Genomic DNA, 52,367 nt, shown 5'->3' on the forward strand with positions numbered 1-52,367 from the left:
GGTAACGATTTGGATGGATTCGGGGAGGTATTCGGAGCATTCTGAGCAGATTCAGCTCTATTTATGATGTTCGGGTCTACTTGGCTGGATGATTCGGGCCGCTACTCCCCTGATTATTATTAATGGTATCTTTATTCAACAAATCATTGATCGCAGCCTGAGGCTGAATTACAAATGATTTTACAAACGTGAGAATATACATACACAGTATTACATAAATATACAAATGTAAAATTACAAAATCAATGATACGAATAGGCCCGACTGAAATTTGTCGGGGCCACATTCGGGAGTATTTTTGAGGGTATTCGGCTGGTTGCTTTGAACATTTCAAAACGAGCCGAATCCGTCCCGAATTTTTGCCCATTCGGGGAAGGAGAACAGAATTCTCCCGAATCCACCCAAATACGTGTATTCGGGTGGATATGTATCTGATTCGGCTCCAATGTAACCGAGGCTTGCCCGCATCACATTTTGAATTATCTTGCGAGCGATATTCAAGTATGGTGCTCCAAAATATGTTTTCTGTTTTCATCTATTCTTTCTAATGAAGCTTTGTTTTCTTAGTTTTGCCTTACCGGTGCAAAGCACATACAAAACATTTTTCAGTGAAATCACCATATCACAACGAAAAGGAAGAAACGAACTCAAAGCAAAAACAGAAAGAATCAACCCATGATTCAAAAGCTTTCAAATTGATTGGTCAAGACAATCCTGTAATATTCTCATGATAGTCAGAGGAGTTACTCGTACGGGATGACTGGACTTAAAGCAGGTCTGCACATCAAATAACGGAGATTTAAAAAAAAAATGGTTCGACACGGCAGCATGCTGCTTTAACATGGCCATTGGGATTTCCTAATATCTTTCGGTAGTGGACAATGTCACGCTCTAAGAAGACGTAATAAATTGCACATTGTAAAACAAGTCTAAATAGCATCTTAAATGTGAGGTCTGTTATGTACCGTGTCCAGACTTCTCTTCCAATAGTTTTTCCCAGTATAGGTTCCAAAGTGTAACACGTCTAGTGAGGGTTTTTTTTCCCTTTGAACAGCGTACATTGGTCATTTGGGGTATAAGTTAAAGTTAGAACGCTCAATAACATTGCTACTTCATCATTTTCTTTGAACAAATACCAGCATGAAATAAAGCGGTGGATGTTAAAGTTCTAACATAATTTGTCAAGAGAGCATCCTCACGAAACGTAAAAGAGTTGAAAACTTACATGTAACCGCTTTGATAAAACTTAAAGACGAGTGAAAGTATCTACTAGTAATTATATATATTTTTTTAATCTAACCGCTCCAATCTAATTTACACACAATGATCACAGATGGGATTTTTTTTGAATTTGCATAAAGTCGATAATTCGTCGATAATTACGTCTTAACTATACGATCCCTTTAAGCAGAGTAGTTTATGACAAGAAAAATGTGACATTTGTGACATTTCAGGTACACAAGACAATGTGTTCTGTGCCAATTGTAGAGCGAGTGATAGCGGCAGATTACATTTGGATTTATGCTTAAAGTCATTTTAAGTCATTGTTTGTTGATGTACCGAATTCAATCTCTCCTTCTACTCGAACAATTTCTGGGTATCAACTAAACCAGACCATTGATAACAAACTTGAACAGTCTCGAACTGTTTGTCTGTCCGTTTCGTCTGATGTCATGATATCAAAATTTTCATACATGGAGTACTTGACAGATGTTGAGATGCTCATATCTTACAAGTTTCTCTTGTGAATTCTTCTTTTCTATACAGTATACAGTTAAAAAGTAAATTTATATTTGCTTACGTGTTTATTCGTCGAAATACAAAGTTGATTTACTATAATTGTACACAATGTTTTGTTGAAGCTCATGTGATTCAAAATTCCTTGAGATAATCTGCACTTATGTAAGCGTTATGTATATTACTTTGCATTACTTTACATAGAAATAAAATTATTTGAATTTTAATTTGAAAGCGCTTGCGTTGGGTGTGAGAGTATGGTTTGGAATAAACTTTTTAGGAGGAATGCATCCTACAAGCACTGCTTCTTTAGCATTCCTCCCCATTTCCAGTATTTTCATCTGCTCAAAATGTTTTGCTAACTTATGAATTCAATTTCAATTCCAATTTCAATTTCAATTCATTTATTTTCATTCTTCTTTGGTATATTGCATATTGTAATGTAGGTATATGCACTTCTACTTTCCGTTAAATTTCTTCATAATATTTTTCTGTTGGAGATGGAAAATGAATTCATGCATGAGCCAGTGAATTTAATGAATGACCCTCAAGAATTTAAATATTTTGTAATAATTAAATTCAGTTACCGTATTTTCACGAATTAATTAAAATGTATTCCACTTATAACTCCTCTAAATAAGTATATCAGGAAATGTAGTAATTCTTAATCGATTTTGCACATATACAAATATATTTGCTTTGCTTTTCTCCATCACTGTGCACAGGTGCTCAGAGTGAATAATCAGCGCTTCTCACGATTGCAATCATGGTACATCAAGCCTCTCACTATACCCACTATCAAGTTTGCTGCCCAATATAGAACCCAGTCACTGTTAAAGTGATGAGAGCTTAATTTGTCTTTTCAAGTCATTCGAGCAAAGTGGGCCCATTGGGAAGAAAGTTTCTGAAATTTTACATGAATGATTTTATCATTTGAAAATTGTATCATCGATCGGCGAATAACTTGTATTGTATCGTATGTGTTACCAGCAAAATCTGTTGAGAACATGACCTCTAAAGTGATATTACTGGTTGTTTTGTACATACCAAACAGATGAATATTGTATATTTTGTATATGTATGTCTATATGTATGTATATATATATATATATATATATATATATGTATATCAACAATGGTTTGAAAACATTGCTTTATAATCTGATACTTTATTATCAGTTACATAGTTAATGATAAACAGGCTGCTCCGTTGAAGAGCTATATTTTTAGAAATGCAAACGTAATAAAGTAGCAGCCACCCCATGACATGCTGTTTTCATCTCTGTCCCTGCCTTTGAAAAGGTTTGCAATTACATAATTATACGCTATACTAGTATACTGCTGAAGACGTGCAGTTTTGTTGTTAGGACTAGTAAGTGTATTTAAACACTCTCATTAACCCTATGAAGCCCAAGGGGGGGGGGGGGGGCATTGTGCCCCTCTACCGTATTTTCGTTTGCACTCTTACACCCTTTACCCGATTTCAACCAAATTTGGTGATTTTTCCTGAAATCTTATTGCAAACATTTTGATATATAATTTAGCTATGTTTGATGTTGCTGGTTGCCATGGCAACCGTAAACTAACGACCATTTTCGTCAGGTTTTGCATGTTTTTCTGTTCCAATTTCAATCAACAATATAATAATGGATGTAATGAGGGTTTTCTTGACTGTAATTTGCTCAAGGACCAAAATGTGAAGTAATTATGGTCGTGAATTACCCTGAAATGGTTTTCTTATCATTTCCTTTATTTCTAAATGACGTAGGCATCAAACAATAGATATAATAGAAATGATCGAAAATGCAGCACTTTCCAAAGCCTACCCGTTTATTTTGTGTCATTTTAATATCATTGTAATATAATTTGTTGATCATATCATTAATCTGCAAACTAAAAATTCCAATATTATGGAAACATTAAATGTGATACCAATATATGTACTTATCCCAAGCAATACATCATAGGTTTAATATTGTAATGACTAGCGCCCCCTCATGTTGACCTTGAGAAATTTCAACCATAATAAATAGTGAAGGTTGACTTGCTTTTCCTTTGTGGCAAATATGAAAATAATTGATACAAAATAAAAGCACATATACTGGGGATAAAGAAATATAAAGGAAAATATGATTTTAGCATATTTCCTATGTATTTCTTTATATATTGGTAAATAGCGCCCTCAATAGATGGCCTTGAGAAATTTCAAATGTTGGGTCATGTAGAGTATGAGTTGCTCTATCCATGTGACAAATATGACGGTGATACATCATATAATAAAGAAGTTATATGGGGAGCACAATGTGCCCCCCCCCCCCCTTGGGCCTGGAAGGGGTCAAAATAGCTGTTGAGACGTAATCACACAGCTTCTTCGGAAGGTAAACTAAATCCTGTTCAAAAAAAATATATACCGTAAAGGTAAACTATGTCTTCTTGTTTTAGCATACTTCAGTAAAATAATCACTTACTAAACAGTTTGCTGTTGATCTTCTATTACTGTTTCGATACCTTCAGAGTCAACTATCTGTAGGGGCGTTACAAAAGTAGAAGACTTGCCCAAGCAGCAAATAGCATTTCTTGCTATTTTGAGTCCGACAAACAAGACAAAACTCAATGAAAGAGCAAAACGGAATATCATTATATGAAAAAAGAGGATTGCAAAAACTAGAGTTGCATAAAAAGAGCCGTTTTAAAAAAATCTCATTTTTTGGATAAAAACGTACCAAGCTTATTTTTCAGGTATCGAAATAGTAATAGAAGATCAACAGCAAACTGTTTAGTCAGTGATTATTTTATTGAAGTACGCTAAAACAAGAAGACACAGTTTACCTTTACGGTATTTTTTTTTTCAACAGGATTTAGTTTACATTCCGAAGAAGCCCATCGAAAAATGTTCTTCCTGTAGTTTTACCCACAGTGACATACAACATTTTATACAAGTGGTTATATATCTTGTTTAAAAAGTCTATTGGACTACTCTCTCTTTCCTGTCGTGTTTTGAAAAAGTTGTTTTTGCACATAGATCCGTTGTGACTCATATCATACTGTATAGTACACGAAATTCCTTCGTAGAAGTATCGCCGCATTTCATCTATTATGTAATCATGTATCCAACCATGAACTGTAACTGTTCACCTGTACCTCGGTGAGAAATATTTTGTCATGCCTTACTGATCAGTGATCCAGGTCAACTAACTTTGTATAAGCCTAAAGTGAAAGCAGACATACCTCTCCTTTCCCTTTCTCCTTTCTACTATCCTATCTCTACGGAAGTCATCCCTCCCTCCTATTTTTTCTATGTGTATTATGTACGAGGGCTGCACGCAAATCAAGCCACGCTTAAGCTGTAGCCCTGGTATACTGTATTATTCATTGTACGCTTGTATTGCTGATTAGATTATGTTTTTGCTGTACATTGTGTAAAGGCAATGAAGAAAAACTATTTTGTTAACAACTGATGATTATGTATATATGTATGGCTTCAACAATGTATGTACTATACATGTACATGTATGTTCATGTACAATGATAATACAGGAATCAATAAAATAAAATCAAAATATCATAATTTTTTTGAGGGCAGAGAGAAAATATGTCCATAATGCGTGGGGGAAAAAAAGGTTTAAATCACCCTTACATCTAAGAGCGACCTTTCAAATCCGCAGAATTATAGACAAGTATGGTCAAACCCTTTCAAAAGGTCAAAGGTCTTTCAAAGGTCCTTGAAATAATGGTGCTAAAGTAAGTGTAAGATTATTTCCATGTATGGGTGTGTCCAACCTTCAGCTTAAATTGCACTGCTTTTGCTCTATTGGAACTAAATGAAAATATTCGAAAGACTATTGATATCAGTAATGTTGGATTGGTGACATAAACCGGAAAAAAAAAAACCTTTGATGCTGTCTCTCATGAGCAGTCTCAGGGTATGCTATTTTTTTTTAAAAGAAAAATGCAATCCTATGCATTTAATTACACAATGTGCTGAAATGGTTTAATGACTATTTTCACCATCGACAGCAAATTGCAGTGAACAAACACGTAATTACGGTTTTTCCCACGGCGGCATTCTAAGCCAACAACTTTATATTTTGTATTCCTCCGGAATGCGATGAAGCACTGTAAGAGGTTGATGTATCATGCAGTATAATGCAGACAATACTTGCGTATATCCAGTCAACAAACGCACATCGGCGCCAGGCAATGTTGAATGACGATCTCAAATGTATGGTTAATTGGATCTATCACAGTGATAGATGTACATGTAAACAAGTGTAAGCAAACAAATGGAAAGATCTTGTGAAGGAGTGTAAAAGTTCACATACACAAAAGTCGCCTGGAGACTGTCTTCCATTGATAAACTTGGCACTGCTTGGAAGTGATCTTCGAATATCAAGTTTCAGCATGACAATGAACATTTAAACATACAATCTTGACAGCTTCCCAAATTTGATAAACTTGATAACGTTTTGGACGGTAGAGTTTTTCGTAAATCGTATGACAATAAGGCGTGTGATCCTGCAGTAAAGACGTTTAATTCTTCTGAATCAGAATTACAGTATGATTAACATTTAACCAAAAAAAAAATCCAAAAAAACTCAGAGATACACATATATCGTGTTCGAATCCGTGTTTGTGGAGAGATGATACACTGCCTTATCGAACAATCTGTGACAAGGTATACCACAAACATCTTGTTCCTGTAAATGAACTTCGGTACCAATTCAACCTCTTTCAGGGAGAATCAGGTTTGGAGATGTTAAAGATAAGAAATCATACATTTTAAAGAATGGCTTAAAGTGCGAAAATGCCTGCGACTCTTTCCTTTGCTTGGCATCCAAACAATGATTTGAAAAGGTTCGGTATAAATTCGATGGTGCGACCCATTTTAACTTGATGAAAAGGGTCTGAGATAGCAAAGTGTTGAGAAGACGATCAATATGTATAATATTTCAAAAAAAGTATGAAGACACAGCACAGCCAAGAAAATTGCATCGTTAGAACTTGCGTTCAAGACTTGTTGAAATGAGTGAAGAGGTTTTTTTTTTTTTTGTATTTCGGCGATCACTCTTTCAATGACATAGCTGTCAAACAGAGATTACTAAAATTAAAGAACCTGACCTGAAGCAGTACTTTACTCACCAAGATTCTAGGGAATCGCTTATTGATTTTTCTACTTGACAGGCGTTGAGGCACGTTAATCGACATGGCGTCATTCGTGGAGGAGCTAGCGCTACTTGCCGACTGAAACAAAGCTCCGACGAATAGACACAGAACGAGGAGGCTTGTAAAAAACTTTTCATCTGCTCCACGTGGTAAACGGACAGCAAAGGAGCTCAGCATGATGGATATGGTCATTCAGATCCTATGTGTAAAGTCTTCAGATGACAAGGTTGCTCTCCTCAAGACACCGAAGTTAATTGTGAAAGTAAGCTTTGACAAATATCCGTTGCTTTATATGATTTCGTCGCTAGCGTACACGCGGTGTCTTGCCCTCGCGGGAAACGGAGTGTTGTCTATTGCTATCATGCGTTAGGCGGACTGCAGGGCATTCTGCTCCATTTCTCCACCCACTGGTTAGCTGCTACTCATCTAGGTGTCTTTAACGTGTCGACGACTGGTCCTGCCTCATGACATCGGCAAAAGACTAGGAAATCGGGGTGTCATCTCGTGAGAAGACAGTGACAATCATGCCAAAGATAGAAGGCAACGCAAATGCGTCTTGATGGTTTTCAGTCGGCTGTCTGCGAGGGGGGCGTGGCTTGGACGTGCATGCACCCAACTTCTGACTTGCGTGGTGTATAAAAACGAAGTGAAAAGTAGCGCATCCTAGTAGCGGCAGCAGCTGCTGTGTTGTGGTAGGAGGTTTGTTTTGTTTCCAATCAGTTAATGCAGGGAGGTGAGACAAAAGTTTTGTCTCACCTCCCTGGTTAATGGCACATGGAGAGAGGCGTGGGGTAAATTACAGAGGGTCACTCAAGTTCAGAGACGATCATCAAATCTTAATGTATCTTAATCTTAATGTTTTTTTCAACAAAGGTCTCCTGTCCAGTCTGTTAGTGATATAGTGAGAGTCGTTGCCGAGGGCAACGGGCAAGCTCGGGGAAATGACAATGGTAACGAAGGCTCCTCGATGCTATTCCGGGATGGTTGGGAGTTGAACGCACTTGGACCGCGTCGGCTTGAAATCAGTCGAGATTCGTGGCAGTCCTGTCTATCCGCGAAATGTATCACACACTCACTGTATCTTCCAGTTTAAATGTGAACAAAAAAGGACAAAAAATGAAATGAAAATGAAGAAAATGATGTGAGGCAAGTGCAATTCGGGATGGAGTGAAACACAACCAGAAGTTAATGGCGTGGTGTTAGGTCTGTCACGATATTGTTAAAGCAAAATACATGTACACATACAATACATTTAAATATGGCGTTTCACCAACGTTTGTTTCATATTCAAATACACACACACACACACACACACACACACACACAGACACACACACATGCACACATACTCTTACACACAGCACAAATCACACAAAAAAATCGTATTCCAAAGTAATTGACTACTTTTTATTCAAAATAATATTGACAGGAGCCCCTTTTTTAAAGAAAAAAAAAGGTTACTGAATGAAATTGGTGTTAGCTTGATACAACCCACTTTTCGTTTAAAGGGGATGGTTAGTAACTGATCAGTGGGAATCAGTGGGAATGCTGGGGGATGATTGTTCCAATCCTTGTGGGATTCATTAAGAGTACATTATATATCTATTGTTGTGTGAAAATTATTTGGTTCAGAATGGTCTCATATTCAAGTATATGTGCAGTTTAATGTTTCCAGGTTAGCATGGCTGTACAGTGACGGGGCGATCGGAAACATTAAATTGCACATTACTTGAATATGAGACCATTCTGAAGCAAATAATTTTCACACAACAATAGATATATAATGTATTCTTAAATGAATCCCACAAGGATTGGAACAATCATCCCCCAGCATTCCCACTGATTCCCACTGATCAGTTGCTCGCCATCCCCTTTAAAAACGGCAATCGGTCCATTATACAAAATAATTCAATATCGAATAGAGAACAGTTCAGAGGACTCATTGAACAATAACATTTGTAATAAACAAGCAATTAACATTTCAATGAACTAAACAGCACATATAACATCCGAGCAATTTGATATAATGCACACGTCCTGTGCGTATAATGACCCTGACACAGCTTAATTCCATTAAGCATTACACGCAAATCATTATCTATACTTGACTGTGAGGTAAGATACTGTACGATGAATTTGACTACCACTGATTACAAAATTACTTGATGACGCTGCATTTGAATATCGAACGTTTTAATCACTAATATGGAGCTGTTACCTTTGGGTGTGATGGCACATCCATCATTCAATGCATCCCCATAATCATGGAATCACGTGTGGTGTTTTTTTATCAGTCATCTTTTCATTCATTCATAGATATGAGCACTGCATTCGATTCAGCTGATAATTGTAGCAGAAGATGCACGCGCTATTTATTGTATCAAATACACGTGTCGAAGCCTGTTTTGATGTAATTATTGAAGTCCCTTCCAAAGCGCAGCTGTGTTTTAGTCAGGGTCAGTGCTGATACGAGGTTAAGCACGCGAACGTGACCCTGGAAGCCCTATAAAAAACACACAAAAAAAATGAATCTGATCTTCACATCTGCATTTGAAAATAAAGAGAGTTTTGTATCTTTTTTTTTATGAGTGATACGAAACCAACCTTCAAAGATACGTAAGTGTTTAAAGTATGGACCTGTCCATTGCCATAGTATCAAACACGATAAGCACGTTGCATTGAGCAAGTGAATGGAGAAAAAGAGAGAAGGGTCGCTGCCGCAGTCGCGACGTAGTTTGATGGTTTTTAATGTAGACTGTACAAAGTCAATCTCAGTTACAGAATGATCACAGTGAATTATGAACCTTAATGAATAGAAAGTTTCTGCGAAAACTTGGACAAAAAAGGTACCTTCTAGTTCCAACCACTCTCAATTTGGCCTTTCTCTTCATAGATTATCATGTGTGTGGTATATCTCTGTTTGTCTGTGTTTGTAATGGTAGTGGTGGTCTGTCTGTTTTCCTCAATTTGAAATGATATCGTACTTTGACATTAATGTTGCTCTTCTACCTTCTGTGTTAAACTAATTAATTTTTTGACGCACAAGAGGTAAAAACTGCACATCAATTGGCCCATGGCCTTCCACAAGAATGTTGCGTAATACGTGTTCTCTTCGAAACAACAAAAAGGCATTAAAGTTTAGGTTCTTTGCGAGTGCTTAATCTCCCATGGCAGTACTCCGTGCAATGAAAGAGACAAAAACAACAGGAAATAAAACTCTGTAGTAACCACAATGAAGGGATCATTGTAAAAATGAAATTTGCCCACTCATTAGGCACATTCTATGCGCGACTAATACAAAGCTTTAGTGCAGTGGCATTGTTATTGAAAAAGTTATCAGAGTTAAAAGTGAAGAGTGTGTAAAGGGTTTTTAAGAAAAAAAAAACATTTAACCTCAATCAGCTCCAGTTTATGCTGTTATTGTGTGTGGTTTTAAAATTCTTAAGATTCATTGATATGGCATTAAAGTTATGATCAGGCGCTAATTCTGCTGCTTCTGCAATAGTATAGGTAGCCCCATGTACATAGGCTTCTGTACATATGCCTGTGTGTATGTAGGCCCTACATATGTGTTTATGTAATACTGTGGATGATTCCGCACATTACAGCTAGCTTTCGTATGTGTATCCCCCCCCCCCCCCCTTCAACTACGTGGTCCGCGTGTGTGTTCCCTGAATCTCCGGTGAAGGGTTCTTTTCCACGCAACGAAATCCGGCCCGAGATAAAGAAAAGGGGGGTGTTGCGACACGGATTGTCGCCCCTACACGGATTGTCGCCTCCTGCTCGGGGCGACAATCTGTGACGGGCGTTGGCGGCACGGATTGTCGCCCCGGTCACGGATTGTCGCCTGGCGACAATCCGTGACGAGGGCTGGCGGCACGGATTGTCGCCCGCCCTCGAAGCACATTTTGCTGGGTAATAGCGTTCTGGACATAATCATTGAAATACTAACACATAACTTACATGGCTACATCCATGCAAACATGCCATGTAAAAAGTCATGGTGAGGTTTCAAGGAAGTGTGTATGTGCGCGTGCACATGATAATTTAGTGTCAGTTTGTGCGTGCGCGCGCGCGCGCGCGCGCGTGTGTGTGTGTGTGTGTGTGTGTGTGTGTGTGATGGAAGAATGTGTTTATTATGTCAGTCTTTTGCGTATGTGTTTTTTAGCTGCGCGTGGGGAGGGATACCTAGTAAGCTGTTGCTGGCATAAACGTTGATATTGATTTTATCAGCAGCTTTGAATTTGATGAGTTTGTTTGGCAGATTTGTATATGAATTCGGAGTGGAGCTTGCGTGCGGGCGGATGCTGCTTTCCTGCATACGGTCCATTATGTCTTATTTATCAACATTGGGAAATCGTTTCATCAGGAAGGAATGTGGTATCGGTTCGGGTGTGCGTCGGTATGTGGGAAGGGGGTTACATTTCGTTATTGCAAAAGTTTGTTATTCTGAAGGCTCATTCGTCCGAAGGCTCATTCGTCCGAAGGCTCATTGTTCCGAAGATTCGTTATTCCGAATTTCATTTTTGGATCAACGAACCTCTAGGTATAGGGAATTGTGTGTTTCGGATAAATGAAGCCTCGGAAAAAACGAAACTTCGGAATAACGAACCTTCGTGTGTGTGTGTGTGTGTGTGTGTGTGTGTGTATTTGGGTTGGTGAATGTGGGTGTGGGATGATTTAGGTTTTGTTTAATCAGGGGTTGGTGGGTTGGGGATTGGATTTGAAGAAGGATAGTTATAAATGGTATGACAGATGTTGGTAGGATTTAATATTTAGGATAGATGTAGGCCCTAGATTTGTTTCGGTTGGGGAGGGGAGGGGGTGGTCGGGTTTTTTTATGGCTGATTTCATTCTAGATTTGTGTAATGTATTTGTGTTTTTTTAATGTATATGCCCTTGTAAGTAAGAAGGTGTTACATGATCCAAACCAATATATTCAAGGAATATAGGTTTGGTAGGGCCCTACATGTCAAAACTTTCTCGTGAAGAAATTATTAGTAGGGTTGGTCTATAATCGAGTTATCTATGTTGAAGTGAGATTATTAACTTGTGGTATAAATTGACAAATGGATTTGTTTGTGTTTCGAATTGCCATTTGTAACTTTTTTTGTTCATGTTACACCCAGAATGGGTCGATTTATGAATGATTTGAATGAAATCAATAAATATCAAGGAAAAAAGTGTTGGTTTATTTGCATTATGAGGATTTGTTTGAGTGTTTGTTGGTGTTTGTTTGTATTACGTATGTATTAGCGGTGTGCAATGGCAGTTCGTTTGTGCTAAAATCAACTAACGATTGACAAATTTTTTACGGCGTGTGGAAATTATTCGCTCATGCATAAAGCATGCCAAACCTATTCTGGGACAAAGAATAGTGGTATGGACGTTCTAGTTTATAAGACTGATGGAAGAAAATGACTGCAGTGAAAAATGAACAAAGACAAATAACATTTGGGGAGGGTACCTCCCTCGTATGTATTTTCTCTCGGTCTCTCTCTCGCCTAGCCCGCCTCACCGCTGATATTGGTTGACACACCCATACTACTTTTAGATCAACGCTGGTGTGAATTCTTTAAACACGTGCTCATACACTCTGAAGGCGTTTATAATGACACAGTAGCGCCACTTTATTCCACATACACACGTAAGCATACAGGCAAACGTATATACACAGACAAACAAATCACTACCACTATACAACCTCCACACATGCACAGTTTCTACATATTATTGTGTTATTATACTCCAAACACACACACACACACACACACACACACACACGCACACTCACACACACAACAAATCATACACATCACATATCATGCAGCTCACAATACACACACACACACACACACACACACACACACACACATACGCATAACTTACCAGTCATACCCATCCCACCAAAGCTTAACACCGGAGGAACCACCCCGAGCCCGGGGCGACAATCCGTGTCGCAACAAATTTTTTGCCAACACGGATTGTCGCCTTCGAGGTCAAAAACTGGGAACTGCACAAGCGTCACGGATTGTCGCCAGGCGACAATCCGTGCCGCCAGCGCCCGTCACGGATTGTCGCCCCGAGCAGGAGGCGACAATCCGTGTAGGGGCGACAATCCGTGTCGCAACAGGGGGGTATATTTGATTGTTCACCACGAGATTTCTTTTAAAAAGCGTTTTTTTTTTTCATCTTTGGAATCCTAGGAGGTACCAGTAACAAATATATAACAAATATACATATATGAACACATACATACACACACATACATACACACACATAATTATTCTCCTAAGATGAGGGGATGTCTGTCTTGTGGTAAGGGTGTGAAATGAGAGCTCATCTCAGATGGGGGGGGGGGGGGGATGGCAATAAGTAATGCTTCGATCGGATTTTTTTTTTAATGGCGGGGGGGGGGGGGTCTCAAAGACAGGAGAAAGCTGTGAAAAGCCTAGTTTTGCAGGCACAAACCCTTGTTAGGAGTCGCCGCTGTGACTACTGATACATGCACCGTTGGCACTGTTCCATTGGCCCTGAACTGTACTGCAACTTGAGGTGTGGTGGTGGCTTCTTGCACCGGCGGACTGCCCCTGCCTCTGCCCCTACCAATGTCGTCGGATATGTAGCGACGCGGTAATCCGACGACATAAGCAGTAGACTGGCTCGGTGCTTAACCGTGAAGCTGTAGTTTGTTGGCTATTGCCATCATAGATCACAAAATTATGTCAATATAAATTTAAACGAGACATGAAAACTCGTCACATTGAGGACGAGTTAGGTGATACGCTTGTGGTCATCAGATGACAGTCATCTGTGATCGACAAAGAAAAGAATGTGATATAGGCACCTTGAAGTTATATTGAGCGTGCATGCGAAACCGTTTCTGTAACCACTCGGCCACGGGTCATCCACGGAAATGGTAAGACAGAAAAACAACAACAATGTATAGATATAACGGGGGGAAAGTCAATGCCCACTCAACTAACGCGGCCGTGTGAACATCTATTGCATTGCTAGACGGAAAAGCGGCCTTGTAACGACTGAGGTCGCTATACCATTTCTGGCAACTTGGGAAAAATACGTCCCGCAGACATAAAACCTATAATCGGCTGGTTTTGATACCTTGCCTTTAATCACAATTTTCAGTGTAATGACGTCATCAAATTACAAAACAATGACATGGTCTTGAAAGAAAATTGTTCAAAGTACAACACCTCAGTCGTCGTCATTACATACTATGATCGGTTTGACAAAGTCAACCTGCAAAATTTTGCTGCAGTCGAAGCAATGTGGTCTCCAACACACAAAAAAGAGGGATATGGCGTGTGTGTGTGTCTGTGTGTGTGTATAGGTGCGTTTATATACGAACGTGATTTCTACATGGACGAATATGTAATACAAAATTGAAGAAAAAAAAACAGTAAAGTAGCTAAGTATTTTGTTTCGTGATCTTGTGAGGTTCGAACCCGCAACCTCACGTCTCTGAGACGTCGCCTTTAACCACTCGGCGACACGTCTCGACGGGAAAATATGGGGAACGTTATGGACTTGAAAGACAGTTGTTCAATATATAACACATTCATCATACGTTGTCAGTTTGCTATTGACATGACGATCTATCACATGAATATGAGGGAGGCATTAGTACCTGTATGAAATTATTATAGGCATGGTTATCAAATTGCCCTAAAATATCCTTATAATTGCCTTATTTTTACACACAGTTACGCTATCCCTTTAAACTCGTCACAGTTTAATTAGAATCATTAACATCATACATTAGTACCATATTCAGTTCCATAGCTGATCACGTTTGCTAATCAATTAAGAGTAATTGTCTAGAATGTGTCATATGGCCAACCTGTATACACACGTATATACACACACACAATGCTAAATGTATGTATCAAACATCTGTAACACAGCTTTGAACTAACTATAGGAATTATCGCTGCACTTATCATCCATACTTTTTATCACTATCTGAAACTCCACAAAAACCACTAATTGACAAATAATCATCAATACAGAAGACTGAATACCTTTTTTACAATGTATAGCTTGTTACATGTATAAATCAGCACAAAGTAACCACGACTACATTGTGTTACTGAATTGATATGAACAAATTTCATTTTGTTACAGTATACTGTATCAGTTTGAAAAGCCCAACCTGCAAAACTATAATTTTGCAGCAGACGAAGTAATGCAGTCTCCAACGCAAAACAAAGGTATACTGTGTGAGTGTGTGCGTATAGGTGTGTTTACATGCAAACGTGATTTCTACATGGACGAAGGTGTAGTACTCCATTGAAGAAAAAAAGTTAAAAAAATTATTATTTTCTTTCGTGCTCTTGTGAGGATCGAACCCGTACGTGTGCAACCTCACGTTTCTAAGACGACGCCTCTAACCACTCGGCCATACGTCTCGACGAGAAAATTAGAGGAACGTAAGCTTATGTACGTGAAAGATGAATCACGAATCGTTTGGTCCGCATTCCATTCTCATTTTCAGTTTTAAATTGCAAAATTGTCAACCTCATGAGGAGATTTCAAAGAATAAAATGCATGATTACTGCAGCTTATTGTCACATCTACAACATAAATAAGTTTCAGAGGAAATGAAGCAAAATCAGCTGAGATAAAGGTGCTTAAACGTTGTCAAGTCAATGCATGGTTTCTAAAAAAATCACCTCCCATAGACAATACACGTAAACTTGTCCGATTTTGCGTCTTTACCTTTAAACACAATTTAAAGCATGATGACGTCATCAAATTTCAAAACCATGACATGGACTTGAAAGGCAAATGTTCAAAGTACAACATATCTGAATTTGGGATAATATTGAGCTTAAACAACAGAGATACGAGCAAATGAATGTCAGAAACAGTACCTCAAAAAAATTAATTCCACTTTTTTTATTTCAGATGACGATATGATGACGTCATAATGTAATTATGGAAATAATGATACTTGAAACGTCAAGTCCAATTTATATGCTTTTGTAATATGCAATAAAAACATAGGGTCACCTGACGTTTTAAAGAGCTATGGCGAAATAAACAAAGACATGTTTTTTCACTATATTTGCACATAGACGCGCAGGCGAAATTTGAACTTTGACGCAAGTGCATTGCTTTGTTATTTGTAGGAATCGATTAGAAATCAATGGATATTGTTGCTCAAAGTATCAGGAATCCAAATCTGTCAAAAAAAGTGTATTTTCATGTTGCTGACGCGCTGTGCGCGCGAAAATGCGCGGACGGACGCGCACGCGCAAAATTGTTTGAAACGCATAAAATTGTCTGAAACTTCGAGATTTCCCATTGGAAAGTTGTTTTGAGCCTTTTAAAATTTTGACGCGCGCTTACGCGCACTTAATGATGTCCTAGGTAATTAGCATCAAAAGAAGTAAGATAGAACGTGACCTGAACTTTATGTCCACAAAAAATGATACAGAAATGACCTTTAGTTATGAAGTTATGATCGATCATGTAACATGGTCCAAAAATCACAAAATGGCGCCTAGACGACGTCATAGATATGTTACTGTCATGAAAACCTTATTGTGGCTAGATATTGTCATGAGACATGTTCCCTGAAAATGTCATGTTATTCCGTAATGTCATTCTTGAGATATTGATGACACAAAATTGTCCAGAAAGAAAGAAGAATAAAAAGAAACGAGACATGAAAACTCGTCACATTGAGGACGAGTTAGGTGATACGCTTGTGGTCATCAGGTGTCGGTCATCTGTGATCGACAAAGAAAAGAATGTGATATAGGCACCTTGAAGTTATATTGAGCGTGCATGCAAAACCGTTTCTCTAACCACTCGGCCACGGGACATCCCCGGAAATGGTAAGGCAAAAAAGAAATGTATAGATATTACAGGGGGAAAAAGTCAATGCCCACTCAACAATCGTGGCCGCGTGAACATGTATTGCATTGCTAGACGGAAATGCGGCCTTGTAACGACTGATGTCGCTATGCCATTTCTTGCAACTTGGGAAAAATACGCGCCGTAGACATAAAGCCTATAATCGGCTGGTTTTGATACCTTGCCTTTAATCACAATTTTCAGTGTGATGACGTCATCAAAGTACAAAACAATGACATGGTCTTGAAAGACAATTGTTCAAAGTACAACACCTCCGTCGTCGTCATTACATACTATGATCGGTTTGACAAAGTCAGCCTGCAAAATTTTGCAGCAGTCGAAGCAATGTGGTCTCCAACACAAAAAAGAGGGATATGGTGTGTGTCTGTGTGTCTGTGTGTGTGTATAGGTGCGTTTATATACGAACGTGATTTCTACATGGACGAATATGTAATACAAAATTGAAGAAAAAAAGTAAAATAGCTAAGTATTTTGTTTCGTGATCTTGTGGGGTTCGAACCCGCAACCTCACGTCTCTGAGACGTCGCCTTTAACCACTCGGCCATACGTCTCGGCGAGAAGATATGAGGAACGTAAACTTATGTATGTGAAAGATGAATCGGGAATCGTTATGTCCACATTCCATTCTCATTTTCAGTTTTAAACTGCAAAATTGTCAACCTGATGATGAGAGTTCAAAAAATAAAATGCGTGATTACTGAAGCTTATTGTCTCAGCTACAACATACTTAAGTTTCAGAGGAAATGAAGCAAAATCAGCTGAGATAAAGGTGCTTAAACGTTGTCAAGTCAATGCATGGTTTTAAAAAAAATCACCTCCCATAGACATAACACGTAAACTTGTCCGATTTTGCATCTTTACCTTTAATCACAATTTAAGGTATTATGACGTCATCAAATTTCAAAACCATGACTTGGACTTAAAAGGTAAATGTTCAAAGTACAACATATCTGAATTTGGGATAATATTGAGCTTAAACAACAGAGATACGAGCAAATGAATGTCAGAAACAGTACCTCAAAAAATTAATTCCACTTTTTTGATTTCAGATGATGATATGATGACGTCATAATGTATTTAGGGAAATATTGATACTTGAAACGTTATTTTCAATTCATATGCTTTTGTAATATGCAATAAAAACATAGGGTCACCTGACGTTTTAAAGAGCTATGGCGAAATAAACAAAGACATGTTTTTCGCTATATTTCCACATAGACGCGCACACGAAATTTCAACTTTGACGCCAGCGCATTCCTTTGTTATAGGTCGAAATTGATCGGAAATCAATGGATATTAATACTTAATGTATCAGGAATCCAAATCTGTCAAAAAATGTGCATTTTCATGTTGCTTACGCGCACTGCGCGCGGAAATGCGCGGACGGACGCGAACGCGCGGAACGCTTAAAATTGTCTGAAACTTCGAGATTTCCCATTGGGAAGTCGTTTTAAGCATTTAAAAACTTTGACGCGCGCTAATGCGCGCGTAATGATGTCCTAGGTAATTAGCATTAAAATGTAAGATAGAACGTGACCTGAACTTTACGTCCAACGAAAATGATACAGAAATGACCTTTAGTTATGAAGTTATGATCGATCATGTAACATGGTCCGAAAATCACAAAATGGCGCCTAGATGACGTCATAGATATGTTACTGTCATGAAAACCTTATTGTGGCTAGATATTGTCATGAGACATGTTGACTGAAAATGTCATGTTATTCCGTCATGTCAATGTTGAGATATTCACGACACAAAATGTGCCAGAAAGAAAGAAGAATAAAAAGAAAGAAAGGAAGATTTTGACAAACACAATAGGTGATACGCTAAAAGCGTATCACCTAATAAAGAGAGATTTTGACAATCACAATAGGTGATACGCTGATAGCGTATCACCTAAATATGAATCTGGTTTGATTATGCGGCTAGCAGTTCATGATTTTTAAAGATGAGGCCTGTTTTACCATGTATCGAAATCAATAACGAACGCGCAGCGAGCTGCTCACGCGCACACCCACTCACCAACTTTACAGCAGTGTCTGTCTGTAAGCAGGGGAAACAGAAACTTGATATTCTATAAACACTGCATGAATACCAACCTTCAGAGGCTTTCTTCTTGTTTTTTACTTTATACATCCCCGAATTTTCGATCAAATACAGAAAGCAAATCATCATGTATGTGACATTTCATTTGTGTGTGTTCGTGTGTGTGTGTGTGTGTGTGTGTGTGTGTGTGTGCGTGTGAGGGTGTCTGTGTGTGTGTTTATGTCTGTGGGGAGTAGCTCAACGCTCTACTTCTATTTTTCATGTCTTGACAACATTGCAAATACGTTGTTTTTTCTTCTGAACACAGGACAGACTTTATGACCATCTTATTCTTTTCTATTTCTTTTATAGTCCAATTTCTATTTTACCTAATGTGATATATTTATATTCATATACTATTTTTTGCTGTTACAATGATATCGGTGAGACGGCTGCTAAAAGCGTGCATAAGTTACTTAGTTACAAACCTCCGCTGTATTCATCGCTCTCCTCATCTCTTTTTGACCATTATGGGTTTTTTTTTTCTTGTTCTGTGCCCGCTTTAGGCCTAAATACCGTGTTTTTTGGTAGAGCACACCCATAGAAGTACAAAAATGAGCTTGTTTTCTTGTTATTGAGTGGTACATAATGAGTTTTAGAATCCATTTTCTCCGCACACGATTAGGAGTAAGTGGCTCCTCAAATACACCGACACCTTCTTCGAGAGGGTTAAAAACAGCCAATATAGACAAGACACAAAATAAAAACTAATTCTTTCAATCTTGGAGTCTATTGCTGACCTAACATGGAAAGCTTGATCGCAAAGTGTATTTTGATTTGTGATTCAAGGTGTACATGTACAATCGATTTTACATATATATATATATATATATGTATATATATATATATATATAATATACATATATATATATAATTATATATGTATATGTGTGTATATATGTATATATACATATATGTTTATATATATGTATATATAAATGTGTATATATATGTATATGTATTACATATATAGTGCGAGATATAGTTCCCTTCCCAAACGTATTGCATTATATAATTATATATTAGGCCATTTACACGATATTATTGTTCTGTTGGTAGATCGTGATGAAGGTCTGATGACAGGCCGAAATTACAAACTATCGAAAAAATCTACATCATTTCTTTCTCTCACAAATTTAATACGAGACAGTTATGAAATTAGAATCCCGTCTACAGTGATTTTTACAATAAATGAAGAGCTTGCTTCCAAAAGGTGCTAAATCCATTGAAATGGATTCAGCACCTTTGGGAAACAAGCTCTTCAAATGCAATACTTTAGTATTACACTATCTACACTGAATTTTGATTCGTGTGACACCGATAAAAGGACGTGTTAGTTTGAATGTTTAACGATTAGCCATTAGCATTTACGAATTTGATTACAAATTGTATATTTCAATGTGCAGTCCTCCTGTTGGAATAGGAAAACGTTAGAAATAAAAGACAAAAACCCGTAAAATCTTAGAGCTCATAAAAAGAAAGGAGATGGTGCAGAAGTCAGCTTTCTTTGCAATTAATATATCGACCTCTGCTCTTCGCAGCACCTTCAACTAACCGAGTTATGATGCCCACACAATAAACACAACATCTAAAATAGAGCAAAGTCATCAAATTGAAGAAACAGTGGCTACCACAACAGAGCACTGATGTAAATCATTGTTTTGCGAGAGACATACTGTATATAAAGTTAACAGCAATCGATATTTCAGTTGGCCTTTGGATGTTGTTTTTTTTTCTTTGTTGTATGCACCCGTCATAGAATTCTATCTGGAGAAATGAAGATGCAATCAAATTATTGTCTCTTGCACAGGTCTGACATTTATGTGTGAAGCAATCGACAAAACAATAATCATTGTTACAAAACGCGGTCATGATAACAATTGAAGAAAAAAAAAATAGAATAACATAACGGCAAGGTGTACAGGCGAGTTTGCAGTATGTAACGAGCACACGATATATAAGTTGACCATCAACCTTTTTTCTCTCTCCCTCCCCCATCCCCCCCCCCCCTCTCTCTCTCTCTCTCCCTCTCTCCCCTCTCTCCCTCGTTAAATTAGGGAACTATATCTCTTCAACACACAAATTACGCACGCCCTCGCCTAGTAGAGAGAGCAGCATCGAAGTAAAATAATCACGAACAACACCTGTAACCAGGGATACTATTCTCCCGTCGTTGAATCTAAGCAATTTAGACCTACTGCTTTTATTCGTCATGTCTAGTCTACAGCATCAAAGCTATGGCGGCCAGGCCCCTAACAATCACTGTCACTGCACCAATGGTCCAATTACAGCCGGTTGGACTACCTGTAATTGAAAAATCAGTCCAATCAGTTTATTGTTCACGTGTCCTCACGTCGAGTCATTAAGTCCTTTTCGCGTCTCATCTCTATACTAACAATGATAATCTTATTATCATAATATCTGTGGGTTTTCTTGTATTATCATTCCAAGTGTCCTTTATTCGAAGACGCATCTACAACTTGCACTTTGTAGATACTGTAGCAAGACAAACAATGGGAGAAGGGCACTGACAAAGAAGAATATGGAAACAGGAATTGCTTGCGTATACATTCTTGTTCACTTATTTACACTGACAAACAAAAAACAAAACTATAACAAAACCACAACAGCTAGGGTACTGCTGCTTCGCACCGTCACCACTTTGTCTAATTACCTTTTTCTATTTGATACTCCTTTGTCAACATTTTGTACAACATGTTTTACCAGCATTCTCTGGTTCATTTCTACTCGAGTCGGCCAGGCAATCAGCTCGTATTTTTTTTTTTACCTTTCAAGAACATTTACCCCGCTCTTTAGTAATCAAATTGAGGTATTTTGTTTTGATTTCACAAACGGATTATAGTGGTTGGGTTAGTATTTCTTTCAGTTTCCAGCGCGTAGCCCAATTGTTTGTTGTCTTTAACCTTTTAGTCATTTTTCCGATAGATGGGCCAGGCACAAAGTCTTGATCTAACCCATTATAATTTGGTCATTTGTGATTGTTGTCATACGCACACCACAGCCAAAATGAGTGACCAAAAAAAAAAGAGTCTTGAGAATAATGATAGGCCCATTGGACCTACGCAAATTATTCGGCGTCAAAAAAGCTACATAACGCTAAGTGTATTTCAAACGGAACTGGGATTGCCAATATGCTTTAGTGGACGGAGTCCAGAGGTTATAGACGTTGTTGCTTAGCAAATCCGAGTTTACACAGTGATTTTAAAAACAAAATTCGGTAGTTTGACAAAGTGGAATATTCCAAATTGTGCCTTAGACCAGACGGTTATCAAATCACTAGCCAATACAGGTGTTAAACTGTTGACAAGTAGGAAACAAAAACAGCGTTTTTTGCTTATCAGAAGGTACACACATACGATGTTTTAGTTCGCTTCGTTTTTCCACGTCGCCTCAAGCGACACTCTGTCCTGGTGGCGTAATGAAAGAAATTCTGCAACTTCTAGAAACGTCGAGGAACATTGCGCGTTTATGTAGTTTGTCCCTGTTGCAGGTATCCGATCAGCATGTACAGATAGGCGCTGCAGATGACGAGAAATTGGAACAGACCAAAGATTTTGTCCAGTACGAGAGCAGCTTCTCTCCACATCATTGTATTTCGCTCCTTCACTGTGAGGTCTTCATTGAATGGCAGAGATCCGCCGTCGAGCTTTGGGTTCCTTTGGTTAATACCGCCCGTTCCACTGGAGTCCGTCGCTACACCCTTGCCTTTCACTCCGCCAGGACTGGATGGTTGCTTTTCTGCCCTGTCACATAGGTTCGCGTTCTGCTTGATATCCCTCGATCTTAATGGACAAAAAGAAAAAAATGACAAGAAACCACTTCAGGCGAAAGATGTCAATATATCAATGGACACGCGGGTATTTAGCTCGGTTGTGAACCTGACCAACTCACGATTACAAGTTATCCCAAAGGCGAATTGCAATGGTTGATGCATTCAAATGGGATTGAAATGAGACGACACCTTTAACCCGCAAGCAGTTCTTAACATGGTGAACAATAACCAAATCGTTTTATTTATTTTGCTGTAATAGTTTCTTTCTAATGATTTGTGAAGTGAAATGTAAAATGTGTGCATGTGCGTTCCCTCATCATTGTGTCCCTATCAAATCCTTTTCATTCATTTGTTCTTAATCTTAAGGCATATCGAAATCAGTGTCATTCACAGTCCTTAATCCTTTACCGGGAAATTTTATACTTTCGCTTAACAGCTGGATGCTCGCGTGTGACTCTTTGTGTTGGCTCATCAAACTCAAACATTGACAGGATACACTCTTTGTTTTAAAGTGTAGACCACATCAAAGTATCCATGTTGTGTATAAGGCAAATGCACACATATTTTCTAATACGACAGTGTTTTGTCTGGCCATTGATATATGATGCTGCTATTTTTGGTAATCTTAGCTCTTTTTTCAAATGGGAATTACTGTGTTCTACGGGAAATAGCGTAACACCTCGGTCACTACTGACAGCGAACTGTTTCTTTTGATTAAATTGATGTAGATTATCGTTTATCCAGGGGAAGTGTAACGTCAACATTTTTCTGAATCAGAAAACTGGATCTGAGCTTACGTCATGCGACGTTTCGCTGATTAATAAACAGGTTCTTGTGGCGTCCTGCTTGTGGAAGAATGGTCCTGGTATGTGTGAACTTCCTGCACCGCTTCACTCATATAAGAAGCATTCTTCCACTGGAAGGACGCCAGAAGAAGCTGATTGTTAAGGGGAGAAACGTAGCATGGCGTAAATTCAGATCCAGTTTTCTGATTCATAAGAAATTTGGTGTCTCCTTTGATTTTGAATACATGTACATGTGCTTAAAGTGAATAACTTCTAGTGCTGCCGAAGAAGAAAGAAAATAGCCGAAATCATTGAATTGGTCAAACAAATTTTGTATGCCATAGCCTCTAACAGCATAAATGGTTTATGTGTGTGAAGCTATACAAAACACCTTGCAATATTATGCTGTGCAAGCTTCAATTTTAGCTCTGCATTACCATGGGAATGGGCCATACCATTTAAGGGCAGAGTAGTAAAGTAATTACTCGTTATGGTTGATACCATGCGACTAGGGGCTTGGCCGCTAATGAACATAAACTTAATCATACAAATTATGTATAGCATAGCTTCCAACAGCATATCTGGCGTATGCGTGTGCAGCTACAAAGTACCTTGCAGTAGAGCATAAGAATTCACATGCAGTGCAAACTTCAATTTTAGCTTTGCATTTCCATGAGCATGGGGCGTGCCATTTAAGGGCAGAGCTGTAAAGTAATTACTCGTTATGGTTGATACCATGCGGCTAAAGGCTTGGCCGGTCATCTATTCACCCACCGCGTTGCGCGGCGGCGTGGACTTTTGAGCGTGACTCACATGGAATTGATGAACGTGACCTTGGGAGACTCTGACATCATCGCCTTGATGGCAGCCTGGAGTCTCACCCGGCCAAAGATGGAGCTGCACCAGGCGCAGCGGCTGATGACGAAGCAGGCCCAGCCCGGCAACGCGGTGTCGCCACCCCGGTGGTAGACGCGCAGAACGACGACGGAAAATATGACGGAGGCGCACCCGAGTGCGATCATGATGAAGAAAAACGTAACTGGATGGGTTGAAGAAGAAAGGAAGCCATTCGCAGGAAAAGAAGTTGAGGTTTGTTTTATTCTTTAAAAGCTGCATTATGACCGGTATTAGATTATTTGTACCATGGCAGCAAATAATACAACTGAACCATTGCAGAAAGAAGACAAAATACGGAACAGAAGAAAGTGCACATACTCTCACGGGCTTAGGGGAGTAGACTGGCCAGTCTTTAACTGGTTTAATGAATAATTATTGCTTGTCAATTTGTATGGAGTGTCTTTGATGAAACACATGATTATAGATTGATTATTGATTGATCTCTAAACAATTCAACAACAACAATAAGAACGAAGTGAAGTAATTTGATACCAAAATGCAAGCTGCTATTTTTAATTCTATGTCACTTTCTCTATAGGATATGAAGTTACTTGGATTTTGAAACTTCTACTGTCATAGACTGTGCACTGGCATGAATACACATCCACACACACACACACACATGCACATGAACACATAGGTGCAATACAAACTAACTCATTTCATTTGAATCATAATGTCACAAATGTCATGCAGCGAAGCTCCATGAGAAAAACAACGTTGTGCACAAAACGAGAGATGGGTCTAATGTGTTATCATTTTGACCAACAGGCAGGTTTGTCACGTCATAAGTGTGGTGACAGGCAAGCATCAAATGGGGGCGCTCTTTTCATACCTATGATGGAGCTGCTATCCCCGATTGGTGGCATGTTGTCCGCCACAAGCTGCTGGAAGAGAATCAGGGCGAGTAGGTTGCTTACGGCTAGTGTCATCTTCTCCCCGGACGCTGGGTGAAGCCAGGAGACCAGTGCCATCAACAGCGTGAGGAGCACAGAGGGCAGGATGATAGTTTCGCGAAAAAACGCCGACTCTCGCTGAAGCTTTAGAGTGTATATGACCTTGGAGTAAGGGTACTGGCAGCACAGATACTTGTAGCTTTCGTTGGTGGCTTGGAACGTTTCAGGATACCAGATTCCATTACGATTATAGATGTTTTGACTTGCATCAGCTCCGTCCGGAAAGCGCAATACCATCTACAAAAGTAGCAATCAACATCATGATAATAACATTATAGTAATAAAGGATAATGATATACTCGCGAATGATAATATCGTACACATTTGGCATCACAGGCGATTGACTAATTTTAAACGACTTAAGTTGAATGTGTTGTTAAAATCAAAACTTTGTTTATTTTTTTACGAGGTTGATGGAAATCAATCATAAACTAGACGGTACGGTTAATGTGAACTCAACGTTTTATAGATTAAAAATGAAAATGAAGATAAATGCAGAGAGCTTTTTGAACAAGAGGAGGGTCGTGTTTCTACTCGGCTACAATTCAACAGTAACATCACATACACTAACAGATGCCCTAACGTCAACTCATAATAATCAACAATGAATTTGTCGGGTAAGGTTGCAGTTTCACTAAAGAAAAATATCTGCCAGATTTTGGGATTTTCTATATGATGGACATGTAGTATGGAGTTGGTTCTGTTGTGAGAGCAATTGGTCAGTCACAGAAAATCAATGCATTATGCATACATCCATGATTCTGTCTGTTGGTTATTACAGATCAAACAGTAAAGGGCCTACCGAGCTTTCGTCCAGTGACCAGGGCAAAAAGGTCAGGCGACATTCCTGGACGTCAAACGGAAAGAAGCGGACATCCACCTTGCACGTAGTGGTGAATATGGCGGGAAAATACCAGTCAATGTTGCCGTCATTGTTCACGATAATGTAGGTCTCGGGGAAGCTGATGAAATTGCGATCAACACTGCTTGGGTGAAAAGAAAATGTGCACAAAATAATATGGTTTATTTCCTAATACTCCTCTCTAGAAGAATGAATAGCGGTTCACGATTAACTGACAAGATGTTGGACTAATAGAAAGTGATACGCATTCAATTGTGTGCATTGCGACATGTACATTTAAATCCCGTCACCATTCAGAGATATACGTAGGCATTGGTCATTATCAATTCTGATTGCAGAATAAAGATACGAGATTTATGGAAAAAAAAGACATATCCCTGTGACCTTTGTATTGAATAAAACGTAGGCTTGCCATGTAAATATTAGTCTTTTTCAAATAAAAAATGGGGTCTTTTGTTTTATGAAATGTTATGAGAAATGTTCAGATTTAATGCGAAAATGATGATGTGAAACAAATGATAACATTACAGGATGTCATCTTTCTCTATCGAAATCATCGAGTTAAATATGCCACGTTTGACGTCAAAGCTCCTACTTTTTGTCTTCATAGCTTCGCACGATGTTTTCATTTCACAATATATCATTACTTACTCTGATTTCCCGGAGAAAATAAAATTGTATTGATTTTCGTTGCTTACCTCTCCTCGAGAACGACGTCTGGAATCCACACGTCCTCTGGTTTCAGGAGAACTGTGCCGTTGAACTCTTTCGCATCCCATTGAAGGTATTCATCTTTCCAACTCTGTGGATGTTAGAGGATATCATGAGTAGCAAGTTTGATGTTTAGTCAGTGGTGTACAAGCTTGCGGGTAATTCAACAACGACGACGACAATAACAACAAAAATAATGGGTTCTGAACTTCCCCTGTATGGAGACCTTTTTGTCTCTCTACCTTTCTTTTTGTTTTTTTCCTCTCTCTCTCTCGTGTATTACATGTATAATCATATGACATTTTATCACGCAAACACACACGCATGAAAATATATAAATGCATATGAAGTATATATATATATTATGATTGAAAGAAATTGGACTGAGGCGGGACGTTGCTCTCGCCTCAGTCCAATTTCTTTCAACATATATGCAACCAACAATGAGGCACCGCACACGTTCGGGACCCAGGGAACTATCTCTCACACTATTATTATTATTATTATTATTATTATATATATATATATATATTTATTTACATATTTGTCTTTCTTTATAGGCACACATGGGGTTAGGTTTGCTCGGTTTTTCGCTTTAGAGTTGAAATTGACTATAGGAAGGCATTTTTTCATTTGCTTTTCGTTTACATAAGGATACCTTTTCTATATAATAATAATAATAATGGAAGTCTGTCGGGTTCGACAATGACGTCAGTGACGCCGGAGGTGGGAGCGGAGCCCAAAGGCGGACGCACAGACGCGGCCACATGTTGGGCATGCCACAGCAGAAGTAGGGTCCGTGATCCTCTCTTTGCGGGCTTTTCGCTTCTGGTCCAAGCTCCTGAGGCGCTTCTCCTCAAACAGTCTTGCACCCCTTTGTACAGCTGGGCGCCAGACGGTGCGGTCAGAGGCAAGCGACTGCCAGTCACGGGCTGAGATGCCACAGGCAACAAGGGAAGTTTTCAGACTGTCTTTGTACCGCTTCAGGGGCCTTCCAATGCTCCTTGCTCCAGAAGCCAGCTCGGAGAAGAAGATCATCTTTGGTAGACGAGTATCATCCATTCGGACAACATGTCCGACCCATCGGAGCTGGGCCTTCATGATGAGGGCCTCGATCCCAGACATTTTGGCTCTGCGAAGCACCTCAGTGTTTGAGACTCTATCCTGCCAGGAAATTCCCATGATTCGTCGCAGGCAGCGGAGGTGGAACTGGTCAAGTGCACGGTTTTGCCTCCTATACAGCGTCCATGTCTCACAGCCATAGAGCAGGGATGTGACGACGACTGCCTTGTAGACTGCCAGCTTGGTAGAAAGCCTGATGCCTCGTTCACCCCACACACGTGTCCAAAGTCTGCCAAACGAAGTTCCTGCTTTTGCGAGCCTCTTGGAGACTTCCTTGTCCATGCTGCAGTTTGAAGACAGGCAGCTTCCCAGGTATGTGAAGCTCTCCACGTTGTTCAGTTTTGTGCCCTCGATCTCGATCTGAGGCTCAGGAGGTGACAGGCCAGGTGCAGGCTGGAGCATCACTTCTGTTTTTTGCAGGCTGATGGTCAGTCCAAAGGCTTTTGCTGCTTCTGCAAAACAAGTGGCAAGTTCTGAGAGGTCTGGTTCATTCAGTGCTGCAAGCGCACAATCGTCTGCAAACAGGAAGTCTCTCACAAGGGCCTTCAGGACTTTGGTCTTTGCCTTCAGACGTCTAAGGTCAAAGAATCGGCCATCACATCTGTACCGAATACTGACACCAGCATCACACTTGGAGAGGGCACAGAAGAGCATGGTAGCAAACATGAGGCTGAAGAGTGTAGGAGCCATCACACAGCCTTGCTTTACACCATTGGAGACTGGGAATGGGTCAGAGATATCTCCGTTTGCCACAATGCGAGCCATCATGCCATCATGAAAGGACTGGATGATCCTGACAAACTTAGGAGGGCAGCCCAGCTTGGTCAAGATAGCCCACAGACCCTCACGGCTGACAGTGTCAAAAGCCTTCGTCAGATCTACGAAGAGGATGTATAAGTTCTGGTTTTGTTCTCGGCACTTCTCTTGTAGCTGCCGTAATGCGAAGATCATGTCTATTGTCCCCCTGTTGCTCCTAAATCCACACTGGCTCTCAGAGACCACGTCGTCCAGCAGATGGTGTGAGATGCGGTTCAGAACAACACGGGCCATAATCTTTCCTGCGATGCTCAATAGTGATATGCCCCGGTGGTTGTCACATGAAGCTCTGTCCCCTTTGTTCTTGTACAGATGCACAATGTTGGCATCCTTGAAGTCCTGCGGCACCGATCCTTCTTCCCAGAATTGCTGTATCAGCTCGGTCAGCTTGATGGCAATGGCTGCACCTCCCTCTCTGAAGATCTCTGGGGGTATTCCGTCAGGACCAGGTGCTTTCCCCGCATGTAGTTGCTTGATTGCCTTCAGGGTTTCTGCCAACATTGGGGGGTCATCAAGGAAGGCCAGGACTGGGCGCTGTGGCATATCTTGAATGGCCTGCTGGTCGATCTGAGAAGGTCTGTTTAGTAGCTGGCTGAAGTGTTCGCTCCAACGCTGTATGATGTTGCTTTTCTCAGTAAGCAGGGTTCCATTGGCAGAGCGCACAGGTGCCATTGCATTTGGCGTGGAGCCATACACATCCTTCAGGCTGGCAAAGAATTTCTTTGAGTTGTGCTCGTCTGCGTACTGCTGTAGTTCTGCAGCCTTGTTCTCCCACCACTTGTCTTTCATCTGTCGCAGCTCGGTCTGCACCTTTCCTCTGATGTTCTTGAGGCGGTCACGCTTCGCTTGGGAGTCTTTGTCATTGAGCCAGGCTGTAAAGGCTTCTTTCTTCTCCTGGAGGAGGGTGGTGATCTCCTTGTTGTTGTTGTCGAACCAGTCTTGGTGTTTCCTTGTCATATATCCAAGAGTCAGACTGGCAGAGTCATACACCACATCCCGGAAGTTGGCCCAGGCCTTCTCGTAGTCTTCCTCTGCTGGTAGATGTTCAAGCTGGTTTGCAAGGTTGGTGATGAGGGCTTCTCTTGTGTTTGGTTCATTTAGCTTCTGGACATCCATTTTCTTTTTAACGTCAGATTTCTGACGTCTATGCCTGCTGACAATGGAAAAGGACAGTTTGCACCTCAGCAGCAGGTGGTCTGTCCAGCAGTCAGCTCCCCTCATTGCTCTTGTGATGCGAACATCCTGGATGTCACGGCGCCTGGTGATCACATAATCAATCAAGTGCCAGTGCTTGGATCTTGGGTGCATCCAGGTAGTTTTGTGGATGTCTGGCAGTTGGAACAGGGTATTGGTGATGGTGAGTCCATGTTCAGCACAGAGGGTGAGTAGCAGTTGGCCGTTGGTGTTCTCATGGCCAATGCCATGTAGCCCAATGACATCTGGCCAAGACTGGGCATCTCTACCCACCCGGGCATTGAAGTCCCCTAGTATCAGCAGCTTGTCGTCTTTAGGAACTGACCGCAGCACTTTGGAGAGGTTCTGATAGAACAGCTCTTTCTCCTCCAGAGTATAGGTCATGGTGGGGGCGTACACACTGATGAGTGACAAGTGCGTCTTGCCATGGAGAGGGATTCTCATCACCATCAGGCGGTCGCTGATACCCCTTGGGAGGGACCCCAGGTTCTTGACGAGGGTGGTGCGAATGGCAAAACCAACTCCTGCCTCCCTGCGTTCATTTAGTGCCTTTCCCGACCAGAAGAAAGTGTATCCAGCTCCAGCCTCGGTGATCTCCCCAGTGTCTGCAAGGCGTGTCTCGCTGAGGGCAGCAATATCGATGCTGTATCTCAGCAGTTCTCGACCTACAAGTGCTGTTCGACGTTCTGGTCTGTCACAGTTTTGGTTATCCATGAGTGTCCTGATGTTCCAGGCTCCAACACATAAGGTGCTTTTCCGGCGGGATGATTTTGAGTTCGTCCTTCGTGTTTCTCTTGTATTTCGACCGCGTGGTAGATGTCCAGTCAGCTGCGGTATGCTGACAGGATGGAGATGAGGCAAGCTTTTTTTAGGTCACCTTTTCTAGACCCTTCCCCATGAGGGGGGAGCAGTGCTGTCCCTGAAGAGGGCTGCTCCGTCGTCAGAGTGGCTGCCGAACTATGCCCTTGCCCCGGTAGGTTGTAGAACGACCATCCTTGCCCTGACCGCCTGAGTGTAGGTCCATGGCTAGAAGCTCCCAGCGCCATCTTGCACCTGCTACCGTCGCCACTCGCCCATCGCCTCAGGACTTGGGAGAAGAAGAGAAGAGATGGAGGGTGGAGTCACTGAATCCTGGGCAAGAAGAACTGTGGAGGCCTTGGGTTGCCCAAGCCCAGGACCCCCCTCTCGGTCCAGCTGATCTAGCCAGGAGGGACGCAGGGCGACACATCCTAGCCACAACTGGACTGCAGGAGCTGCCGGAGAGATGATGAAGCTGCAACACCTAACCGCCTTAGGGGCTCCGCTCCGGATTTGGATAAGGTTTACTCCCTAGCCTTTGATTAACCAAAAAACTGCCCGCAAGGCAGCGGGAGACTCGTGGAGGGCGGGGACGTCTCACTACCCGTACAGGACCAGAAGGACCTGCCCACTGCCCACCTTTTCTATATAGCTCTTTCATAATGACATCTGACATTCTTGGAACAAAACGCATAATAGAAAATGACAAAAATATAAGCAATAGTAATTTAAAGCAAAGGAATGAACAAAAGTACGTTGTAAGTTGTAAAAATTTTAAGGTTGCAGTTTTTATAAATGTACACATCTGTATAAATTGCTTTTTCATAACGTTTCTCAAATAAAAGATTTAAACTGAAAATTTACCATCCGAGAAAATCCTAGAAGAGTGATCACTTGATTTGTCTCGTCCTAGTTCCAGAATGTGTAGTACGCATTTGTTGAATACGAGTAGATGAGTTCCAGTGTGAAGAAAAAGATGAAAACGTAAGTAAAGGGAAAGAAATAGGACTAAGGTTAAACTGAAAGCCTCGTCGGCTGGGTTACATTTTGGTTACAACATAAAGAGCAAAACATGCTATTTTCAATAAGTCTGGATGAATATCATAATGCATCTAATCCTTGCAGGCTGCCAATGGTAATGGCTTTCATTTGAAATTCATCCCATGCTCCACATATTCCTAGACGTAAATGGCGCTTGACGTCAGATGATAATTATCTATCATTCAATGGAACATAAGTCATATGTATACAGTCAATACAATCCTTATGCTAAATGCGCCCAAAGTATACAATTTGTAATATGTAATATATAATTTGATAAAGTACTGATAAATCACCTAAGGAATTTCCATGGCTTAACTTCAGTAAGGCAACAATGTTGATATAAACTGGCTATGATCTAGTCACTGTAACAGACAACAACACAACACATACAAACGCGATGAGTTCACTTAGCAGCACCCTGATGTACACTGTCACAGTAGTTGACGAATCCCGCACTGGCCGTGCTGAGCGAGGTCCGTAGTTCGCCACAAGCCTTTCTGCCACTATCTTCTCTGCAGAAAAGGTATTACTTAAACCTTCGATGCAGAAAGGAAGGAAAGGAAAAGGACAATGTTGAAAGAAAATGCAACGTTTCATTTCATTCTTTATGTTTACTTCATAACAGAGGCTGCAATAGGCGAAGACACATTTAATGTCTGTACTAGCTTTATATTACAGACAAGTTATTTTCAGTAGACCTCTTACATTGTCTCACTTTTCGACTAAAGCCAGAACAAATAACATGCCAAAAGGTAAGTGAGGATTTAATTCTTTTAGATCTTTTTTCAGCGGATTCATAAAAGTTTCGTATGTTTATCTGAATCTGATAGGAAGTGATCTGTGGTTTGTATCCCCATTGTAAACGGGAATGTATCACTATAGTAAATGTTTATGTTTAGAAAGGAATTTTCAGCATTTACCTGAAAGATGCACCGCACTATATTTTGTGTTTTTTTTTTTGTATTTGATTTTCATGACAGATTGTTCAAGCCGTCAACATTTTTGTTTCAAATGGGGTTGAAAGCATGGAATTACTGTTATTCTTTTTGTTCTACTTTCTTCAATTTCCTTTTTTAATGAAACTTTGCAAAAATCAAAAACTAAATTCATTCATGAAGTGTCTTAACTAAGATTTAAAATTTCTCATATCTCATTTGTCTTATCTCTCATCCACCAACCTCATTTCATCGCTAGCTCATACAAAACGATGTAAATTTTGTATCTGCTCTGTTGAATGTCGAAAATATCATAGGGTGAGATAAGCCGTGTTGTTAAATCGTGCAACCCAATCACCCAATCCAGTCCAATAATGTTATCGAGATTCAGTCCTTCGCACTTTTATTATCACGGTATTAGAAAATCCCCCAGAAAAGCAAAGCTGACAGTCAAAAGGTCGTTGGTTATTTATATGACATCTCATGATTATCACCTAATTGCTGCGAAGGGCGATTGATTTAGACTCGACGATGTGTGCTTTGAAATTTCAAGGAATGGTGGTCACAGGAATAAATTGTAATATCATTTTCAACAATTGCATGCCGGTTAAATTGAAAGGTTCTTTATATATTCGATATTTTCATATCGTTTAGTTTTTGCATTTACAGCAATAAATGAATTGAAAAGAAATGTTGGTTTTTTTTCAATAAACGTTCTTTTGTATTTTATATATTTCGTCTTATCTTTATTTTATATTCACCTGTTGTTGGGAACTTTTTAGCCATATAAATACCAACATGAAAAACATCCGTAAAAAATGCTTGGTGTGCATGACTAACAATCATAGACTTGATGCAGTATTCATTTCTATCTTCATACTCTATTCTACACAAAGCTCCTCCTTAGTCTGGGTGCCAAAGGCTGAACCTTGTTTTACCGTCCACCTAATGTGTTTTGATGGTTTTACCCTATTTCGGGGGTGCTGAATCCGAATCTTTATGATGCAACTCGTGCATCCTTGAGGGTTTTGAGATATTCAAGATGGCCGTCAAAATGGCCGCCCAAACCGGGAAATTCCCATGTATTTCCTTCTCAATGGTGAGAAATTGAAAACAATTAATGGTTTTACCCTATTTCGAGGGTGCTGAATCCAAATCTGGATGATGCAACTCTTGCATCCTTGAGGATTTTGAGATATTCAAGATGGCCGCCAAAATGGCCGCCAAAAACGGAAATTCATATGTATTTCCTTCTAAATAGTGAGAAGTTCAAAACAATTGATGGTTCTATGCTATTTCGAGGGTGCTGAATCCGAATCTGGCTGATGCGACTCTTGCATCCTTGAGGATATTGAGATATTCAAGATGGCCGCCAAAATGGCCGCCAAAACCCGTTTCCCTCTAAATAGTGAGAAGTTCAAAACAATTGATGGTTCTAAGCTATTTCGAGGGTGCTGAATCCGAATCTGGCTGATGCGACTCTTGCATCCTTGAGGATTTTGAGATATTCAAGATGGCCGCCAAAATGGCCGCCCAAACCGGAAATTCCTATGTATTTCCTTCTTAATGGCGAGTAATTGAAAACAATTGATAGTCCTAGTTCGAAGCTATTTCGACGGTGGTGAATCCGAATCAGGATGATGCAACTCTTGCATCGTTAAGGGTTCTGAGATATTCAAGATGGCCGCCAAAATGGCCGCCAAAACCGGAAATTCCCCTGTATTTCCTTCTAAATGGTGAGAAATTGAAAAACTGTTGACGGTTTTACCCTAGTTTGAGGGTGCTGGATCAGAATCTTGTTAAAACTCTTGTATCCTTAAGGGTTTTGAGATGATAAAGATGGCCACCAAAATGACCGCCAAAAATGGCCACCAAAATGACCGCCAAAAATGGAAACTCACATGTAGACCCCATTTTTCCTTCTAAATGGTGTAAAACTGAAAACAAATTGATGGTTTTACCCTATTTTGAGTTTGCTGAATTTGAAGCTGCAGGATACAGCTCTTGCATCCTTGATGGTTTTGAGATGATAAAGATGGCCGCCAAAATGGCCCCCAAATGGCCGTCAAAAACGGAAATTCCCATGTAGGTCCCCTAATTCGTTCTAAATGGTGTAAAATTGAAAACAATTGGTGGTTTTACACTATTTTTAAGGTGCTGAATCCGAACCTGGTTGATGCAACTCTTGTGTTTTGGAGGTTTTGAGAATTCCAAGATGACCGCCAAAATAACTGTCAATATTGAAATATTTGAGACCCTATTCAGCACCCTCGACATTTTGTTGTTGCCATTTTTGCATTCCTTAGGGTTTTCAGATGTCCAAGATGACCGCCAAAATAATTGGCAGAAATTGAAATTCCAATGTTAATATTTTTTTCTAAATGGTGAAACTTTGAAAATGAATTGATGGTCTCACCCCATTTCGAGGGTGATGAAGGTTTTGAGATATTTACAAATGTCCTGTATAGACGGAAATTCCTTGATACTTTCTTATAAACTGTGAAATATTTTCTTATAAATTGTGAAATATTGTGCTATAACGTGAAGCGAGGGATTAAAAGCAATAATCTGTATTCTTGAATTCAACTCGGTTGAGTAAATTTGTCAAATCAGCCAACAATTAATGGCATCCAAAATGACTGTCACAATGGTATTGTAATATACTGAGATATTCCGATATGGCTCAAACGGAACTTTAACACGTAATGGGAAAAAAATGATATTGACATCATACTGAAACGTACAAACACAAAGATACGACTGAAAATTTTTATGCACAATTGTGATAGAGTAATGCCTGTGGTAGCCAATAAGGGCTCTGCAGACTGATGTGAAGTTAATCCTTTTTGGCTATAAGAGTAATATTAAATTATGGCCTGCTGGTATTTGGTGTTGAAATTTGTCTTGTATTCTTATGAGTCTCGCCGCGCACTCTTATGAAACTTGTGGCATATTCTGATTACGTCACTAGAAATGGTTGCATCCATGACCACTATAGTAGATATCAATATAAGGGTAATTTCAAAGCACTCTGCGTGATTATGATATTCGTAAGTATCTGGTACTGGACTATCAACCATTACCTTACATGTTGTCGTTTGTTTGTTTGTTTGTTTGTTTGTTTTTACTGCGCGTTACCTGTGATTTTTCCATCCCCTCATGTGTATATATGATATCGTCGCTTGGGCGACAAGACCCTGTATCTGAAATTCTAGTGAAAATGACTTTTTTGAATAAACAGTCCGATAATCAGTTAATGATGTCCTGTCCAAACCTTAGCTGTCTTACCCCAAAAATGAAGCTACCATGGCATGTCAAAGGAAAGGTTCTCTCATTTGTTATAGTGCTTTGGCTGCCATGTTTGTTTGCTTTTTGTTTTTGTTTTTGTTTTTCTCTCCTGAACATGTGACATTTTGTAGATACGAGGTTTGTCGCCCCATATATATATATATGTATATATATATATATATATATATATATATATATATATATATATTTATATGATATTACATCATATTGAAGAAAATTTTGAAGCAGAACTATAAAAATGTCCAACTCTTGTCTTCAACAATGTTATCAAGACCACCAATATAAACCAATTAACCAATGTGAGTGTTCATGGATGAAACGGTTAAAACTGTTCATGGATTAAAACAAGTAATGTTGGGAATCTCAGTAAACTTCTCTACATCACTATCACAACATGATCGAGATGGGTATGTCTTGTCCACTGATTGTGTGTTCAAAACATATCCATGATATGTGTAATCTGTGTAATCTTTCAAATATTCAACCGCATCTGTAGTCTTGCAGGATTCATTCCTGGCACAGCTGTATCTTACAAACTCCAAGATATCCGGTAAAACTGGTTTCACTGTACAGCAAGTTCAAACTGGGATGTACAATGTACAATATGCGTTCGTTTATCAGCAGAGTATGGTTGGGTTTGGATTTTGCCATTGACGAAAACCTGAAATAGGGTAAAATCATCAATTGTTATCAATTTCTCACTATTCTGGCGAGCATTTTGGCGGCTATCTTGAATATCTCCAAACTCTCAATGATGCAAGGGTGGTATCGTCCAGATTCGCATTCAGCACAGTGATCGAAATAGGGTAGAATCATTAATAAAATTGTTCTCAATTACGACACATTAAAATTGAAATACGTGGATATTTCCGGCTTTGGCGGCCATTTTGAAATCGGAATAGGATAGACCCATCAATTGTTCTCAATTTTGAACCATTGAGAATGAAATACGTGAGAATTTCCGGTTTTGGCGGCCATTTTGGTGGCCATCTTGAATATCTCAGAATCCTCAAGGATGCAGGAGATGCATCATCCAGATTCGGATTCAGCACCCTCCAAACAGGGTAAAACCATCAATTGTTTTCAATTTCTTACCATTTACAAGGAAATACATCAGAATTTCTGGTTTTAATTGGCGGTCATTTCGGCGGCCACTTTGGCGGCCGTCTTGAATATCTCAAAACCCTCAAAGATGCAAGACTTGCATCATCCAGATTCTGATTCAACACCCTCGAAATAGGGTAAAACCATCAATTGTTTTCAATTTCTCACCCTCTAAAAGGAAATACATGGGAATTTCCAGTTTTGGCGGCCATTTTGGTGGCCATCTTGAATATCTCAAAGTCCTCAAGGATGCAAGACTTACATCATCCAGATTCGGATTCAGCACCCTCCAAACAGGGTAAAACCATCAATTGTTTTCAATTTCTCACCATTTAGAAGGGAATACCTAGGAATTTCCGGTTTGGGCAGCCATTTTGGCGGCCATCTTGAATATCTCAAAATCCTCAAGGATGCAAGAGTTGCATCATCTAGATTTGGATTCAGCACCCTAGAAATAGAGTAAAACCATCAATTGTTTTCAATTTCTCACCATTGAGAATGAAATACGTGAGAATTTCCGGTTTTGGCGGCCATTTTGGTGGCCATCTTGAATATCTCAAAATCCACAAAGATGCAGGAATTGCATCATCCAGATTCGGATTCAGCACCCTCCAAATAGGGTAAAGCCATGAATTGTTTTCAATTTCTCGCCATTTAGAAGGAAATACATCGGAATTTCTGGTTTTAATTGGCGGTCATTTCAGCGGCCACTTTGGCGGCCATCTTGAATATCTCAAAATCCTCAAGTATGCAAGAGTTGCATCATCCAGATTCGGATTCAGCACCCTCGAAATAGGGTAAAACCATCAATTGTTTTCAATTTCTCACCATTTAAAAGGAAATACATGGGAATTTCCGGTTTGGGAGGCCATTTTGGCGGCCATCTTGAATATCTCAAAATCCTCAAGGATGTAAGAGTTGCATCATCCAGATTTGGATTCAGCACCCTCGAAATAGGGTAAAACCATCAATTCGTCGGTGTTTTCACGAACCGACGCTATTTCGATTTTGGTCAAAATTTTCAAAATCGAGATATTGGTACCAAATGAAAGTGCTTTCAAAACTCTACCAAATCCCAAAATTTTAGATCACAAAATTAATTATTCTTAATTTTATCAAAGAAAGAAAAAAACGACGGTACTCGAAATATCGAGAAATTGAGAAAAAGGGGTTTCACGAACCGACGCAGTAAAGATACGCCGGTTCGTGAAACCCGAATTGCAAGGGTGAAGAGCAATGCGGGTTTTACGAACCGTCGCAGTTGCATTATTTTGAGCTTTGTTCAACTTACTGGCCTAGAATTAGGTTTTGGCCCTAATCCAGATCTCAGAGTGAGAACCAAACCTTCTGAAAGATGAATGACGACCTAAGCCAGCCCACTGTCCACGAGTGAAGTGAATGGTAAGCTATAATCCTATTAAAATCATGCTCAAAATAACAGTTTCAGTTGGACTACCATAACCATTAATTGCGGTAGTGTGTAGTCCCATGTATTCAATCGCGTGATGCTTATGAAGCCTAGTCTGTAAACGCCATCCAATTTCAAATTAGATCCCAAATCATATTATTTATAGTTTCTTTTCAACTTATGTCGTTACTTCTGAGACTACTGAGTACTGTAGTCGTAACGTCTGTGTGCAAGACATGCAAGATGTCAAAGTCTCGAAGACACTCATGCCAGTCATGGCTATGCCTTGACTTGAGTTGAAAATGAAATCATGAGATTGACAAAGTAGGCCTACTAAACTTAAAAAAAAAAGTAAAAAGTCTAAAAGTAAAACTCAAAGGAAGAGTAAAGGATAAAGTTAGACTTTAACTTTCAAGTTCAACTATTAAGTCTAAGTTAAGACTTTACTTGTAATGCCAGTTACTAAAACTAAGATCAGCTGAAGTCTAAGACCAAGTCAAATTAACACAGAGTCTATAGTCTAGCTCTAGATCTACATCTAGACTAGTGGTAATAGTAGGTAGAGTCCACCCATTTTTTCCCCCAATTTTTACTGGTCCATTCCTGAAAAAGTTACTGGTCAGTGTCCAACAGTGATTTTTCCTGGTCAGGGACCGTCGGACCAGTGCCAGTGTGCAGCGTTGGTGTAGATGTCATCTATGACAGTATGTGGTCTAGTGATACTACCTAAACACTACGAGTAGTACTCTACAGGTTAGGTGGCTTTCCTGTACAGTGCAGTGTTATAGTATACTTGTGAATTCAGCCCTAGTACCGTACTGTGTGTAGATATGTGACATTATGTCTAACGTTAGTTCGAGTGGAGTACCTTTGAAGCACAGCGGTGGGGCTTTTTTACATATTTACGCGTGATTGATAGTGATACAGTAGCGCTGTCGATTTCCACAGCAGCCATACATAATCTTTTGTCCTTTCTTCTTTCCTTTTTTCCCTTTGTTCTTTCACCCTTTTTATTCTTGGAATCGAAGGACTTCTAAGAAATGTCCCTCGACTGATTTAACCAGGACTCTTGAGTCCTGGTAAACCTAACCTAACCGAGTAACCGTTAACATTTGTTAGGCCTAACATAACAGTAACACTGACTTAGCCCTGTATTGACTTTGTCTTTGGCCGACTTACTGAGATGGCGAGTCTAACTCTTTAACGTTAGTCTAAACGTAGTCGTTAGATCTGTCAGTGTCAGTGTCACCGGTTATTGTATATGGTGCCATCTCTAACGTACGTTAACAAGTTGATGTTAGTTATCTATGTCAACTTACTGATTCAGTAATAGTGGTACTGTCATCCTGTTGGATATCGCCGCAATATCATCCGTGACGTGTTAATTTCGTGTCACAAAGACAAAAGTTGCCAAGATCTAATAGTACATGGTGTATTAGATGTCTAGATCTAGATGTAGTCTAGATCTATGATATAAATTTTGTGAACCACTGGTAACTTAAAAGTGAAAGGTCTAGACTTCACTTACTCTATAATTAGACCAGACATTCATGAGGCAAAGGCCTATTTAGTAGATCTATTCTTATTCTATTTTAACGTCAATTCCTACTAACTCGCCACGTGTTATTCCTAAGGCCAAGGACTTCCGGGTTAGTGATTTTTTTTTTCATAAATACCAAACAGCAGACGTGTTTCATTTGCATTCTTGTGCAGACTTCATGAAAATATGTGCAGTATCAAAGAAATATGATGCACATGACAATGCCAGTGTTTTATAGGTGAATGGTTAATACATGTACCTTTAAAAGCTGAATGATAATGTAGAGTCTAGGTCTAATTAAGATGTTACAGTCTCTGATAAGAAACAGGTGTGATTGTCATAGACTGTTTCCCAAATGCAGGTACATGTAGTAATATTCAGCTATTTCAATGCAATGCCTTGTTTGCAAATACATGTAGATTTATATTCATGTGAATGATAATTCAATTTCTACATGAGACATACTAAGTGCTAAACATAATATCTTGCATCAGTAAAATGTGTAAATGACGAGACAATTTGAATATGCATCAAATACGAACAGCAGCATTTTTTGACATTCTTTGATCCTGCATAGGCCTACCATTTTGTTTTATGTTTAATATAAATAGAGCAAAATAATTTCAACTTCAGTTTTGTTGGCTGATTTTTTTTTTCTTCTCAAAATTAAAGTTGTATCTTGTGCCATGATGTTTGATTTTAATCAAAAGTTCTTAATTTCTTTCTTTTCTTTCAGATGACTGGTGCCATGTAGTAGCGAAGAACTGGACTGTCTCAGAAAAGAAAAGGAAAAGTACAGGGTCGTGTACATCACCAACGGATGTGAATACAATGGTAATGTAGAGTCTAGGTCTAATTAAGATGTTAAAGTCTCTGATAATAAACAAGTTTGATTGTCGTAGACTGTTTCCCAAATGCAATTAGTAATATTCAGCTTTTTCAAAGCAATGCCTTGTTTACAAGGACATGCAGATTTATTCATGTGAATAATAATTTAAATTCTACATGAGACTTACTAAGTGCTAGACATAAGATCTTGCATCATTAAAATATGTAAAAGGCGAGACAATTTGAATATGCATCAAAGACGAACAGCAGTATTTTTTTGACATTCTTTGATCCTGTATACCGTTTTGTTTTAAGTTTAATATAAATAGAGCAAAATAATTTCAACTACTGTTTAGTTGGCTGATTTCTTTTTCTCAAAATGAAAGTTGTATCTTGTATCATGATGTTTGATTTTAATCGAAAGTTCTTAATTTCTGTCTTTTCTTTCAGATGACTGATGCCATGCAGTAGCGAAGAGCTGGACTGTTTCAGAGAAGAAGAAAAAAGTACAGCATCGTGCTGATCATCAAGGAATGTGAATACAATGGCTTAGGAAAGAAGACAATCTACAGATGGGATAGAAGGGAGAAATTGGGATGAAGGGCGACAACATAAGGACGGTATATCTACAGTGAAATGTGATTGTAAAGTGGAAACATGAAAGGAGATCCTAAGATTGATGGTGAAAACAATGCATTCCATTCTGTGATGTCGTAATTACAATTTTGCTACACTTTAATAACACTACAGAGACATTTATATCAAGGAAAGCTTCATGTTGATATGGAATGTTAGATTTTTTTAAGTGTTCATTGGTATGTATTTCATGATAATAATTCTTGAAGGTTTTGTGTGGTAATCATAACCTTGTGATAAATCTTGATAGATTTCTAAGTGCACATTGGCAATATTTAGATGATGCTGTATCAGATTAAGTTCTATTCTCCTTTATTCTTTTATTTATTATTTTGTTGTCTTCAACCCACTTTGAATGTGTCACGTATGATTCTTATAAATATGGGAACATGCACTCCATGTAACTGATAGGACTTATAACAAATTGACATAATTATTCAACCATCACTAGACAGTTCTGTTATAAGATGTTCTTTATCTAACTAAAATTGTAAATTATGATACGTGTATGTTCCCATGCAAACTCACAACAAAATACAGAAATTTGATTTCTTTTAATAATAATTCATTATGTCTCTAAATTTACAATTAAAGAAAGTGATTGCAATAAGGATGTCAAACATTGTATATTAAAATAATAGATTATTCATTTGTCTCCATCCGTAGTAACGCACGCAACTGCAGTGTGCAGTTTGTAGGCTGCTGTGAAAAAAAAAAATCACAGGCAGCCCAAGCAGGATTCGAACCCACGACCTCTGGATTACTAGACCAGCGTCATAACCACTAGACCACCAGAGTGCCCTGGCGCTACCTTTACACATGAATAATTAAGTATAGAAGGGCTTGGGGGCGCTTAGAAGTTTACTGCTCTTATTAAATATGTACATGTCATTTGCAACTCAACTAAAGATGATTAAACACACTGAAATTCTTACTTTAAATGATATTCATAATCTGTTTTTTTTTTCTTTAATAGCTTGGGATGTACACTTTATACACTGTATCGGTCTACATTTCGCCTACAATATGGAATTCTTTACTTCGAGACATTTGTTTTTAACAAACAAAAAATTAAGAGTCCTTTAAAGGTGCTGTAAAACAGTGGTGTTTGTTTGTTTGTTTGTTTTTTGGTGGGGGGGGGGGGAGGGGAGTCAAATTAGCCTTGGCCCCTCTCCGCCGTCTTTTTTTTTTCCCTTTAGCTGCATTTTTTTTAGTCATCACATGAAAATTCGTCTGCATCCAGCCCGTAGTTTTGCTGATGACCTTTCTTTTTAATTATTTTAGCCACACACAATTTTGGCTGAATTTCCCCACCCCTCTTGTGAATTTGCTAGTACATGTACTAAAACACATTCTCAGAATGTGTTTATAGTACTGGTGGATTAAGGATTCACAGGGAGGGGGGGGGGTCGGCCAAAATTTCTCTTTTCTCATATGTAACAAGCCTACGGGGCGAAAGGCTGATATTATGGGCTTTCTACACACATTTTTAGATGCTAATTATTGGTTAACATGAGCATGATCATTTATGTTGTGATTAATTTGCTTCCTTATATATGTATGACTTCTATTAGAGACTTAATTGGCTTTGCACTCCTTACATCGACCTATTTTAGACACCCATTTCCTTCTCTCTCTCTCGTGCTTTTTCTCTACTGTCCTGTGAATAGTGTAACTACATGTACATGCAGTACCTCTTCTCTTTTGTATGATATACATCAAGTTTTTATCTGAGCATATGGGTGTTGCAGCACTCTCAAGCTTCATGCATATGCAGCAACATCTTTGTGTGTTCATATACATAGTTATGCTTGATATATTAATTTGAGAATGTTATTCTTTCTCTTGTATATGTTCTGTCCGCACTCTATAGATGTAAATGTACGATGCAAGATTTGGTGTGCATGTTCGAACTGTGTTCCTCTTTTTGTGAACACACAAAAACTGATATAATAATGAACTTGAATTACACATATTCTTGAATCTTGATTCCATCTCCATTTGCCATTAGATATGTATTGATTTATGGAGCTCTTCCACAATTGTTATCCTTCCCATTGTCATTACTCATCTCTGAATAATTCAAATTTGATATTTTATTGAGGACCTATGTTTCTTCGATTACATAATATACCTCTTCAGTATATTACTGCAAAAGGCATAATAAAACATGACCATTATTATATATTTAAAATGAAGCTTGAAATTCTGATAGTGTTGATATTTATGTATTTTTAGGAGTTTATCAGTTTCGAAGAGTGCATGCAGGATGAGTTTTATGTTTTTATATGATCAGGTGCAGCTATCATAGAATCTGTTGAGCAGGAAAGAGAAAGATGGAAAATGAGGAATTATGAGTGAATTCGCATGCGAGCCAAATGACAATAATGACACTGATAAAAATTGTGACAAAGTAAATGTCACAAATATGTGGAATAATAAGAAATAAAAAAATAATATCTTATTTCAGAGAAAGAAATAACAGAGTGCATGCATGAGTATGAAAGATGAGTAAATACAAGTAATTATTACTGACTGGCACGTCTTTTTCCCAAGATTTAGCGGTATCCTTCATCGTAGAACAAACATTCATGATTATTATGAAAGAAGTGAACTGAATTTGAATTAAAAATAATGTGAAAAAATGAAAAAGTAAGTTAATAAAGTAAAAAAAAAACAGTAAAAAGTAAAAAATATGAAACACAGTATACCGAGTACATGTATTACCAAATGATAGATGTCCAAATGCAAAAGTGTTAAATAATAATATATCCACAAAAAAAGGGGGGGCAAAGAAATCTTTGGAACGATCAACCACAGCTATAATAACAATACATGCGTGTACTAAATGAAGATGAAAACAATGACAACACTCTTTTTAGAACAATTAAGAGAAACTGGCTTGTATTATCATCTTAATTATCACTAAATGTATTGTAATCATCAAAACAATCATTACATGACAATTAATTTCAATTAATAAGGTTATTGTTGATAAGCAGGTATAGCCCTAATAGTATTTGTATGTAAACACATACGAAAATGAAATAGCGACGGTTCGTAAATACACGCGTATTGCACGTTACCTATTGTACAGGCCCTACAGCGCGGGTCTCACGAACCGGCGTAATACAACTTACGTCGGTTCGTGAGACCCGCGCTTAAGTACATAACCTATGGTGCGCGCAAGAAACGATGGATTTACGAACCGACGCAGTGAGTTTGAAGACAGAAATATCGTAAATTTTTTGAATTCACACTAAAATTACACTATGGATAGGAAGAACAACTTCCACTCTCATCACCCTGTCAAAATTTTCACACACAAGACAGGAAAAGTCATTGAAAACGTTGTCTAAAACTTGTGAGATCTTTAAACGCGATTTTCTCAGAATTGCATTTTCGCTCAAAAACGAAATAGCGTCGGTTCGTGAAAACGCCGACGAATTGTTCTCAATTTCTTACCATTAAGAAGGAAATACAAGGGAATTTCCGGTTTGGGCGGCCATTTTGGCGGCCATCTTGAATATCTCAAAACCCTCAAGGATGCAAGAGTTGCATCATCCAGATTCGGATTCAGCACCCTCGAAATAGGGCAAAACCATCAAAAAACATTGGGTGGACGGTAAAACAAGGTTAGGCCCAAAAAGTGGCTTTGGCACCCAGACTACCTTGACCCATAATGAGGATACGACTTGCGATCAGAAAATACACATACACGCTCACATATAGACACACCCATTTATTAAATCATACTGTCTGAAAATAAAGACAGAATAATATTTTCTTTTGTCTGATCTTTTGTCTTATCTTTATTTGATATTTTTATGACGTTTGAACTTTGAAGCCATTTCAATACCACATTGACGCATAAGATTACATCGCTGAAATACTGACAGATTTTGCTGTTGTTGTTTTTTTTTTTGCATACGAGTGAAGAACGATGGATAACTACGAATTCAATAAGGTGAATTTCGCCCCTGATTTTATTTGTATTCAAGGAAAATCAAATTAATGGTGAGAGATCAGGTCTGTTTTATAGTGGTTCAGTTTTGCCTTAATTTTTTTCTGTACAATGTATTTTGTTTTGTTTCATTTAAAATAACGAATGGATACAGAGGTGTGACGTATCGTAGCGACGTTGAATACTTTAATCAGGGAGCTGGAGGAGGTTTACCTCCCTGCTTTAATCATACCTAAACAAAGGGCCAAAACAAATGATTAAAAAGCAGAGCGTGAATTCATCCTTCAAATGTATATTAAGACAGCGTCTATGGAATAGTCATCATTCAAATTCATTAACATTCTTCTTTATCGTGGATAGGGGTGGCATTGTACTGCTTGATTGTTGCAATGCAATTCAGCCTGCTATATGTGTATACAGCTTCATTTTCTGAAAGATTTCGGGGGCGCTGCGGCAGGTGGTAGTTTTGTGCGTGTCAATGCAACTGCCTGGTAGATTACTCTCGCATTGCTAGTACACATTGTTTTTCTTTCCGATATGAATACTTTGCGGGATTGCAATTTCTTGTATTCGTATGTGTCTGTGCACGTATAGCTATTGGAACGTGTGGTTTATGATTATGAATAAGATCGCTGCATCATGGACCTAATATGAGAGAGTGTGTGTGTGTGTGTGTGTGTGTGTGTGTGTGTGTGTGTGCAGGTGTGGTAGTGTAAGACGTAAACTCTGCATGGTTTTTTGTGTCTGTATGCGGGTGAAAGCATACAAATTGTTGCCCTTTTATGATAACTGGTAGAGAGAAAAGGACGTGGATGTCCCAAAGCACGCAGAGAACATTAATTTGTCTCATAAGTGAAGGTGTATGTGTGCGTGTAGTATATATTTATATATATATACATGTATACATACATATATACTATATATATATATGCGTAAGTAAAATAAAATTCCACTGGTTAATCAGACGTAGCTTCTGCTTTCTCTTTCATGTCTTTCCTTTATCAAGTTCTATTTTTTTTTTTTGGGGGGGGGGGGCCTGTAGGCCTTCATCAGGATCTTAAGGCTGAGGTACACACGGTGGAATATGTCAGCTTCTCAACAGGTAATTATCCGTTTTAGAAGGCATATTACTTGCAACTCAAAGACTTAGTGCAGTATTTATTTCTATTTTCATACTCGATTCCGCAAAGCACCTCCCATGACCCACTCTCAAGAAACGACTTGTGATCCGCATCAGAAAATAGACATACATGCGCACAGACACATCCAATTAGACCATCCTGTCTTGAAAAAAAAAAATGAATTATAACTGTTGTTTTGTCTTATCTTTACGCAACACTTTCATGTATGTTGCAAATTGATCAACAGGAGATTTTATAACCACCTGTAAGAGGGTTTAATAATTATTACATTATGATGATAAACTCTCTATCATATCATGATATCAAGCTCTATAAAATATTTACTAAATGCTGGTTACAACTTCATGTATGATTTTATTCATTTATTATCATTTTCTTCTTCTTTTTTACAAAAAAAAAGCATTGTTATGTACAATATGTTTACTGCATGGATCGACCACTTGAACACATGGAAGTGAATTCTCATAACCATGCAGAAGTGAAATGGTCTGAGAACCAGGCATAACGCATGAACATGATAGGTAGCTATTCAAAAAGGTCGCACTAGGTGCATTTCTATTGGCAGCCAAGACGGTCAGAATTAACGTTATATGAGAAGAAAGGTCGCTGCAAAGCGAACAAAGGACGTTGATTATAAAGGTCACTGCGGAAAGAACAAAGGACTATGATAATAAAATGATCTAATGCGCTGCGCAACGCTAAACTGTGTGAAACAAAGCACGTTTAGAAACAATTGATCATATGGCGACAAAAGAGGAAGCTTGCTACTCGAATATTTGGTTACTACTAATTTCTAACGGCACAGTACAGCGCTCTTGGCCGTGAAAGGGTGATTTACACCATGTATACCGCATGATATCACTTCATTTATCACAGATCCTTTGCTAAACGACCTTTGATCAATCATTCGTTGGTTGTTTTTGCACAAACCTTCAATTATTTCCCTGAATGTCCTTTGTTCGATTAGAGCAACGATCTTTGATTAACACCATTAAACGTCATACAGTTGTTTGTTTCGCAGTCACTTTTGTTCATTTTGTGTAACGTTAAATTTGACCCTTTTGGCCGCTCATACATTTCATATTGGGGGCCCAGTTTATCATGCAGCGTAGGGTTTTATCATAAAAAGTCATCATATTATGATGATTTTTTTGTCCACTTTCCCTCTCTCTTTTCATTCTCTTGCTCGCTCTTGCTTCGAATTTGGATGTAACCTTGGATAGCTTATGCACTTAAAACCAGTATCAACTATGAGTTTTGGGCGTGAATATTTGATGTAAGGCAATTAGCACTCTTTGTCCGTCAGCTGTACAATGAATCATCAGCGGTTTGATGTCGCGTAGGGGTCTAATCGCCTGAAATGTGTAAACTTACTCTTTGCCGAGAGCTGGTCTGAATTGGCCAAGCATTAGCGCGGGAACTATCGGCTGTGAGGATGCACTTTCAGTAAAAGCCCCGTTTGTTTGCATAACCGATCCCTGTACAATGGTATACAGGAAGCATTCTAGCGATTGATGCTATAAATGCTTGAGTAAACAAGACCATGATTATTATTATGATGAGGGAAACCCTTAACACTACGTGCAGTGAAACCTCTAGATTCGATAATGTCTTTTTCTTTCTTCGGCATAACCTTTCGAGAGAATTGAGTGAGTAAAAGTACACTTTGTTCTTGCAAAGCTAAATCTTTATCAGAAACAAAATGAAGAAAGACAATAGTCAAAGTTGTCTTTCATTCATCTCTATTCTGACAGCACCATGGAGAATTTTTCTTTTAAAGAAATTCAGGTACATCTTCCCTTTATGTTTGGTAGATTTTGGTAAAGTTGTTTCAGAGCAAAGCTGCTAAAAGTGGAACCTGGGGTATGAAGTCTATACATTGACCACGACACACATACCGCTGTAATACCCGCAGTGGTACACTCAAGAGAGTGAGTAATACAGGGCTTTTGACCTCGAAATATTTTTGAATTGTATGGCTCTATGCGCATGGACCTGCTAGTCATTATCTTTATCACCTCACACATTTTTTTTAAAATTTTGTTTGTTCACTGTTTGTAACGCGGGAAGGAGATGATGAGGTAATATTATCAGATGGGGCCACGAGTAGTGGAAGTTGCAGCATAATCACTCCCAGTCCAATATAGGGCTCGTAATTCTCGTGTTTGATCGTAATCTCGTGATTTCCTATTCTATATCGCTCCACAGGACAGCAACTTTCATATCGAGCAAAATTAAAATGGCATGTGCGATTTCCCACATATCGGCACACGACACGACCCCAATTATTGCTTTGGCGCCGACAAACGGCACGAAATAGGTTGGATGCCATTTGAGTAGCTAGATTTTCACATTACCTGGATTCCCAATAATTAAGGATAGGATTGGAACGAACATAGCCGACACTAGAACAAATTACTGTGCGAATATTGAGTTTTCAGTTTGGCAGGAAGAGACAGTAAATGAATTTAATGTGGAGCAGTTAATCGTCGGCGATCAATAGATGACACGAGCAACTGTTAACACGTTATAGTCACGTCACAATCGTCATGTCACACGATGACATTTGATCTAAAAGTGAGATTATTTATCAGATAACTGTAACAAGTAAGGGAATATGTATGCATGTATGTATATATTCATATGTTTATATATATATATATATATATATATATATATATACATACATATACACATTTGATATTCATATATTTATTTATTTGTTTATTTATCTATATATCTATTCATTTGTTTCACTATACCTATAACTCTTGACATAGATTTAGGGAGACAGTGCAGGGAAAATTAATTATGCACTATACTATGGTGTCAGCAGCAAAGCATGGATTGAATGAGATGAAATATAATTGAAAACATCGTAGAGACACAAATATGTCTCCCTGAGGTGACATCCAAAGATGTATCTGTATATACACATATATATTATGATATGTATATATATATATATATATATATATATATATATATATGTAAATATATATATATATATACATACACACATGTATGTATGCATGCATATTATATATATAAACATGTATGTATGCATGCATGTGTGTGTGTGTGATTATACGAATATGATCCACAAATCCTCCAAAGTTGTAATTTTCCAAACATTAGCTTAGACAGGTAACATTTTCCAAGTCACATTTTCTTTATTGAATTACAGGGTAGGCCTACTCCCAGTAGACATTACATAGATGATGACTGGCGGGGGAGGGAACATACCGAATGTTCCACCCGAAGGGTTTGAAATGCTATTGAGGGTGGAACATTTGGTACATGCTCCCGACAACAAGAGTCATCATCTGTTATATTATAATGATGGGTTAGTCAAATACGTCAAATACACGTGTCAACGTCAACCACCGGCACAATGATACATGCACAACTAACTAACGGCGCACTCGCTCGCTCGCTCGCGCACAGCCATATTTACTGTGCGCGCGCGGTCCTAGGCCTTCTGTCATTTGTTACGTGAAAATGTTTTCCCATGGGATAACATTCACAAGAATGTTCGCCCATGGGCGAACATAACGAATGTACCTCCATCACGTGACTGTGTTCAGCCGATCACTAACGGTATTTGACTAACCCATTTAATGTAACGTTATGGTATGAAAACACGGGGGTGTGAAATAAGATTTTTTTTTTTCAAAAAAGTGGGTTTAGCACTCTTTGCAAAGTAATTCCTAATATACATCTTTACATAAATGTTTAAAAATTGTAATGATTATATATAAATAGAAATAAATAGACAGATGAATAAATACATTAATAGATATATACATGTATATATATATATATATATATATATATATATACATATATATATATATTACATATTCACATATTCATATAAATATATATATATATATTCAAAACTCTCTGCCCCGAAAAGGAACATGCGCATAAAGGGTTGAAAGGTTGGTCCGTCGGGTATATCGAGTTTGTTCTGCCTAAACCGCTATGACGTCTCCGTGGATGAGCGGTTTAAGGGGTTGGCGTTACATGCCAAAGACCCGGGTTCTATTCCCTGCGGAGACCAATTTTTAATCTCTTTTACTTATCCGAAAAGGAAGAACAGTGAGAGGAATAATGATGTCAAAGCTACGCACCGATTTCTCCTTCCTTTCTCATATCTCACCATATGATATATATATATATATATATACATATAATATATACATGTAATCATATTGTCACCATTTTGTTTTTTCTACAGACCTGTATGCATTTCATATTTTTCAGGATTTTGCATCAACGTTTCTGTTTCTATCTCTTTTTATATATAAATTTGAAATGTGTCAATAAAAAAAAGTATGTGGATAAGTTTTGGTGTTACATTTTGATCTCATAGTGCTTTTTTTTTCCTCCGTTTAGCATCAGTGAAATTTGTGAACGTGTTCATTGAAAACCGTCCCGAAACTGCAATGAGCAAGGCCGGGATACTTTGATCGTGAGTACAATGTTCTTGAGGAGTGTGTGACGTTAAAAGTTTAGAAACCATTAGAAAATTCCTTCAGAGTATCCCCTCGTGGTATGCTTGATTTCCATTATTAATTTTCATTTTCAAAGAACTGTAGAAAGTTCTTGAGTTTATGATACAGGGTTTCATATGCACAGCAAACAACACATTACACACACCCACCCATACAGAAACATTTATGAAAAATAGGCTTATAAAGTGAAAGTAAAACAGACTGAACAGAAGTGAAGACTTGCCTAGCATTGAACACTCCCTTTTCTGTCGTTATTGGTAAATAAATTTCTTCGTTCATTTCAATATATCATAGACAAAATCTTGTCTTTTACAATAACACATTGGCTAGATGTGAGAGGTGATACATATTGTCAGAAATAACATGATAATTTCACACTTTCGAAGTACAGGAATGTCCATTTCTCAGAAAAGTATTAGATTATTCTAAAGTAATGAGGTAATCTGAAGATTTGTTTCTTATAATTATCATAATCAATAATGAAACAAAGGTTATTTTGAGAAATACTTAGTGTTTAACTTTACCTATGATCCTTATAAACGTACATCTGTGCGATCGAGTCACAATTATTCTGGGCAATTACGAGAATTCAAACGGAATGAAATCTCCCGCGGCCTGGTTGTAAGCTATAACTATTCTCTTACCTGATGAATAAGTTACACACGTCAGAGTGACGATGAGGCGAGCCAACCACTTTAAAGGAGCCATTCTAACCTGTCAAGTTGTCGAGAAATCAAGTGTATCTTGAGTGCGTCTACACGAAAGAATCAGAGTGAAGTGATGAGCGGACACGGCTTGATATCTCGGAAAACCAGCTATGCACCGGTGAAGGCAGCTTTCGTGATTAAAGAGCAACGACCTATGTCGGGAATGGCAGTGCGCATGCGTAAAGCTGCTTGTCAAATGCAGTTGGCTGTATAAAAGCGCTCGACGCGGAGGGTGTACGAGTACCACCGGTGACATGAAACTTCTGGTTTCCATTCCATAAAGATGTTCAGATAGCAACTCTTGCTAGAATTGAAAATAGCAACTTCTCGTAGCAAAACGAATCAGAAAGCATGGATTCCTGTCACTACCGTGACACTTGCCATTTCAGCAAGAGTTTGTTTATT

The 52,367-nt window shown here is 38.8% G+C and overlaps 1 protein-coding gene across 1 annotated transcript; it reads right to left on the bottom strand.

Moving 5' to 3' along the window:
- Positions 1–22,378: 22,378 nt before the first annotated feature.
- Positions 22,379–30,741, bottom strand: LOC139741193 (uncharacterized). The gene is made up of 6 exons (XM_071651784.1): positions 27,655–30,741; positions 26,883–26,986; positions 26,125–26,305; positions 25,202–25,559; positions 24,283–24,508; positions 22,379–22,694 (listed from the first exon to the last, which is right to left on the bottom strand). Exons 1-6 carry the CDS (start codon positions 30,739–30,741, stop codon positions 22,379–22,381), a joined length of 4,272 nt encoding a protein of 1,423 aa, XP_071507885.1.
- Between the last annotated feature and the right edge of the window lie 21,626 nt (positions 30,742–52,367).

This window comes from Diadema antillarum, unplaced genomic scaffold (genome assembly GCF_040938485.1).
Source record: "Diadema antillarum isolate AM-2024a unplaced genomic scaffold, OU_Dant_1.0 seq00000910_RagTag, whole genome shotgun sequence".
NCBI classification, from domain to species: Eukaryota; Metazoa; Echinodermata; class Echinoidea; order Diadematoida; family Diadematidae; genus Diadema; species Diadema antillarum.

Excerpts from the sequence above, each read along its gene's own strand:
- LOC139741193 (XM_071651784.1), bottom strand. The coding sequence starts at position 30,741 with ATGGATAACCAAAACTGTGACAGACCAGAACGTCGAACAGCACTTGTA. Across the intron at positions 26,306-26,882 it reads GACGTCGTTCTCGAGGAGAG|TGTTGATCGCAATTTCATCA; the intron begins GTAAGCAACGAA and ends TCACCCAAGCAG. Across the intron at positions 22,695-24,282 it reads GTCACGTTCATCAATTCCAT|ATCGAGGGATATCAAGCAGA; the intron begins GTGAGTCACGCT and ends TTGTCCATTAAG.